The following is a 72,089-nucleotide window of genomic DNA, read 5'->3' on the forward strand; positions in this document are numbered from 1 at the left end:
AGGTTATACAATTATATTGTAACTTTATTTAAAAATAGAATTAATCATATTTTAAAAAATTCTATACAATTTTAATAATTTATAACTGCTACAAATTAACGTGGATATTATATTGTAATAATCTTTAAAAAATAAAATAGAATTGAATGTGATATTTTGTAGTTTTATATATTAATCTTGCTACTTTAGTTATTAATTACACAGCATTTATTAACAGAGATTATTACAAAATTAGGTATCCAATATGAAATTTTTCAAAAATAAGTACCGTGCTCAATACGTCTCTACTTAGTGTGTAAAGATTTTTAAAAATTAAATTTAGATATTACGTGATACAAATGCCCTTCTCACTGTGATATTTCTTATTTTTTAAATTAAAAATCAGATATGATTGATTTCAAGGAGCTTCGAGGCCAACCTCCGCTTTAAATTTTAGTTTTTAAATATAAATTTATTCCTAATATATTCCTGCTTTTTATTTTACTAAATTTTAAAAAAGATTTTAATTAGAAAATTATTTTTTATTAGTCTAGTTAAAATAAAATTTAATAATTAAAATTATGTTTTTATTAAATTTAATTTTAATTAAATTAATGCTGATTTCATATAATTATATTAAATTTAAATTTATTAAATATGTACTTAACTAAGTCAATATTTTAACGTCTTAAATATAAATTTTATGTTGACCCTGAATATAAATGTGTCTTTTTTCATTGGTCCCAATCAATCCACCAGTGCCTCCTGTCCTAATGGGTTGTTTGGACGAGTGGAAAATAAGGGAGAAAAATAAAGATTTCTTTTTCCCTTCACTTGTTTAGAAACGAAAAAAATAAAAGGAAGAGGAAAATAAGCAAGGAAAATATCAAGTGATACCCATGGGTAATGAATAATAATTTATTAAAATTACATTTCTATCCTTACAATAATTTATTTTATTAATAAAATAAAAAGGTAAAAAAAACTTTTTACTATTAAGAAAACTACTTTTCTATTTTATTTTCCTTCTAGCTATTCAAACAAATAAAGAAAAATAGTTTTTCATTCACTTTTATTTTCCCTCCTTATTTTCCGCCCTTTCTTCTATTTCCTCTCCAAAATGTTCTCTAGTGTAAGTCTCATAACACAAACTATGCTTACTCCTAAGGATTGTTGTCACTGGAGCTCTGGAGAATTGCATTCTTTTGCTGCTTGCTTCTGAATGAGGCTCAGACTTTCGTCTAGAATTGAAATTTTGTAGACAGAGGTTACGAAATCAACAAGTGGCTGTAGTTTAGTGGTAAGAATTCCACGTTGTGGCCGTGGAGACCTGGGCTCGAATCCCAGCAGCCACACTTTAAGTCCTTTTTTCATCTTTGTAAGCTCCAATTATTTAAACGACACGTCATAAGCTATTGATTTCTTTTTTTTTTTTATCATTTCCAAAGAACTAAACGACATGTCGTAAGATGTTTATGCGAGCGTAGCGCGAGTTTTATTGCCTTTGGCTCTTGACTTGGCGAGTGTTCTGGAACTGGGCTGCAGCTCTGAGAGAAATTTCTCCATCTCCTTCGATTTTTCTTCTAGGCGCCGCGGTAAGCTTCTCAATCTACAATCTTACGACATGTCCCATTTCGCTAGGGTTTATAGATTTCGATTCATTTGATGTTTTCTTAAAATTAGAGTTGTGCGATTGCGTTAGATCGCTGTTTGGAACTTTGAATTAATTACTTTTGCTTATATCTAATTTCAATTACGAGACGATTAAGCTTTTATTAGCAGCTCTTCGATTATTGGACTGCATTTCAGTGTTATTAGCATACTGGAGGATCGCAATTTGCTTTGATCATGTACCTCTTTTTAACCTAATTATGTGTTTCAACAAAATTGATTCCTTTATCGATTATGGGCAGGCAAGGAAATGTTAGCTTTTTAGAGATTTGATAGTCTAATTAAGGCCATTAGAAACTATGTTGCTAGATTGTTTGCAACTCAATTGATATAATGCAGAAGTCCATTTTTGAATGTTGTATGAATTTAAGAGCCGATTGATCGCACCAATCCGTTGAGGTTTTAATTTATTGACCCAGTTCTGAAAGGTTTCATGTATCCCTGCATATCTCTGGAGTTCATTAGTACTAAGAATTTGTATGTTAGTTGATAGTTGCAATCTGTATAATGGTACTATTGCAGAAGTGTAGTTTTTCTGAGTTGAACTCATTTGATCAACCATTATTTGGAATCAATGATTCTATTATGCTGATACTGTATTTTTTAACCTTGTTAAATTTATGACATTTTGAAGTATTATGCTGATTTTTGTTTCTTTTTTTCCTTTTTTTTTTTTTGATGTTGTTACAGATGTTTGATGATCAAGATCTGGGCTTCTTTGCCAATTTTCTTGGCATTTTTATTTTTGCACTAGTAATAGCATACCATTATGTGATGGCTGATCCTAAATATGAAGGAAACTAAGTTTATTGGCTTCTTTTTATGTCTTAATAGACATGCATTCTGTTAATTATGAGGACTGAGATGTTTCATCAATGAATACAACTTGATTATGTTAAAACAGTTATTTGCATTTTATGGGTGTAAATCAGTTGCTGCTATTTTCACAGATACCTTGTGTTTAATTCATTTTCATGCTCTGTTTCTTCAACCTCTGAATGTGAACTCTAGGAAATTGAGTTAAATGTGAAAAAAAAAAAAAAAAAGTGGTAAATGAGTTGCTGGTCCAAGTTCATGGTTTTGGTGCTAGTGGGAACGGCATTGTTATAGTATTGGTGCAGGCAATTTCGAACATTGTTATTGAAACCGACATACTTTTCACCAGAAAGATTTGAATTAAGGATTTCCTTACAGGAGAAATATATAATATCTGGAACAGTTCCTAGTGTTGCAGCCTTTATGGTTCAGCCCCATAATTTTGGTATCGAGAGTGGTATGCCTTTGATGAAGTGGTCAACGCTGCTAAGACTTGGCAAAGAAACTTGAATTGTTATCCTTTCTTTTCTTTTAATGTTTTGATTGTAAGGATAGTCTTTATTTTACAGGAAAATTTCAGGCAAATTAATGTGCTTAGTGGAATTTTAAAAATTGTATTATAATTTATTGTCAGTTTTTTAAAATTTAATTTAATGCTATGATTATAATTATAAAAAATTTAAAAATTTTAATATTTTAAATATAAATGTGAGTTAATGCAAATGTTTGAATTTTATTTTTAAATATACCTATATAATTTTTTAAGCTCAAATCTGCCTCAAGCTTCGCTAGTATTATTGCATTAGATGAAAATTTAATCTAAAATAATCTTTTGTATATTTTACGGAAAATAACATGTAGATAGAAAATGTTTTCTAATAAAATCAGTTTTCAATAAAAAGAACTTATACTCCGTTATTTGGTTACAATATTTAGAAAATAATGGATGTTATTAAAATTTATGTAAAAAAATTCAATAGTATTAATAAAATTCTTAAAATATGAAAATAACTTTTTTATGAGAAAATAGAAGTTATTTTAAAAAATAGTTAAATTTTCTATTTGATTGAAAAAGTATTTTCCATTAATCTGTTTTGGTGATTTTTTTTTAATTTTTTCTGCGAGATATATGAAATTTGAAATTTTTAAATAAAATTAATTTAATAAAAAATAAAATACCATAAGGATTTTAACCCTGCGTACCAATTTCTCTACCAAGCTCAAATAGTGTGATAGAGGGTAAACAAAAGAGTGGCATACAGAAAATAGTTAGAAGTTGGTTTACATTATTTAGTTTAAAGCCAAAAAAAATTGATGGAATCGAATTAATTTAAAATTTTAATTTAATTTTTTATTTATTTTAATTCAGTTTAATTTTTAATTTTAAAATTTTTAATTATTTCGATTCGATTTAGTTTTAATCAGAAAAAATAAAAAAATTGAATTGAATCAATTAATGATAATAATATATTATTTTTAATAATATGAAAAGATTAAACCATAAATAAAATAGAAAGATTTCAATTAAATTTTAAAATATTAAAAAATAATATATAAAAAATAAAAAAATTTATTAAAAGTCTAACCGATCAAATCGAATTGAATAGAAATGAATTAGATTTATTTCGATTCAATTTTTATAAATACTAAAATTTTAATTTTTAATTTATTTAATTAAATTTAATTTAATTTTAAATCAAATCCACCGAATTTTAGCTAAAACAACATAAGCAATTTTCACAATAAACAATACTCAACCGGTGAACCCATCACCTTTCAAGCAATAAATTTAGCATATTAACTAATTATAATATGAAAATTTAAATGCTATTTCAATCAATTTTATAAACATAAATGAAATGGTAGGAGAAATGATAGAGTTCGAAATGATTTCATCAAAGATAAAATAAAATCTTTCTGAGTGATACTACAAAAAGCGATTGAAAATGGAGAGAAAGCATAAACTTCATTAATAGATAAACGAAACAAAAATAAATCTAAATTGATAATGGTTTCATCATTTAACTTTTACTAGATATATTCATATTTACCCATTTTTTACCACACATTCATTTAGTACAAAACGCATTTGGAAGTTATTACAACGTATATATATTTTGATCTGGTTCAATATAAATCAAACACCTGAATAAATAAAACTCATTTATTTTATACTATTTATTTACTCTCCAATTAAAGTAAACGATCCTCGCTAATCTATTTACGAGTATTAAAGGATTCATTTATTTAAAAAAATAAAAAAATAATTATTTTAAATTATTTTAAAGTAATATAGTTAATTTTTATAGATTATCCTAGAATAATATAATTAGTTCTTTTCTTTTTTTAGATTATATATAAATATAAGACTTTTCAAAGTATTTATAATAGAGTAAATATTATTTTTTTTTTCTTTCCAGTAATGTTGACATGGTATCATAGCAATAATTGCTCCTACTGTTTGAAAAAAAAAAATTTCTTCCATCTTGAGTCTTTTCTCCTGTATCTCGAATCTTCTTTCTTCCGATAAAGAAAATTGTATTTTGACTCGAGTTTTTTTTTTTTTTTCGTTCTGAGAGTTTTTCTCTTACGAAATCTCTCATCCGTCCCGGACGTTTTTCTTTTTTTTCGAGAGTTTTTTCACTCGAAACTTCTCATTAGTCCCGAGTGTTTTTCTTTCGTTCCGAGAGTTTTCCCTCACGAAGTTTCTTTCATTTATCCCGAGGGTTTTTCTTTTCGTTTCGAATGTTTTTTTTTTCTAGCCCGAGAGTTTTTCTTCTACTCGACGTCTCTTTCCGAGAGTTCTTTCTTTCTATTCCGAGTGTTTTCCTTTTCTTGTTCTTACTTTCTTTCCTTATCTTCTGCTTTTATCCATGGCCATTGAATCATCTGTAATCAGAAATAGAAATTCGAATAGTAATTATGTTACCAATCCTTCAAATCCATATTTTCTTCATCCGAACAAAAATTCGGCACTAGTTTTAGTGTTTCCAGTCCTTTCTGGTCTGAACTATCACTCTTGGGTGAGAGTAATGAAAATGGCGCTATAATTTAAAAATAAGATCAGATTCATCAATGAAAGTCTAAAGAAACCAAAAAAAAAGGTGATTCTATGTTTGCTGCGTGGGATAGATGCAACAACATGGTTCTTTCATGGATAACAAAATCTCTTTCTCAGTCGATTGCCCAAAACATAATCTGGATCGATAGTGTTGTGGATGCATAGAAATATCTATAAGATCACTTCTCACAATGTGATATGTTCTAAATCTCTGACTTACAAGAAGAAATTTACAATTTCAAACAAGGTAATCTATCTGTTACCAATTAATTTACTCATCTTAAAACTCTATGGGATGAGTTAGACAATTTTAGACTTATGCCACAATGTCTCTGTTTAAATCCTTGCAATTGCAATGTTCTTAAGATTGTGAAAAATCATAGACAGAATGACTATATCATTCGTTTCTTGAAAGGTCTTAATGATTTCTTTAGTTATAATAGATCTCAGATTATGATGATAGATCACTTACCATCCATCAATAAGGCTTTCTCTCTTATGGTCTAGTAAGAGAGACAGTTGAATCTCAATCTAATTATTAAACCTAGAGCTCTTACTCTTCTCAAGATCTATCACAAAAATCCTCTTATGGGCAAGGCATAGTTGTTCCTTCTCAAGAACTGTCACAGAAATCCTCTTGTGGGCAAGGCATGGTTGTTCTTTCTCGTTTTAATCATGATTAAAAAAAACTTGCTTCTCAGTCCAAAATTAAGATTTGTACCTTTTGTGGTAGAATGAGACATATTGAGAACTTATTATCATAAACATAGTTTTCTCTTTGGTTTTAAGACTAGGAATAATTCTCTTGTTGGTATTACTAATCTTTGTGTAGATAACACTCACTCGCCTGATCATATTGAGCATTCGATACCGATCTTCACACTTGATTAATATTAACGAATGCTCGCCCGTTATGTTCCATCTCATATTGAGCATTCGGTATCGATGTTCACACCTGATCAATATCAATGATTGCTCGCCCTAATTCAACCTGAGAAGGTTCAATAGGAAATACACAGTGCAAAACAAGTTAACATATCTGTCCCAGTAGATTAGGATACTCTGCATTTTACAACTTCTTGTTTTAACTCAGTAGGTAATTCCTTAATTTTTTCTTGTGCTTTGCAAACTGAATCCTGGACCTTGGATACTGGAGCAACTGATCATGTGTGTTTTTCTCTTACGCACTTTATGACATATAAGAAAATTAAGTATGTTCATGTTAAGCTACCAAATGGTACTACTGTTTCTGCTAATTTTTCAGGGATCGTTTATTTTTTAGAATTGTTCGTTTTATCTGAAGTTTTATACACACCTGAATTTACTTTCAATCTTATTTCTATAACTAAATCGAATTCTTGTCTTTCATGTATTCTTCTTTTTCATTACAATAAACGTGTTATACGAGAATAGAATACATTGAAGAAAATTGGTTTAGGTGAGGTTAAGAATGGCCTTTACATCTTGACGGCACCTGTTTATCCTCTGTTAACAGTACTTTGTTACTTGTAGATGCTTGTGATATAAATTCTGTTGAAAAAGGTTCTAATGCAGTTTTTTATATATGGCATTTTAGATTAGAACATCCTTCTATGACTGTTATGCATTTTGTTTGAAATACACACTCTCATGTGACTTCTTTAAATAATGAGGTTTGTGATACTTGTCATTATGCTAAACCGAAATATTGCCCTTTCCGATAAGTACATCTAAATCCTCTGCTCTGTTTGATTTTATTCATGCCAATATTTAGAGACCTTTTAAAGTTCCTTATGTTCATGGACACATATATTTTTTAACCATAGTAGATGATTTTTCTAGGCATACGTGGATTTTCTTAATGAAGCATAAATCTGAAACTTATTTTTTAATATGGTCTTTTATTAATTTCATTGAGACACAATTTAAAACAAAACTTAGAATTTTCAGAAGTGATAATGGTCCTGAATTTGCCATGACTCAGTTTTTTGCTTCAAAAGGTATTATTCATCAAACTAGTTGTGTGGAAACTCCAGAATAAGATTCTATAATTAAAATGAAGTATCAATATATTTTGAATGTGGTTAGAGTTTTACTTTTTCAAGTTCAATTACTGAAGATATTTTTGGTCTTATGTTATTGTACATTCTGTTTTTCTCATTAATATATTGCCTACACCTTTGCTTGCAAATAAATCTCCTTATGACTTACTTCATGGTTCTGGTCCTGATTTGTCTTCTCAAAAAGTTTTGGCACTTTATATTTTGCTGCTACTCTTACTGCAACTAAGACAAAATTTGATTCTAGAAAAAGAAAGTGTATTTTTTTGGGAATATAAGGTTGGTGTTAGAAGTTTTGTGTTATTTGATTTGTCCATTAGAGAAATTTTTTTGACTTACTTCATGGTTCTGTTCCTGATTTGTCTTCTCAAAAAGTTTTGGCACTTTATATTTTGCTGCTACTCTTACTACAACTAAGACAAAATTTGATTCTAGAAAAAGAAAGTGTATTTTTTTAGGGATATAAGGTTGGTGTTAGAAGTTTTGTGTTATTTGATTTGTCCATTAGAGAAATTTTTTTCTCTAGAAATGTAGTATTTTATGAATCTGTTTTTTCTTATGACAAATACACTTCTGGTCCTTCCTCTCGGACTGATCTTGTTTTACCTCAAGATTGCACTATTCTTGATTCTGATTATTTCCCTCCTCAATCTCCTTCTTCTGAGCATGTTTATGTTCCTCACTAGTCAATTCCTATTATTTCCAAAAAGTCCACTCGAAATACAACCACTCCTACCTACTTGAAGGATTATCATCCTTATTTACTTAAATATGTTTCTCTAGTTCTTACTCCTAATGTTTTTCATCCTCTTTATCAAGTTCTTTTCTATGATCATCTTCCCTGCTCCTATAAATATTCTATTTTACCTGCTTCTATTATTATTGAGCCAAGAACTTATCATCAAGCAGTTCAATCTGCTTGTTGGAGAGAAGCTTTGCAAGCTGAAATTCTTGCTCTTGAGCAAAATAAAACTTGGATTCTCACTAATTTAATACCAGGCAAAGAACCCATTGGTTGTAGATGGGTTTACAAAATCAAACTCAAAGCTGATAGAACTATTGAAAGATACAAGGCTCAACTTGTAGCGAAAGGTTATACCTAAATCGAGGGTATTGATCTCTTTGACATTTTTTCACCTGTGGCTAAAATGACTATTGTTAGACTTTTACTTACTTTAGCTACCGTACATAATTGACATCTTCAACAATTAGATGTTAATAATGCTTTCCTCTATGGAGATTTTGATGAGAAAGTTTATATGATTCCGCCTTTTGGTTTTCATACTACTACATCTAATAAAGTCTGTAAACTTCTCAAGTCTTTGTACAGCCTTAAGTAAGAAGCAGACAATGGTTTTCTAAACTTTCTACTGTTTTACTTAATTTGATTATATTTAGAGTAAATTTAATTATTCTCTCTTTGTTAAACATAATTCTTCTTCTTTTACTACTCTATTAATCTACGTGGATGACATTATCCTTGCTGACAATGATATAAAAGAAATACAACTTGTTAAAGATTTTCTTGATACCTTCTTCAAAATCAAAAACTTGGAAAATCTTAATTTTTTTTTTGGATTAGAGATTACCAGATCTTCCAAGGGAATTATGCTTAATCAAAGAAAATATGCTTTAGATATTCTTCCGGATGTAGGTTATCTTGCCTTCAAACCCGTTTTAGACACCAATGAGCAGTATCCTTAAATTTCAAAATGATAAAGGTACTCTTTTACATGATCCTTCTATATACAGAAGACTTGTTGGTAGATTATTATATCTTACTACTACAAGATTTGGTTTGACTTATTCTGTTCAACAGTTAAGTAAGTACCTATCACATCCTACTGATTTTCATTTGCAGGCAGCCTATAGGATTCTAACATATATAAGAGATGTCTAGATTCTGGTATTTTCTTTTCTGCAACATTTGATCTTCAATTAAAAAGTTTTAGGGATTCTGATTGGACTGGATGTATTGACACTCAATGATCTATCACTGGCTTGTATCTTTCTTGGCTCTTCCTTGATATCACGGAAGTTCAAGAAATAACACACAGTTTCTCGTTCATCTTCTGAGGCTGAGTATCAAGCCCTTACTACTTTCACTTGTGAATTACAATGATTGACTTATTTGTTTCATGATTTACAGGTTACGTATCAATTCCCTATGATGGATTTTTGTGATAATCAAAGTGCTCTCCATATTGCTGCTAATCCTATTTTTCAAAAGCGCACAAAACACATTGAATTGGATTGTCATCTTATTTTAGAAAAAATGCAGACTAGTGTTCTTAAATTATTTTCTATCTCCACAGCTGTTCAACTTGCTGACATTTTCACTAAACTACTGGCTCTACTTATTTTCTCCAATTTAAAGGTCAAGCTGGGAATGCTTGATATTCATTCTCCAACTTGCAGGAGGTATTAAGGGATTCAGTTATTCAAGAAAATAAAGAAAAATAATTATTGTAGATTATTCTAAAGTAGTATAGTTAGTTCTTATAGATTATTCTAGAATAGTATAATTAGTTCTTTTCCTTCCTTAGATTGTAAGACTTCTCAAAGTATCTATGATAAAGTAAACATTATTTTTTTCCTCCAGTAATGTTGACAACTAGGTAAAGAGAGAAGTTTCCTTTCACCAATCCTAGGAGTGGGTTTGTCCTTTCCACTTTGGAGTAGGTTGTGCATAAATAAGATTTGATTTGTCTAGTAAATTCGATACTTATCAATAGGTTGTGCATAAATAAGATTTGATTTGTCTAGTAAATTCAATACTCATCAATAGACTTTTCTTTGATTTACTTCTTATTTTGGTTAGATTTTGTTGATTTTTCTCTTTGCATTTAGGGACGTTTCTTCAATTTTGGTGTTCAAAGGAGTTAACATCTATGTAAACTGATGATCAGATCTTTACGTAATTCTTTGGCCTTTGAGTTTTTTTTTTCTAGAATCTGCAAAGGGTTATTATGTAGTTTGATCAATGAGTATTATGGCTTACATGTGTTATGGTCAACCCATATGGCTTATATGGTCAACCCTAATCACGTGTTATGGTCAACCCATATAGCTTACATGGTCAACCCATATGACTTACATGAGAAAACCCTAATGTGCTATCTGTTATGGGTAGTGGTCGACGTTAGGGGTGTGCAGTTTCGATTCCGAAACGGTTCCTTGTAGAAATCGAAATTGGAACCGAATGTCGGTTCCTTGAATTTTTTAGAACCAAAACCAAAACTAAATTTCAATACGGCTCTATGTGTTTCCGATTCCAGTTCGGTTCTCATATCGGTTGTTTTTTTATTTTAGTTTCGAAATAATTTTCAGTTTGTATAATAAAATTTAAACTTAAATGAAATAATTAAATACTTTTAACATAGCACTAATATTATTCATATCAAACTAACAAATTTCACATTCCAACTTCAAAATAATATCAAATATTTATAATATCATATAATATTTTTATCTAAAATATATCAAAACACTAAATAACCAAACATAATATAATTTTCCTATTATAATTTTTATACTCTTCAAGAGAAAAAAAAAATTTCAATAGTGGTTCTAAAAACTTTGTTACAATATTTTTATAAGAAATAAATTTTAATTAAAAGACTTTTTATTATTTCTTTGAGTTACAAATATATTTTTAGTTTTTTTATTTTTTATAATAAAACTATGTAATTTTAAATAATTTAACTTAATAGTATTTTTTAAAATAATTACAATTAATTTAATTTAATTTATTTTTAATTTTTTCAAATTATATTTTATTAATATATATTTTAACCGGTAATAATAACAATTACAAATATACACGTGTATAATTGATTTTAATAATTTATATTCTATTAATATGAATTCTATTAATATGGAAATAATTTATAATATAATTATATTTGAATAAAAAATTAAATCAGTTAAATTATATTTTTATAAATTTTTAATAATTAACTAATGAATAAAATATATAATAATTATATATGTATATATACATATAATACTAATAACAATTATAAGTACATCTATGCATATCAATTTATATACAATTATTTTAGTACTTTATATTCTATTAGTATAATTCTATTAATATTGAGATATTGTATATACATAATCTATTTAAATAGAGTGAAATTCACTAAATAAATTATATTATTATAAATATTTAATAATTGATTAACTACTAAAAATTATAATAATTTTATATTATTATATATATAGATAATAATAATAATTATAAATATATATATAATATTATTTTACTAATTTATATTTTATTGGTATAATTCTATTAGTATATATATTATATATGTAATTTATTTAAATAAAATAAATTATAATCAACTAATTAAATTGATTAAATAAAATAATAAGAAGTATTTAATAATTAAATAATATTGTAATTATATGTTTAATTTTATTAATATTATATGATATATAAAATATATTATTAGAATTATAATATTAATATAAATTATTTAAATATATATATATATATTTTTAATATAATTTTAATTTGGTACAATTTTAATACATTTTTTATAAAAATATTAAAATTAAAATTAAATAATTAAATAAATTCGATTAGGTAATATTAATATAATTTTTTAATTTAATTCAGAGATCTCAAAATGCAAAGCCCTAATCCACGGTTCCTGTTTTGCTAGGTTGAATTAGGGGCAAGGAGTATTCGGTTCAAACCAAAAAAATCGATCGAACCGAATTGATTTGAAAATTTAGTTCGGTTTTTTATATATTTCGGTTCGGTTCGGTTTTTAATTTTAGAAATTTCGGTTATTTCGATTCGGTTCGGTTTTGATAAAAAAAAACCAAAAAAACCGAACCGAACCGATTAGTGATAATAATATATTTTTTTCAATAATATAAAGAAATTAAATCATATTAAGATTAAAATATTTTAATTAAATTTTAAAATATTAAAAATTAAGTGTAAAAAATAAAAAAATTAATAAAAATCGAAACTGATCAAACCGAACCGAATCGAACCGAATCAGACCGGTTCGGTTCGATTCGGTTTCTGACCAAAATCGGTTCCGTTCGGTTTTCATAAACACCTAAATTTCGGTTTTCGGTTTATTCGATTCGGTTCAGTTTTGAACTGAACCGACCGAATGCTCAGGTTGAATATGAGAACCCAATTCCAGGCCGAGTTTTGTTTTTCGAAACTGGGTGATGATGCTTGTACTAGGCTGCGCTATGCTGTACCGTATTCTTTTTTTCTTTTCTTTTTTTATCAGGATTTGTACTCTTCTTGAGCCATTTAATTAGTTTTTTTTTTTTAATGAATCTTTAACTTTAACAAAAAAAAAAAAAAAAACATATATCTTGATAATAAAGTTTATAATTTTTATTTGAGAAAAAATATTTAATTTTTTATCTGCTTGGTGGAAACGTTTTATACGAAATATGACGGAATATATATATATATATAAAGTAAGATATATATAAATCTTTTAAAATTGATAAATAAATATTTAAATAGAATGAGATTTTGAGTTTGAATTTCTGTATCTATTAACTTTAATTTCAATTCAATCTCAATTTTTAATTAGGTGTAATTTTAATTTTTTTAAATATAATCTATTTATAAAATATATTTAAATTTTTATGTTTGCAAAATAGAAAAGTTATTTTTAGTAGACTAACTGATTTTGATATGATTCAAATGTAATTGCTATTAAATTAGAATTTTAACTAATTTTAATTTTAAATTGAATTGGTTCAATTTTAATTTTTAAGCATACAATAATCATATGTAGAAATATAAATAAATCAAACTATTTGTGAGTTATTCGAGTTTCGATTCGATAAATACAAGATTCGATTTTTAAACGAGTCAAACTCGAATTTAATTTTTAGAATTATTTAGTAAATGAGACAAGGTTAAAATTTTATAATATTAAATTTATTAAATTTTATAAACTCGACTCGTCTCTGAATTTATAAATAGATTCATAAATAGATTTATAAATGAGATTAATATTATAAAAAAATTAAATTCAAATCATGCAGATAATTAAATTTAAAATTTTTAAAGTTTAATTTTATATAATTTAATTATATTTTTAAAATTTATAGATATTTATATTTTTAAGATTTAAAAACATATTTTTTTGAAATTTATAAACTAGTTTGTATATATATTTAGGTAAAAAAAAATAAAATAACCTCATTTTGCTAAAACAAAAGAATTGATTAAAATATTCCAGTAATATCTTTATCATATTAAAATTCATTGACCATAATAGTAGATAAATATAAAGTTGAAAAAATTAATATTTAATTTTTTTTAAAATAATAAATAAAGTGAAATAAAAAATTTCTAAAACAATAATTAAAGTAAAAAATAGAAAATTTATTAGTTAATCACTTTATTTTAAAGAATAATTAAAATATTTTTAAAATTGTAACAAATTTATCAGTTAATTTATTCATCGATTAATAACACTTAAGTATTATAAAAATATATATATAATATTTTTAATATAAATGAATTAAATAGTAATTATTTTTATAAAATATAAAATTTTTTTATATTATAGAAACTAAATATTAAAATATTTAATAATTAAAATTATTTAATATATTAATTAATAAAATTTTAAATTTTAAATTATTTTTAATTAAAAAATTAATTAACGAATTTTTTATATATAAATATTTATAAGGTATTTGATTCAGTTATTTAATACAACTCATAACTAATAAACAACTAAACATAAACTTAATCATTTAATAAGATTAGTTGATATACAACTAATAGAATGCCTATAGATTATATTACTCTTTTAAAATTTTATTAATTATATATAATAGTTAAATTAAACAAATTAAATTTCCCAAGACAAAAAGACAAGCTAGAAAGATAACCAAATCCAGCCGACATCAGGCTATGGTCATTGTTTATTATATCTTTCCAAAAACCAAGAGCTACAAACGCCCGTAGCTTACCCACTTCCAATCATTTCCCCTTCCAATTATTGCTTTTCAAGTTCCAAAAACAACCTCAACCACCACCACTTCCCACCACCATCAGCCACCAGCTACCCGGAATCTCCCTAGCAGAGCTTCTAATAAACAAATAGAAATAATAACAATACTAATAACAATTAATCAAGAAATCGGAAACACGGTCTAGCTTTTCTTCTTTTTCATGGAGCACCCTTCACCAACCATCTTCATTTCCCCTGAACCCCCACCCTTCCCTGCGCCGCCCAGAAGCGTAGATTTATCTCCTCTAGAGTTCATTCTTGGTCTCATCGCGATTATCACCATTCCTGCCTTGATCTACACCTTCTTTTTCTCTATCAAGTGCCCTCCTACTCCTTTCAGGCGGCGCCGGAGTGATTCTGGGGAATTTCCCGGCATCGACGACATCCCAATTGGGAATAAAGAAGTGGTTTCGGATGTTAAGTATCAGAAGGAGACCCATGTGAAAGATATTGGGAGCGAGTGTCCAGTGTGCCTTTCTGTTTTCGCTGATGGGGAAGAAGTGAAGCGATTGAGCGTTTGCAAGCACAGCTTTCATGCTTCTTGTATCAATATGTGGCTGAATTCTCATTCTAATTGTCCTGTTTGTCGAGCTTCTGTTCCTGCCAAGCGTCCGAACAATGGGACCGCGACGGCGGTTTCCTCCGTCGATCTCCACCAAGGTTTGCCGGATGCTACCTCTTTAGTTTGAGTACAAGATATAGCTTCTCTCCTTGATGATAATTTTGCTTGTTCTTGGTCAATACCTGTTTGTTATTTTGCCCACAAGGAAAGAAAATCAATCTTAGTGATAATTGCATTTTCAAGAAATTAACATTTTGCTTCCGTAAGTTCCTGCAATCCACTGGTTGTGAATTAGGACTAGTTAGATAAGAATTCAAAAGAATTTTCCCTAATGACTCCCATGTTGAAGCACATCTGGAGCATGAGGGTAGATATTTGAGAATTTGGTAGATTTATCATCAATGGAAATGATAAAATATTAGTATCTGTGTCAGTGATCAGTCTAATCCCTTTGTGTAAGACCCCTCTAGAAATCCTTTTTTTTTTTCATCATTGTTAATTCTACAGCCAAATTTAGGATATAGAGTAAGATTAAGTACTGCATTTTCAGCTACTGGGATGGATGAAATGCATAATCAATTACCGAAAAGCTAATGTTGATATGAGCCTATGGTTTTCCTAGCTTCAGGATAACTAAACAGGATCTAGCTCAAATTATTCCTTTTGTATATGCATTGTAAGAGTTACACGGGCAAATTCCATATGTGAGACTTTTGAAGTGCAATTTCTTGTAGAGATCTAATTACTTTCTAGATGTGAATAACATTAAAGATGAAATTCCAAGTAGAGGTGAAATTCTAAGGAGTTGCAGCTCCATAAAGAAGTAGGTCATGAAAAACTTCTCCAAGTAGCTCAGTTAAAGAAGTGGGAGAAATTAGGTGACATATATGAGAACAATTATATATTCCTTGTCCCTTTTTGGTATAGAATGACAAACTTGTAATAAAGTGACAAATAGAGTCATGGTAATTTTATTGTTTCCTGGAAAAAAAAAAAAGAAAAAAGATTGAAAAGAGCATAATACAAGCTTTTAATTTAGACTTATGATAGTTTTATTTGGTATTTTAATGATAATTTAAAAATAAATTTAGACTGAAAAATGAAATTTGTTCTTTTTAGCCTTCGATATTGATGGGCAAATTAATCTTCTAATAGTTTTTATGTTATTGAATTCACTTTTATCATTTTCTATAATTGGGTTGTATTCAATGTAATCTCTCTTACATGGAATACGAGAACTTCAACTTCATACGATGAAATGTGTAGCATCTCCCATCATTAATTTGAGAATAAAGGGAAAATATTCATGGATGCTATAGAAGAAGATGATGAGGTGAAGTTATAACAAGAAGCAGCACTCTTATCCCTTGCTTGTGATAAATGGTTAAAAGCGATTAAAGATGGAATAAAGTGTTTTAAGGACAAATTAAGTTTGGTATTAGTAGAACTTTCACATGAATATAAGATACAATAGGAAACAAATGGATTCTAAAGGTCAAAAATAAGTCACTTATTCTATATAAAAATACAAGCCGTGGCGTAGTGGATAGTTTTAGTTCTCTGTTATTTTGCACTTCATTTTTTAAAGAGAGAATTACTATTCAGTGAAGAGAAAATTACTATTTAGTCTCTATAATATGAAAAAATTCATTAGTTGGTCCATTAATTTTAAAAAATACATTAAAATGCCTCTTACATTTTAAAAATTATACTAATTAGTTTCTCCGTTAGTTTTAGTCGTTAAATATAATAAAAAAAGTATAAAATATACTTGATATGGAGAGACTAATTAATAAATTTTTTAAAAATTTGAGAAATCAACTAATATGTTTTTTAAACTAAAAAATTAAATAGTAAAATTCTTAACGGAAAGATTAACTAATAGATTTTTTAAAACCTTAGAAACGTTTTAACATATTTTTTAAAATTGATAAATTAATTAGTAAATTTTCAATTCCTAACATATTTTTCAAAATTGATAAATTAACTAGTAAGTTTTCTCTTATTATAAAATAAATAGTAATTTTTTAAAATATAATTTATTCATTAATTTGCTAGTACAGTAATATAAGCCGAGAATGTGTAATCAATGACAAAACAATATTTATCACTTTTATCTATATTAGCTAAAATTTTTTAATTAATGTAAAAATAGAAGTAAATATATTTTATTGGGATAGAGAAAGCAATTTTCATAAATATATAATAGCATGAATAATTAGTAAAATAATAAGTTAATCAAACATTTCTAGTATTCTTTTATTAATAAAATTAAAAAATATAGATTATCTACTAATTTTTATGCTTTGATAAGTTAACATAATAATTTTTCTTTTAATTTTAGCATAATAATTTAATTGTTAACCTTATCAAAGATATTTTTTTTAATATATGATAAAACAATAATAAATGGATTATATTAATATTCAATTCTATTATATGATTAATTATTCACCACTTTTATAAAGATGAATATAGTTGTGAAGGGTAAGATTAAATACGAAATTTATGAGTATAAATTAAAAAATATTATTGAGGTTGGCCTCGTACTACTTGTTGTACCTTAATATTACTTGTAGTTACTCTGATACTACAACTTTGATTTTCAATGAGCAACAAACGAAGAGATTGGAATCGTTCTACATCTTGAAAGAATAAATCATTTATTTACAATGAGTTACAGAAAAAAACACAATTACACACAAGCATAAACTCGATTACAAAGCAATAAATGGCAACAAAAAAACAATTACAACGCTTTTTCACTTCTTTGTGCTATTTTGCACTCTTTTCTCATTCTTCACACTCAAAACAGAGAAACGTCTGCTGCTTAAATAGTAGGCTCAACGACCTTAGCCTCCCATTTAAAAACTGAAAAGCCTCTTAGTTCTTTTAATGAAACTGAATAAACAAAATGTCGTCGTTCCTTTTATCTTTATCCTCTCAAACTTCTGAGCACTTTAAAAAACCGCGCGTTAGACCTTCTAAGCTCTTTAAAGAGGTATTATAGTCCTTCTTTCATTAGACCTGTCTTACTCAACCTTTACTTCTATCAGGCAGGTCGATCCTTCCTTCTGGCAGGTTGACTACCGGTCGTCTGATCTCTCTTTGTTTTTATCAAAAAGTTTTGAACTCTTTTGAAGAATTCGAGCATCAGTCCTTTAGTTCTCCACCTTACTTGAACTTCTTCAACACATATGAATCCTTGTTCCTTCTTTGACCTGATTCTCATCATTTTTCGGTCAGTCTCAACAAGCTCAACATACTTTTGAACTTGTTGACTGATAAAGTCTTGGTAGGTTTCTTCTGTATGGATTTTCAAAATCTCGACAATGCCTTGAGAATTACAAAACACCTCCACTGTCTTCTTGTTTGAATCTGAGTTCCTTTATCAGACCTTTTAAAATCAGAATTCCTCCTTAATGGTTTCTGTCAAATTCATATACTCGGTCTCTATAATCGAAAGTGTTATGACATGCTGCAGACCTAGCTTTCAGCTTACAATATTTCTACCAACAGTGAATATATACATCAACTTTCTTTCATTCAAATCAGCTGCGTAATCAAAATCACAAAAAATCTTTGACTTTTAAACTTAATTCCCTAATATAATTGAGTTTCAATTTCTGTATGCCTCTAATGTACTTGACTTCTGTACCTTTAATGTACTTGAGTATCTATTTAACAATATTCGAGTGATCTCTTTCTGATTTGTTCATGAGTACTTATAACTCTAAATGGATAAGTCAAATTAAATCTTATTATAATCACCTCAAAATATTTTTAATTATTGCCTTTAGAAAAATATTTTTTATATTTTTCGACTTTTGTGACATTTTAAAAAATTTAATAAATAAAAAATATTTTTATGATAAAAAATTTAAATTATTTTTAAAAAATAACAAAATAAAAAGTGATTTTCATATTTTAAAAATTTTATTAAAATTTCTATATATAAATTTATAAATATATTTTATTTTTTAAATCCTCCCTCAATTTTAAATTAATAAAAATTTTAATATTTCAATTTAATATATAAATAACTTTTATAAAAAATATGCTTAAAATTAATATAAGCTTTGATATATTATGTTATTAATATAAATAAAAATAAAAATAAAAATGATATCAATATATATAAAGAAAAAAAATCAACCATATTATGTAAAGTCTAAATATAATTAAAAAAAGTAAAATTAGAATTTTTTACACTAAAATCAAATCAATAAAATTAAAATAAATAAAAATAAAAATTTATAATATCATCACAAAATTAAATTGTAGAATCTTAAATTAACTATAAATTTAAATAAATAGAAATTAAATAAATAAAAAAATTTAAAAATTAAAATTAAAATTAATTATAAAATTATATTAGTTTACTTTAAAGTTAATTAATTATTTATTTTAATTCAAATTTAGAATTATTATTTTAAATTTATGTGTGCTTGAAATAGGAATAATGTGTTTTTATTGCGCCCTTATTTAATTTGATATCAAAATTTTGTATTGATATTGAATTTTCCATAAATATTTCATATTCTAAATATGATTTTTAGCGTCAGAAATATATTGAATCCTACATCAATTTAGAATGTGAGTAATATGTCTCTTATTAGAGTTCTTTTATTAGAGTTTTAAGAGTCGGATCTATCTAAATTTAATAATTTATAAACTATGATTTTTAAAATGATAAATTTAATTTATAATTAATTGAAAATTAGAATTTTAATTTTTCAAAGATTTTAAAGAAGTTATCTATACTAAATGCACAAGCATATATATTGGTGAAAAAATGTAATAACAATTTAGCGTTTTCAATGTGAAAAATTAAAGAAAATTGCTATTTTTTTTTTATTTACTTTGGTACAACCAGTGAGTTATAATTTTTCAAAGATTTTAATTAAAGAGGAATTAATTTAGTCTGTAATTATATTTCTGGTCTATTGGTCTTTTGCAGGCTGGAGAATGAATTAATTTTGAAACTTCTACTTAGATTTTTTATTTGACAAGTGGGTCGCTAAAAGCACACCTCCATTGCCTTCACAGGCATCTCCTGAGTTAGTTGATGCTCTCATCGACTCAGGGAAATCAGGTCAATTTTCTTTTATGTGGTGGAGTCATCCCTTCACTTGTAAGAAAATTCAATGGTTGCATTGGCCTTTTCTTGAAATTGACATTCTCTCTTCTGGTTGTTGTGGCATATAGGGAGGAGATTAATTCAACCTCTATGGCGGTTGCTCTTCTCAGGCAGTTGGAGTCTTTTAAAGGGGTAGTGGGGTTGGGATTTGTTTGTTTTGGATCTCTCACCATTAGCATTGTTCCACTAAAATTTTAATTTTTAAATGAGAATAGATTAAATATAAATTTATTTTAATATATTATTATATTTATCTCTTTTATTTTTAAAAAGTTTTAGAAGTTAATTTTTTATTAATATAATTAAATAAAAATTTAATAAGTTTAAATTGAATAAGTTAAAATTATATTTTTATTAAATTTAAAGGAGAATTATTATTTAATTCTTATAATATATAGAAACTTATTAGTTGATCCTTTCATTTTTAAAAATGTATTAAAACGTTTTTAATATTTTAAAAAGTTTACTATTTAGTCTCTATATTAATTTTAGTCATTAAATATTATAAAAAAATTTAAAATAAGTGATCAATCAGTAAACTTTTTAAAAATTTAAAAGGTAAATTAATAAGTTTTTTAAAATTATAAAGGCATAAAATATTTAACAAAAATTTTAATAAAAAAATTAATCAGTAGAAAATATATTTTTTAAAATTAAAAAAAATTAATCAATAATTTTTTTTATATTATAAAATTAAATAGTAATTTTTTAATTTTAATTATATTATAATTAATTTAGTGCAATTATATTAAATTTAAACTCGTTAAAGTTATACTTTACCCTTATTAAATATAAATACTGTATTAATACTTAGACTCAAATATCAAACTTTAGTCGCCAACTCAATTTGGGGGCGAGTATAAATTTTTTTTTTATAATTTTTATTTTATTTATATTAAGAAATATAATTTTTTTTATTAATTTTCTAATTATATTCATTTTAAAAATATTAATTTCTATTAAATATTAAAATCTATCTTAAAAATATTAATTTCTATTAAATACTAAAATCTAAAAAAATAAAACTATAATGAATTCTTTATATATTATTATAATATAAAAATAAATAATAATTTTAAAAAAATAAGTAAAAATTACAGAACGAATAAAATATATTAGGGGATCGAATTCTTTTTCTAGTTTCTATTCACTCAGATCTTGGGCTTGTCTAATTTTATTTAATGAAATCTATTTATTGGTTAAAGAAACATGGACTCTTCATTAGCACATAATTTTTATTTTTGAATTATTCAAATAATAAACCTCAATTTATTTTTTTATAAATGTAGAAAATTTATTATAATGCTTTTCTAAAAGGTAAAAATTAAGATAATTTGGAAATAAAATTTTCATTTTTCATTTAAAATTTCTTAGAATAATTTTATAAAAAAATAAATTTATTTTCCATAAACAAGTACACCTTTAATTGTACATAAAAATATGATATTCTTAAAAATCACGTCAATGCCAATAAAATAAAATCAATTAATGATTATGTGAAAAATTAATATTACATTAGAATTATTAATCAATAAAAGTTTCATATATAATATATATTAAAACTATATAAATTACTAATTTCTCCATACTATAAAAATATAATTATAATTATTTTTCATCAATTAAAAATATAATAAAATATAATATTTGATATAGTTTTCTTAATATATACTTAGAGGTGGGCATTCGGTCGGTTTGGTTCAAAATCAAATCGAATCAAATAAATCGAAAACTGAAATTTTAGTGTTTATGAAAATCGAACCGAATCGATTTTGGTCAGAAATCGAATTGAACCGAATCGGTCTGATTCGATTTGATTCGGTTCGGTTTGATCGATTTTGATTTTTAATAATTTTTTTATTTTTTACATTTTATTTTTAATATTTTAAAATTTAATTAAAATATTTTAATCTTAATATGATTTAATTTTTCTATATTATTGAAAAAATATATTATTATCACTAATCAGTTTGATTCGGTTTTTTTTTATTTTTTTCTGATAAAAACGAAACCGAATCGAAATAACTAAAATTTTTGAAATTAAAAACCGAACCAAATTGAAATATATAAAAAACTGAACTAAATTTTCAAATCGATTCGATTCGATCGATTTTTCTATTTGAATCAAATACTGCGTATCCTATATATACTCTCTTTTTATTATTACAAATTTATAAAATTATCGTTTATTGATTCAAAAACTTTTTTTATCGTTTTATTGCTTTTTTCTTTTAATTTAAAAAAATCTTTTTTTTTGGTTATGGTATATGATATGGGATTTATTATTAAAATAATATTAAAATAAAAACTATCAATCAATCTAATGTCAAATTGAAACTATTTACTCCAGCTCAAAAAAAAAAAAAAAATTGAAACTATTTACCAAACTAATGTTGTGGGCCGGAAAACGCCAATCTTGATAGCGTTTTTATAAGCAAGGTATCCCATCAATTAATTGGCGTTTATAGTAATTCTTTTGGCATTTAAATTAATAAATTAAAAAACATCTTAAATATATAAAATTAAAAGCAGTAGTATATTTTTTTTCCTGTAATTATTAATTTTTATATAATAAAAAAATAAAATTAATTATTATATTTTTTAAAAAATTTAATTAATATCAATTAATTAAAAAGAAATAAATGATTGGTGATCGGATTATAATAGTTGATAATTTATTTTAAATGATTATTAAATTAAAAAAAAGAAATTAAATTGAGAATTTTTTATAAGTCAGATTTATTATGAATCTATCAAATATGAAAGTAATTTCATTTATTTTTTTTAGAAAGAGATTTATTTGTTTGTTTATGAGTATATGTTAAATAGGATAGGATACGGTCGAGTATTTTGCAATCAGCCATTCCAAATACAGTAACAGGTTGCGTTACCTAGCATTGGCTGCATTGCAACATAACCCAGAAATTCAAATTAAAATTACAAGTAACAGTCATTGGAGTTTCCCTCTACAGCCTCACCGACTTTGTAAAGCTCAACTTCAGCTTCAACCGACAGTAGCCCACAGATTCACCAACCGAAAACCCATCACCACCACCTTCACAGCAACCCCCCCCCCCCCCCCCCCCCCCCGCCCGTCGATTTTCGCTGCCTTCATCTGCCAATGAAGTCCTACTCTGTGGATCCAAGAAGATGGCTAATGCCATTATTCATCCTCGCCATACTCTCCCTCTTGCTTATTCTTACGATTTCTTACTCTAGATCACCTATGCCTACTGGCGATTCTCCAAATCAGCCGAAATCTAGCTTTCCTGACCGGAATTTCGATGACCCATTTGGGCTTCCGAAGTTACCGAGGTTTGCTTATTTGATTTCTGGCACCAAAGGGGAGGGTGCACAAGTGAAACGACTTCTTCAGGCGGTGTATCACCCGAGAAATTACTATCTACTGCATCTCGATCTGGAAGCATCGGATGCTGAGAGGCTGGAGCTTGCCAAGTATGTGAAATCGGAGGGTCTGATTGGGGTGTTTAGGAATGTTATGGTTATTGGTAATGCAGATTTGGTGACATATAAAGGACCAACTACGATTGCTAGTACGCTTCATGCGATTGCGATTTTGCTGAAGCAGGCAGGCGATTGGGACTGGTTTGTTAATTTGAGCGCGTCGGATTATCCTCTAATGCCTCAAGATGGTAATGACTTCACTTCTTCTTCTTTTTTTTTTTTTTTTTTTTTTTCTACTTTTAGGCAGGCAGGTGCATTCATGGGTTATGGGGTTTATATTTAACTTATTTTACTATAATTTGCTGGCGATATCGTGGCTCTAAATGCTGTGCAATTCAAATTTCTAGGAGTTGGGTTAAAACTGTTGAGTGGAAATTGGGCACAGGACCCGTTTTGTGCTTTTTGTTTTTACCATTGCTGGTCATTGGGCAGCTTAATATTGTGTTGCTTAGGTGGGGGAAATAAGTGAAAACGAAAAAAGAGCGGAGGATAGATGGTAATTTTAAATCCACAATACCTAGGTTTCAAATGTTTTAAATGTTAGGTTGGCCAGATTAATGTGAACCATCTTATAAATTATATACATTTGAGAGCAATTTCTATGGAATAGATAGTGTAATCCTGGAAAAGTATGAAACTAATATTTAAATGGTAAAGAGAGAGTCTTCAAGGGAATAACAGTCAACAACAAATCAGTTATAACTTGAGTATCAAACTTGGAATTGGAGGTCGTAGGTTTGAATTGCTAGGATAGTGGAACCACCACTGAACGAAAAAGTGAGGGGGGAAAAAAACTTAGAGAGCTGTTCGCTTTTTTCACTGAGTGCAACCTGAGACTGACAATAATGTTAGGACAAATGTTGGAGATGAAAATTCCACATTGAGAATAAATGAAGATGAAAGGGTGAATATAAGTGATCAAATTGGTTAATTATTTTGATATGTAAAGCAATTCAATCATTTCTATAAGTCCATGTAAAATGAATTGAGGTCTAATATACTCAACACTCTCTCTAAATTTAATAAGGTAGCAGAGCCTGATTCAAGAATCAAGTTAGGGGTTCTAGCCGCCCATAATGCCCTATAATTAGGTTCATATTGGGTTAATACAAACTAACAAATTAATTGTAAAGTGCTAACCACGTGGTTGCACTTGGGGGGAAAGTGTTGGGAATGAAAATCCCATATTGGGAATAAAATTCCAGACTTCAACCAAGATGCTTGAATGATTACTTTTGGCCTTAAAATCTTTTGTAAATAAGCCTTTAATATATTCCTTGATAGAGGATAATGTTACTTGTATCTAGATTTTTTGTCTCAGATGTCTTGGATATAATATTCCTTTTAACTTCAGAAACCAACCATTATCTTTGCATGACAATCTATCCTGTTTTTTTGTTTCAGATATCTTGCATATCTTCTCATACTTGCCTAGGGATCTGAACTTCCTCGAGCACACAAGTAGTATTGGTTGGAAAGAGTGAGCATACAGAAAACTGTGTCTTCATAGAGTAACATAATGTAGTTTCTATGCATTGGTATGACTAATCTTGTGATTATAACTTGCAGGCATCAAAGAGCAAGGCCTATTATTATAGATCCAGGATTATATCATTCAAAGAAATCCGGTGTATATTGGGCCAAGGAGAAAAGGGCTTTGCCTGCTTCTTTCAAATTATTTATGGGTACTACTTCTTTCAGCTTTATATCACAAAATCACTTATCGTCACCTTTTCTAATTTGATTATTCCATTGTGGATCTATCATTCTAATAATTTGTTAGATCTTTATTAATAGTGTTTTATATTCTATTCATGTCTTTCTCTATGAATTAATGGAATCATCTGCCAAACGATTCAATATGTTAGTAGCTTATGTTAAGATGGTAAAACATTTTCAGTTAAATGCACTTCTTACAGGGGAAATTGATGCATGGAGATGGTTAAGGAAGATGCCATCCCTGTTTTTCTTATTCATTGTTAGACGTGTTAGCAGATCACATATTCTTGGTTAAAAGTTAAAACCAAAAACAAGTTATGTCAAGTAAAAGGAATTTCGCTGGTGGAACTGGCTATGCAGCTACATCTCTCTTTTTCTCTCTCCCCTTGAGAAATTATATTACTTTATTTACTATAACACATTAACACTCTACTTTGTTTCATATATTATATATTAAAAGCATGAGATTTTTTTTTTCTATGCTATACTTGTCTAACACATTTAACCTGAGCCATAAACTACGACAAATAGAAATGTTGTAGCTTCTCCATGTAGCTGTTAGCATTCATGGTATTTTTAAAATGACAAATGCTATGCTTGTATGAGCATATCTTGTTTGTTCATAAGAACTGCTTCACAATGATGATTAACCTTTTTCCATAGAAGTAAAAGTGTTGATGAATGTGGAAATGAAGGGTAAGTTGATGACTGACACCTGATGATAGTTGTTATAGGATGTAACATGTAATTTGGGTACTTTTTGATATATACAGCTACTGTGTTAGTATGGGATGGGCTCTCTGTTTAGGATTCACTGACAACATGGACAGAGTTAAAGGGCCAAAGGGGCTTACCTTCCTTAGGTACTCCGATGGCTAAGTTATAACAAGGATAGCGAAGAAGATAAATGCAGAATTTATGAGAATGAGGTTAAAGATGGTTTACCTTCGATCAACAAATAATATACAGTCTCCAGTCTCCAGCAGGATCCTGCTACAATATCGAATTTGTGCTAGGTTGCCCGTAATGCACAACTAGGGCTTGTTTGACAAATTAGGCTTTGTCTCCTTGCAAAGCATGTACCAGATGAATGTGGCATGCACGAACTAGTGGTTGTGTTAGGTCTGCCATCTGAATATTTGGCATATCTGGTGCATTGATTGTGATTATGGACTCTCCTGGGTCAATCAACTAGACAATGTGGTGATTAGAAGATTTGGCAAGCAAGTGGATTGAATAACCCAGCCTGGATGTCCTTTCCTCATTAATTAGGCTGAACTCTAATGAGCTAGGGGATCATACAAGCTCACAGGATCTTAGGCCAGTTTTGCAATAATACAAAGGCCTGCCCGGCACAAATGACTGCCTGGTTATTTAGGACTAGTTCTTATGCACATCCAGGCTATACTACACTCAGTCATTGTGGTAATGTATGTTTGTATTGGTTGCTTACATATGATGAAGGGAATAAGGAGACATGTCAACTATCCATTAAGTTTCATTTATTCTATTGTATCAATTGTCTGACAAGTTTTTCTTGCTTGGTATTGTACTGGTTGCTGATGTTAAATTTCAAACAAAAATGCCTAGAACTCCTTTGATTTGCAAACTAGAATCAGTAGAAATAGAAGTACTTCATAACTGTGAAACGACACTTCTTCACTTATATGTGAAATCCTTCTTCTGTATAAATGGAATATCTCCTCTATGTGGTAACTGTTCCATATCTAAAAGCCAAGTTGAGATTGTGAAGTATGGCTGTCATACTAGGGAATAACAAAAATAGAGGATAGTTATTCAATGTGGAATTAAAATATCCAACACCTCTATTTCCATGCCATTCCGTAAAACATGCAAAGCATAGACAATATAAACTGAATAATTTGTGTTGACTGGAAATGTGCTGAAGCTGTTTAATTTTTGCATGTTTTGTGTATTTTCCAATTATAGATAGTACATGCTTCAATTATATTTTACCTTTAATCTTACACTACAAGTACCCTTACAGGATCTGAATGGGTGGTGCTGACGAGGTCATTCCTTGAATTCTGTGTTTGGGGATGGGACAATCTTCCCCGCACTCTTCTCATGTATTATACAAATTTCTTGTCATCTCCTGAGGGTTACTTCCATACTGCAGTGTGCAACCACAAGGATTATCAAAACACTACAGTAAACCATGACTTGCATTACATAAAGTGGGATAATCCTCCAAAGCAGCATCCAATATCACTAGCTCTAGAGTATTTTGAAGACATGGTTGAAAGTGGTGCCCCTTTTGCCCGTGAATTTGCGAAGGATGACCCAGTTCTCAGCAAAATCGATGAAAAACTTTTGAAGAGATCATATGGACGGTTTACTCCAGGTGGTTGGTGTGTGGGAAATACTTTATTAGGCAAAGATCCTTGTGTTGCCTATGGGAGTCCAAATGCTATCAAACCAACTGTAAGTTCTAAGAGGCTAGAAAAACTAATATTGGCACTTCTTGATTCTGAAAGTTTCAGATCGAAACAGTGTAAATAGTTTGTGATAAAGCTTTATTCTTTTCACATGCATAAATGCTTTACTAATCCTGTTTTGCGGGTCATTGTCTTGATTAGTGGTTATTAAATGAAGTGCATGGTTTTTTCATAGATAAAATATGAGAGAGACCTTAATGTTATGTATGGAATTTCACCTGCAAGATGAGCCAAAGCTGCTTCATGCTTCTGAAATACTGTAGCACAATAAAAATTCTATTGTGCTCATTCATTAAGGTTGATGAACCAAGTTCTGCTTCACTTGAGCTCACTTAATAAATTAGGCACGTTTGAGTTCTGTAAACCTCAACCAGTTTAGGTTGTGAGACATGGCTGATTTCAAAGTCAACTTATATAATTTATTGATATTTTGATTTCAACTTTTAAGTTTTTATTTTAAATTTTATTTTTATTTTTATTATTCATAATAATCATAGTAGTATTTATTTAGAGCAATATATTAAAAATATAGAAAATGTATATATTTTTAATTTTACAATATATACTTTATATTATGTTTGCATTTTGTCCTAAAATTTCTACAAAGAGCAAATGTTATAGTTGTGCTAAAAAATTTCAAAATAATCAATTCCATTTTTGAATAAATTTGAGAATGATTTTATTTATAACTGAAGTATAGTGAGAAGATGGGTTAAATGAGTTATATGTGAATATCTGTTGAGCTCATTTAACAAGTTGGAGTGTAAATTTAAAATTTGATTAATAAATGAGCTAAGTTTGAGCTTGTTGAAGCAGAAATTGGCAGCAGGTTTGGCTCATTTGTTGCCTTAGTGATATGGTAAAAGAGATAGTGATCTTTGAACTGTTCATCTTGTCAGTATGCTGCATTCAGAGTGGCTTTCTCGTGAGTTCAGCTTGAAAATTCATCATTTGTTTTCTTTTTCGCTAGACAGAAAAGGAATTTTAGGAGTAACAATTTGGGATGAAGATTTATTAAGATATTTTAGTGATGCTTACAGACTATTTCTTGATCTCCAGATTATTATATTGTTAGGAAGATTTTAAGGATTGATGAATTCTTCATTTTGGTATTTAAAACCATAGCTTTTGATATCATATGATTACAAGTAGAGCCGAGAAGTTAAGATGATTTGTTCAAGTGCAGCAAACTTAAACTGAGGATTGAGTTGATTTTCCTCTAGTAAAACTCCAGTTGGATATAAATGGTTGGGGTGTAAACGAACCGAGCTGAACCGAGTTTTGAAGAGCTCAAGTTTAATTTGTTAAAATTTTTTCGAGTTCAAGCCGAATTCGAGTTTTATTCATTTCGAACTCGAACCGAGTACTAAAAAGTTCAAATTTGACTCATTTAGCAAATTAGTTTAGACGAGTCGAATTTTTATCAAGTTTAGTTTTGAATAGTTCACGTTGAATTTATTTACATGTTTTAGTTTAAAACTAATAAATTTAAAACTAAAATAATTTTAGTTAAATAAGTTTATTTATAAATTAGCTCGTAAATTTATAAAGATGAGCTTTTAAATCTTAATGATTCAAATATATGCAAGTTTAAGAGTATAACTAAATTATGTAGAGCTGAATTTTAAAAAATTTAGTTTTGACTCATGAAAGTATATGCAGGATTTGAGTTTATTTCTCTTATAATAATTATCTCAACTGATTACGCGAGCCTACTAATAAACTCAGAAACGAGTCGAGCTCACGAGACTTAACGAGCCGAATACTATGGAGCTCAAACTTGGCTCATTTACCAAACGAGTCTAAAAATTAAGTTCGAGCTTGACTTATTTAGAAATCGAGTCGAGCTCGATCGGATTTTTATCGAACTAAACCTTGAATAGCTCACGAACGATTTGGTTCGTTTACACTCCTAATAAATGGTTTGCAAAATCAAAATCCTCGTTAAATGAGTGCTATAAGTTAAATGAATGCTATAATCATATTTGATTGAGTATGTTATTGAATTCCACCTGGTTTGAAAAATGGATAATGTGTCCTTTATATAAGTCATAGCCAATCCTTTCCCTTCAATTAGATTTTGGGGTAAGTTATGCATATGATACAAATTTAATATATGTGATATGTTCGAAGTGGTTTAGCTATTGGTGCTATTAAATAGTGAATGTATTTCCCATAGCTTGCATGTAGTCTATATATGCAACCTCTTCCTCAATCCCTCAGATTTAATGAAACTCACTAAAAATTCATTAGAATGTTTATAGACATTAAAAAATTGATTAATTAGTTATTTATTAACTTTAAATATTAAATTATGTTATTTAATTTCTATAATATAAATAAAATTCATTAGTTGATTTTTTAAATTTATAAAAATTAAATTAATTAGTCCGCCATAGATAAAATTAATAGAAAAATTAATTAGTAGATTTTTTAATATTTTAAAAATATTTTAACGTGTTTTTTCAAATTCAGAGGCTAATTAGTAAGTTTCGGATTAAATAATAATTATTCCTACTTTATATGACTTGAACAAGCAAGTCGAGCTTAGGTTCTGACCTTTGGTATTGTTGTTTATTGCTTCGTATTGGTGAGATGACCATTAAAAGAGATAATGTTATGATGAGAAATGCTGGCAAAGGACGGTTTAATACTCTCATGTCTAATAATTAATGATTAATTAAAGAGAGAGAAATTAATAATTAATTATTAATTAAAGAGAGAAATTAATAATTAATATAACAAATTAATTATGACTTAACTAAAGTAAATAGCTGTAATTTCTAGCCGTGAATTTCTAGGTTAAATGCTTTGTTTTATATTTTTTTTTACTATTCATTTTTTGAATTATTTTTTTGGATTTTATTTTTCTATATCGGGTGATAGTTTGTTTGGGAAAGATGAGTTTTTGCAAGGGGAAATTGTAAAAAAAATATATAGAATTTTTGGAAGAAAAAAAATTATATGATTTGATTTTACATTGTTTTGGATTATAGAATTGTGAGTTTTCACAGCCAAATCTTGATTTTTCTTTCCCTTAAAAATTCAATCCATTTTGGTGGCCAAATCGATAATGAGGACAAAGAAGTAAAAGAAAAGAAAAGGAATTGGAAGCTAGCATGTGATCTTTTAATATAAAAATTGGCTATTAGAGATGTTAATTCAATTGAAATTAGGGTATTTTTCTACTACAAATTAAAATTAAAGTATTTTTATGACATACGCTGGAAACTCCCGTTCTATGGGTGTAATTTAAGTTAAAATCTTGCAAGTTTTGATATGTGCAAGGCAAGTTTTTCTTTCTTACCTCCTCTCTCATCCTTGCTGGTTTTTAACTCTGATAATTTTTAAATTTTTAATTTTTAAGTTTGAATTTGGATCAGAACTCAATACAATCCTGTTGTTTGTTTATAAAAAATAATTTATATATTTGTAAATTTACATACAATAGTGTTAATAAAATTATCAAATAATGAAAATAACTTCAAGAAAAAAAAAAAGAAAAATTATTTTTTTTCTATTTATTTTTTTTTTTTTTCTCCCTCTTTCGTTCCTCACTTTCCCTCTATTTCTAGCTGCCCAAACACCTTCGTTAAGCTACCATAATCTTGTGGCTTAACAGATGACGTAATTTAAGCAAAAACTATAATTTCAAAAGATCAACTATTCACCTCTGGACGAATATCAACAGTAAACATGCATACCTCTGTCTTCTTTGAAGGGCTAGTTAAGGTTAAATAATATAAAGCCAAAATTTGAGGCAAATGCCATGAAATCCGCATAATTCATGTTTGAGAAAGGATATGTAAATCTCTGCCAATCTCAGTACACAACTGCTCCTCTCTGGCACTACTTTTTCTGCCATTAGAAGCACATATGTCCATAGTTATCAAATCAAGAGTTGATTCAAGAATCGAATTTTATTTTATGAATAAGAAATCAAACAGATTAAATCGCAAAATTTGATAAAAAATTTAAAATTAATTAAAAATAATATAAATTTTAAAAACAAAGTAAAAATTTATTTTCTAAATAACATGTTTTGATAAATATATAGTTATTATTTATATAATTAGAAAACTCCTATTGAGGCTAAAAAGATGCAGAGTTAGGAGGAGAGTCAAAGGTTCATAAGGGAGGAGCAGAGAAAATGATGCAAGGGAACAGATGATTTAGTTTAATAAGTTCCTTTCAGAAATGGATGGATCCCTAGTTTTATAGATTGTCATGATGGTCTCACCGTCTACCTATAAACTTGAGAGCTCGAACATAATTCCCATCTAGGCCTTAACATGCAAAGAAGGAATTAAAGAAGGAATATAATTCCCATGTAGCCTGAATATATATATATATATTTGTTTTTTTCTTATACTGAATTCATAATTTTGAAATGCTATATATATATTTTTTAAAGATTCAGCAAAGACAATAACAAATCTATACACTAAAACTTAAAAATATTTATTAATTATATGAATAATTAACATATAAAATATCTTTTAATTAAAAAATATTATTATATAATTATGAAAACAAATGTTATATATGTCTTTAATAAATAAATTTGATATTTATAAAATTAAAAGTATTGATGTCGTAAAAAATAAATTGATGACATGGCCGAAAAGGAGTTATGCAGTGATTAGTCCACCTGCAAGACAGGGAAGGTGATAGGGTTGACACCTACTATAACCACTACATACTCAATTCAGTAAAAAAAAGAGAAGAACGAGTATAATGTTTAGAATTCAATATTGGTGTGAGAAAATAACATATATTTGTTTATGTGATTATTTTTCCTTTTTACTGTAAGAAAGTAGAGATTATGCGTAATAATAGTAAGTTCGTACCAAAATTCACCCTGTTGAAATAAGAGTGAGTCTTGATAATAAACCAGATATTAAAATGTTCGAATCTTTTTTTTTTGTCTGAATTGTGATTTTTATTTATTATATTGATCTTATTTTATGGTGATATTTTAATTTAAGTGGTTGTTATGTAGAACAAATATAAAGAAATAGTTAGAGAAAGTGTAATGAAGTGTATGGGACACCCAATAGACAAAGAATGACAAAAAGAAGAAAAGAAATATAGAGAAATTGATTGATTCAAAAAAAAAATATATAGAGAAATTGAGATTCATTCTCTTATAAAAATCATGAATTTTATAATTTAAGATGTCTGATAAATCACAAATTTAATTTAGGTGTATGATTGATAAAAATAATATAATATAAATATATAAATATATTTATTAAGGTAATATTAACATCATTTAATATTTGTCAATAAAATTTCAGTAATCTCATAACTTAAATTTGTTATTAATAAATTAACATAAGAGTTTAAAATTATTTACCTAAATAGTATTGTGTAATGATAAAAGCTAATTAAATTAGCGTTTTGCATAGCAAGTGAAATAGGACCGAGAGAATAAATTTCATCAAGAAAATACTAATTCTAGCGGCATGACGGTCACAATTTAAATCTATAACAAAAGAGAAAACGTATTTACACTTCATTTGTTTTTGAAAAATAATTTACATTTTAAAAATATTTTTCATGAAAAAATTGTTAATAAAATAGTTTTTCATTATTTAATTTTAATTTTAAAAAATAAATATATTAATAAATTTATATAAAGAGATTTTAATAAAATTTTTAAAAGATAAAAAATAATTTTATTTTTTAAAAACAGAAAATAATTTTTTTTTAAATGTATTAAATATTTTTATTAAAAAAATATTTTTTCATCAATTTACTTATTTGAGCAACGTTAATTATTTCACTTCTTTTCCTTTACAAATTAACTGGTCGCAATTCAGCTTTACTACCAATCACATCAATTTTATTTCACATCAATCTCATTTCAAAAAAATCAATTTTTCATCTAATTAAAATCATAAATCAAAAGCTCAATCTAAAAAAATCTTAATATACTAAGAAGACAAATCATAATGTTTTTATTTTTTACATTAAATATTTAATATAAATCCAATAACATCTCTTAGACTAAACCCTCTGTTATAATTCTAAAATCTTTTTAATTTTTTGATAAAAACTTCATTTTCATATGAAATAAACTGAATAGCATCAGATACAAGCAGAGATTCATTACTTAAGGAACCATGTACAGTTGTGTAACAATTTGATAGCTTAATAACAAACTGAAATTTCAACTTACAACTCCATACAAAAAGCAATTTTCAAAAGATAAATATTCCAGTTTTTGCTTTTGTTCTTTATATCTTTGTTTCTTTTTTTGGATGTACCAGATATTTGATTTCTGCTTTTTCTCTATTTTACAGCAACCAAGTCATCATCACCAACTTGGAGCAACTGGCGGTCTGAACTCTCATCAGCTTCCTCCACTACCTCCTTCGCAACCTCATGGAAGTGGTGGTGCAGGCTCCATCCGCCCTGGTTCCATGGCAGATCAAGCCCGGTTAGCTAACATACCCATGGGCTGCTTTAAAATGTCCAAGATGTGAATCCACAAACACCAAGTTTTGCTACTTCAATAACTACAGTCTCTCTCAGCCTCGCCACTTCTGTAAAACCTGTAGAAGGTACTGGACCAGAGGGGGAGCCTTAAGAAATCTCCCCATTGGAGGTGGCTGCAGGAGGGACAAGAGAACTAAAGGTAGCAGCTCAAACTCTCCTGCAACTGGTGATCGCCAAATGGGTTCTGTTTCATCAAGTACCCTCCCATCTAAAAGCGGAATCAGCGATATACTAGGCCTCGGACCACAGGTTCCATCGCTCATGTTCATGGCTCCTCTGCATCATCTTACTGAATTTTCTACTGGGGATATTGGGTTAAATTACGGTTCCCTTTCCGCTTCAGCTGAAGGACCAAGTGATCTTAATTTTCAAGCTTTCGTCAGCGCTGGTATAACTGGTGGGGATGGTTCTCTTTTGTCAGCGGGTGGTTGTCACATATACGATCCATGCAAAATTCAGAAAAATCAAACACAGCAAATCATGTCAAAACAATAAACAGAACACTTCTGGTGAAGAGTGAAGAAGACGATGGTGCTGTAATAGGCAACACTGCTTTTTTCTCAACACAGTTTTATTTGATAAATTTAAAAATAAATATAAAATAAAATATAAATTTATGACTAACTAACGACTCACCAATACATAATACATCAAACAAAATACTATATAAAAAAATAACTGGTTATGCAATGAAAAAATAAATAATAATAGACAAATTAATAATCAACAATAAAATTAAACACTACATTCATCCTCCTTAATTTTGTTGTGGTTGCTCAACATTATTAATTCCGATGGCCTGTCATATTGACACCGTACAATTTACCCCATGGTTATGCATGAAATGTGAGTATATGTTTCTCACTATACTTGTCCCAGGGCCTAGAAATCCAAAAGATAAGTTGGATGTGTATTTGCAACCCCTAGTAACTGAGTTGAAAGATTTATGGAAGAATGAAGTTGAAACATATGATGCATTCAATAAAGAAAATTTCAACTTGCGAGCTGCTTTAATGTGGACTATAAGTGATTTTCCTGCTTATGCAATGTTATCTGGATGGAGCACTGCAGGACGGACTGTTTGTCCTTATTGCATGGAAGATAGTGATGCATTCACATTGACAAGAGGAGGTAAGCAATCATGGTTTGATAATCATCGCAAATTTTTACCTCCTAGCCATTCTTTTAGAAGAAACAAAACAGCTTTTAGGAAGAATGTATCTGTTACTAAGAAAGCTAAACCACCTATTTCCGGTGAAGAAATACTGAAACAGATTAATGAATTGGGGTTTAAGAGGGTTATAGATGAGGATGCATTTGAAATAAATTCTTGTCTATCAAAGCAATGTGGTTGGCGAAAAAGAAGTATCTTGTGGGATTTACCGTATTGGAAAAGTAATTTGATTCGACACAATCTTGATGTAATGCACATTGAGAAAATTTTTTTTGAAAATATAATCAACACTGTAATGAGTGTGGAGGGAAAGACAAAGGATAATGCTAAGTCAAGGGCAGACCTCAATGTGATCTGCGATCGACCAGAGTTGGAAATGTATCAAGTCACTAGGAGATATCCTAAAGCTTGTTATACTCTAGATAAGCAAAGTAAGCAGGTGTTATGTGATTGGCTGAAAAATCTCAAGTTTCCTGATGGATATGTTTCCAATATGGGCCGATGTATTGATATGAAGAGGCTGAAGATGTTTGGGATGAAGAGTCATGACTGTCATGTTTTCATGCAGCGGATTATTCCAATTGCATTTCGTGAGTTGCTTCCTTCGAATGTTTGGCAGCCCTTAACAGAGTTGAGCAATTTTTTTAGGGAATTAACATCTACCGCTATAAGTGAGAGTGATATGTTGCGGTTGCATGGTGAAATTCCTTTGATCATATGTAAGCTTGAGCGTGTTTTCCCTCCAAGTTTCTTTGATTGTATGGAACACCTCCCCGTCCATCTAGCATATGAAGCATGGCTGGCAGGTCCAGTGCAATATCGGTGGATGTATCCCTTTGAACGCTAAGTTCTTTTAACTTCACTTTAATTAAGTTATTTAATAATGTTTACTAATGTTGGTCATATATTTTATAGATATTTGCGACGGCTTAAAAATAATGTCAGAAATAAAGCTACAGTCCAGGGATCAATATGTAATGCGTATCTAGTAGAAGAAGCCACTTCATTTTGTGCGCATTACTTTGAGCCGTATGTTCAAACTAGACATCGAAAAGTGCCAAGAAATGTTGACATTTCAGAAAGTACTGAAAATTATAAAGGCAACCTATCAATTTTCATGGAGTCCGGTCGACCAATAGGAAAAGGGATAACCAGATACTTTATAGAGGATGAGTATAAAGCAGCACAAATGTACATATTATTAAATTGTCCAGAAGTGAAACCCTACATTGAGTAAGTTATCGTTAATAAGTAATTTATATATTATTTTTTTAAATTACTTTTTCTAATGAAGTTGAGATTTTTCCAGCATTTACATTGATCAACTGCGCTCAAATGATCCATTAGTCAATGATTCTCATATTGACATCAAATTGGAGAGTGAATTTGCTATATGGTTCAACAATTTTGCTCATGATTCGTGCAGTAATATATCCAACAAGTTTATCATATCGCTTGCAAAGGGTCTATTACGAAGTGTGACATCATACAATGGATATATGGTGAATGGATATAAGTTTCAATTAAAGTCATACTGTACAAGTAGAGCAACTATGAACAGTGGGGTGTATATTAAGGGGTCAAATTACAGCAACGAAGAGAGCGATTTATACGTTTGGAGTATCCAGGTCTTCCAATCAAGCGAGTTGTACTTTTCAAATGCAATTGGTTTGACCCCACTCCAAATGTAGGCACAAAGATCCATAGTAAATATAAACTTATCGATGTAAATCATAAACGATCTTTTAATAGATATGAGCCTTTTGTGCTGGGAGTACAAGCAATACAAGTGATATATACTTCGTATCCTAGCCTAAAGCGAGATAAAATTGAATGGTGGGCTGTTGTAAAAGTCAAAGCACGTTCTATGATTCAACTTCCAACACAAGAAAATACACAACCTCATGAAGAACCATTTCAACAAGATGAAATGGAACACACTGCCATTGTTATTGAAATTGATGATTCAACACAACAATTAAATGATCCAACTGGGGATGTTATTGAAATTGATGATGGTGAAGAAAATGATGAAGATGAAACTATAATAGCAACAGAAACGGACGATGATGATGATGATAATAATGACTTAGATGTAGATAGTGAATAAAAGGTATAAAACAATTGATATATATTTTTACTTTCAGTTATTAAATATATTAACTATATGTGATTTGTTTAATGTTAATTTATACAGGATGAGAGGACGAGGACGTGGATCTTCATCACGGGGTCGAGGAGACCATGGCAGGGGTAGTGTCCACACAAATGAATCAGAAAATATCAATCAAGATTTGGTACAGCACACTGCTTTGATTCCTAGACCAGACCAGGGTGAGAGATTCACACAGGGTGCTGCATCATCCACTCCCGCTTCAGTGCACACATCTGCTACTGCCTCAGCTCCCATAGGTTTGTCACCTATTCCATCGATGGCTACATCTGCATCTGCATCTGCATCTGCTTCTGGTAGTTGCGGACCCACAGGATACAGACCATATATTTCCTTAGTAAACTCAATATGAGTAAAATTTATAAGTATTTTTAAATATGTTTTTAATTTCTATGCTTATTTCAATATAATTATTTTGTCAATTATTCTTCTACAGCATGCAGCCTTCTGATCCGATTGCTAGGCGGATTACCTTGATCTTCAAGGAAAAGTTAGTAGCAGATGGCTTTTGTTGGAAAAATGTACCAGAAGAGGTTAAAGAATTCTATTGGCAAGAATTTAAGGTAATACAAATTTTACAGTACATGTGATTATTTTTACTGTGCATTATTTGTCACTAAATATGAGTAATTACAGAAACACTTCTTATGGGAGGAGGCAATAGAGCAGCTTATGAAGATAGCTTGGAGGAAGAAAGCTGCCGAGCGGTATCGTAGCCTTATGTGTAGCGTAAGGAATGGGAAGGAGAAGAGGCTATCACTGACAGAAGGAGTAATGGATGCATGGCAATCTGCTTGGGGAGCAACTGAGTATAAAGAGAAATGGAAAAAATTCTCAAATAACAGAAATAGTGAAACAGGTGGGCAAGGTGCTGGCCCATCAAGACATTGTGGAGGATCCATATCTCAGTATAGGCATCAACAACAGATGGTATGTATTATTCATTTTCACTTAAATTTTTTCAAATGCTTTAAATTTTATTCAATTTGTTGTGAATTTATATTGAAGCATGTTACTACTATTTATATTTTACTTGTAGCGCGAAAGACTAGGCAGAGATCCTCTACCTCATGAGTTATTTGAGGCTACTCATAAAAAGAAAGGTACCTCAGAGTTTGTTGATGCACGCTCAAAGGCCATTCATGTGAGAAATTAAATAAATTTATAGTAAAGTATTTGATTTGTATTTTATATTGTTATATCACATGGTATCTTTTTTTGAAGGACCGCTTTCTGACTTTGAAAGAGCAAGCATCACAGACAGATAATGACAGTAGTCAGGGATCCCACATTGATGAGGCTCAGTTATACTTTGAGGCAGTAGGTGGAGAGAAAAAAAGAGGGGTGTATGGTCTTGGATCACAGGCTTCAGTTTTCTTCCCAAACAAGACTTCTGCTAGTACATCCTTCACATCAACTCAGCAAAATCAGGATCTTCAAAATGAAGTGGCTGATCTCAGATGCAAGATACAGGAGCATGAGGATAATGAACAAGTATTGTGTGAGCAAAATGTGCGGATTACCTCTGAGCTCTCATAGGTGAAAGATTTACTTATGCAGCTTGTGAGTCAAAGGCAAGGCAGCCAGCCTTCAGCTCCCGGTGAGGAAACTTCTGCACAGCCTCCTGATCAAGCAGATGAAGCTAATGATGAGGATGAGGACGAGGACGAGAATACTACATATTTATAGTTTCTTTTTTCCTTACACATATGTACTAGGATAATAAATAATTTGTTAATTTTTTTAGTTTAAAATTGCACAACTTGATACTTGGATATATGTTTGATTTGATTTACATAATATATGATATTGGATTTGAGTGCATTCATAATAGGTATGACATTTGGTTTTTACATTTTGTTATTGAGATGAGTTGTAATAGGTGAGTGTATTTACAGGTTAAATTGTCTGATTAGATTATATAATTTGTAATATTTTATGGAAAAATTACTTCTTAGTCCCTGAGGTTTAACGTAATTAACACTTCTGTCCCTCTATTTTGGCGACCCAACACTTAAGTCCCTCACTTTCTCTTCCGTCCAAATTCGTAGTCCTTCCGTCCATTTAAACCGTTTGGTCAAAGAGTCAAAGGTGAGATGTGATAATTTTTACCAAAAATACCCTTCTTTCAATGTGAAATTCCAGAAGAAGAAGGAGAAGAAAGAAGAAGAAGAAGAAGAAGAAGAAGAAAGAAGAAGAAGAAGAAGAAGAAGTTGCAGAAAGGGTAGGAAGAAGAAGAAGAAGAAGAAGAAGAAGAAGAAGCTGCAGAAAGAGTAGGAAGAAGAAGAAGAAGAAGAAGAAGAAGAAGAAGAAGAAGAAGAAGAAGAAGAAAAAGAAGAAAGAAGAAGAAGAAGTTGCAGAAAGGGTAGGAAGAAGTTGCAGAAAGGGTAGGAAGAAGAAGAAGAAGAAGAAGAAGAAGAAGAAGAAGAAGAATAAGATGGTTAATTTTGTCAATTCACGTGTCCCAAACGGCTATTTTGGACGGAAGGACTACAAATTTGGACAGAAAAGAAAGTGAGGGACTTAAGTGTTGGGTCGCCAAAATAGAGGGACAGAAGTGTTAATTACGTTAAACCTCGGGGACTAAAAAGTAATTTTTCCATATTTTATTGTAATTTTATAAATAGTAACGGATTAGTAACATATTAAGTTGTTACTGATCTGTTAAAAATAGTAACGGATTAGTAACGGAAAAATCTGTTATTACCTTTTCACAATTAGTAACGGATTTCTGTAATAGAAAATTTCGTTACTAAAAAAATCCGTTACTAAAACCAACGAAAAGGAAACCACATTTAGTAACGGATTTTCCGTTACAAATCCGTTACTAATTTAGTAACGAATTAGAAAATCCGTTACTAATTTAGTAACGAATTAGAAAATCCATTACTAATTTAGTAACGAATTAGAAAATCCATTACTAATGCATTAGCAACAAGGTTTGTTGTAACGGAAAATTTCCGTTACAAATCCGTTACAAAATAGTTTTAATAACGAATTTTTAATAATTAGTAACGGAAATTTCCATTATTAATCCGATAAATTTTTGTAGTGTATCCTGTCAGCTTCAAATCGAAATTCTTTTTATGTGTATAGTAACATCCATAATTGATTATATACTTCACATATCTCAGAATATGTTTAACTACAGCAATGTGTGCTGTAGTTGGTGCTATGTAGCGGCTAACAACACCAAATGAATATGCCAAGCTGCCTATTACACTCGTGCAAATAGTTGCATTTACCGGTGAATCATCATCAATTTTCATAAGTTTCAATTGAGTTTCCATTGGAATTTGATAAAATAGAATTATATTCATTTTAAATATATTAAATTTTATTAAATATTAAAAAATATTTAATATATTTTTTAGAAATAATATAAAATTAAATAGAATTATAATAATCGGTTTATATATTATTATAATCTAAAAAAATAATAGTAATTTTGAGATAATAAAAAATAAAAATTATGAAACGAAAAATTTACCATTCATAAAAAAATAAAAACAATTTATATATAAAGAAAAAGAAAAACGATCTACTTATGTAGTTATGTTACATTGATTAGTTTCTTTTTGATGATGCACAAAACCAAGTTATGGATCAATGGATTATTATTGTTTTTATTATATTATCCTTCTGAATTTTTTTTTCAAATAATACTTTTATCTTTAAAAATATAAAAAAATAAAATAAATTTTTTAATTTGATGAAATTCAATTGATTCGTAATAAATGCAGATGAACTTGATCTCTTAACCTTAATATTATTATTTTATATTTATCCAAGCATTTCAAACTTTCATTTTATCAATGAGGTGGTGCTTTCAGAAAATTCAAGAAAAGCTTAAAGTTTAGTCAAGACGCAGAGTGTGACTTCATCTTCGTTCAAGTTAAATCTCATTATTCAATATCTGGGAATGTTAGTCACCGAGTCTTGTAACTTCGGAGTTTAGAGTTTCCTTTGGTTGGATTTGCATACTATCATGGAGTTTTAACTGTCAAATTATCCTATTCTCCCATTTGTCGTTTAAAATTTTTACATGGTGATTGATATAAATCACTCTTTATCTCAATTAATTACTTTAATTTCAATCATTTTCTCTTTATTGATATGCTAATATAGAAGTAAAATAATTACAAGAAAGAAAAAATCAATGATAAAATAAGTTTTAAAAAATTGTAAAAATTGTAAAAGTAGAATAATGTACGTAACTACTAATAATTAATTGTGGCGATAAAAAAATTCTGAATTATTTATATTTTAATGAATATATTTTAAATTATAAAAATTAATTAATATATTCTAAATTAACTATTTATATCACATTATCGTCATAAAAGTCACAAAAATTAATATTTAAATATATAATTTTTAAAAAATTTAAATTTTATCAATTTTAATAATTATATTTTCAATTTTTTTATTCAATAAATATATTCTAAATCAGTTTTTATTTATTTGATTTTTAATTTTGATTCAATTTAATTATAATTTTAGATAATAATTTTTAAGAGTTAATAATTTATTTTTTGATATTTTTTTATATCAATAAGTGTAATTTTTTATGTGGTTATTAATTATAAATATTGCGTTAATAATACTAATAATAAATCAAGAATCACAATTCTCACTATCTAAAAATTAATTATATTTATTAGAATTAAAAGTCAATAATAAATTTAATTAATAAAAAAAATAAAATAAAATTAATTTATGAGTATATTTTATATCTTGTATAATAAATTTATCTATGTTAAATTCACTCTAATCAAGATGAATATAATAAATATAATTAATGTTTTTGAATTTTAAAAAAAATATAATTAATTTTTTAAACCGAGAGAATCGTAATTTTTAATTTATTAAAATTAATGTTATCATATTACTTATAATTTAAAAAGTTATATGTAAATTAAAATTAAAAAATGAGTTATTAAATTTTAAAAATATATCCTTCAAAATTATAAATAAATTCAATTAAAATTAAAAATTAAATAAAATTAAAATATCATTTTTAAATATATTTATTAAAAGGAAAATTTATGATATAATTATTGAGATTTATAAAATTTAAAATGTTTTCAATAATTATTAGTTATATTAAAATATTAATTTTTGGTATTGACAATAACAATGACATGACATTTCGTTAAATTTAAACACAGTAAGATATAAATAATTTATATAATTAATTGACAATATATTAATTAATTTTTATAATTTAATATATTTATTAAAATATGAATACCTCAGAATTTTTTTGCTATTATCCAGTGTTTATATTATGTCTACCATAAGTGTGCTCATTATGTATTTTCCTAGCTGAGCTACACAGGGAGCGAGGCCCGGCCCAATATATTAAACGACGTCGTGTGCTTTTTCAAAGCCTACGATGTCGTTTGTCTGCTCGTCCACGTTCAATTTGAAAATTTGAATTCAAGAAGCCCGCTCTCTGTCTGCTCATCACTCCCATTTCCAGTTTGCTCTATTCCTGCTTCAGCTCCCAATTTCCCTTCCAAAAGCTCTCTGATTCATCTATACTCTACCTATGACCTCATCAATCTCTTCCTCAATCGACGACAAAGACCTCGACGACGCCGCATTGTGGGCCGTGATTGACTCCGCCGAGGCTTCGCACTCTTCCTCCAAGTCCCGCAAGCCACTTGCCCTCAAATACCCTAATTTCCAGTCCCCGCCTCAAAACCCTAGATGCCAATTTAGAAATGATTCACCCATTTCTGATCCTTATCGAAGACCTCACAAGATCGCCAGAACCTGCGCTTCCGAAGTCAGCGAATGTGCTAGGCCGCTGGCTATGGTCAGGACGCCCATCGCCAATGCGGTGATGTATACATCTCCCGAGGCTTACTTGTCACCGCAGATAAGGAGGTTTAGTCCGAATGAGCTCAATGATGTTTCGGAAGTTTCTCCAGGTAGCTATGCGCGTAGTGAGGAGAAGGATGTTACAAGGCATTGCTTGAATGGGAGGTTTCCTTCGGTTTCACTCTTCAAGGATTATCAGAATGCAGCTATGGCGGTAATTGCTTCAATTTGTTTGTGTCTTCCTTAGCTTTATTGGAAATCGTTCTTTTTTTTTTTCATTTTATTTTCTGCATTTAATTGTTTTCTGCTTTCTGAATTTGTGTTTCTTGTTTTCTCTTCCAATTTGTTGCTATTTGCATTCATTTGGGAAGTTAGTGCAGCGATTTGTAGGTTAAAAAAGAAGTCTTTTAGAATGGTGATCTGTTCCTTAATTGTAGTACTCGTAAATGGACAAGTTAAAGTAGAAAGTGTGAGGCAGTAACAGATTTGACAAAACACAGAATGGGGAGGAGAGACATAAAGGGATTTTCAAAAAGAAAAAGGAAAATTCAACTCAATTAAGTCTTATCTCATATTACTTGATCTAGCCGTTGAAATCCTGAGCTTCTAACATTGCGTTCAGGTTTGTAACTTTTAGGGGGTGGGGGGGGGGGGGGGGGGGGAGGCATATCAAAGACCAACCAGCAATAATATTGTAGCAAGGTTAAGAGATTATTATTGCGAGGTAGTAGTTATTAGTAACTTGTGGACTAACATAGTTAACAAAACAAGTACACCCAAAGATAGTGGCTCAACAAGAAACAAAGATTTAATGGGAAATAAAATATTATAAGGGATATCACCATTAAAAATAGAGGAAGGCATGCTATTAATAAAAAAAACAAGCAGTTGGATGCAATATCAGCCCAAAAACATTTAGGTACATTTAGGTACTTTCATTTGAAATAAGAGGGCTCTGACTACTTTAAGAAAATGTTGATTTTTTCTTTCGGCAACTCTATTTTGTGAAAGAATGTCAACACAAAAGGACTGATGAAAAATCTCTTTTTGTAACAAATAAAATTAAAATTTTCTAGAGAGATATTCTTTAACATTATCACTTTGCAGTATGCGAATGAGAACATTAAATTGGGTTTGGATTTCAGCATAAAACGCACAAAAGATAGAAAATAATTCTGAACGACTCTCAATTAAAAATAACTAAGTAGTACGAGAGAAGTCATCAATAAAAGTAACAAAGTACTTAAAGTCACACTTAGACACAGTAGGACAAGAAGCCCAAACATCTGAATGTACTAATTCAAAGGGGGACGAAGCCCATTTATTGACTCGAGATATTGAAGGCAAACGATGATGTTTGACAAATTGACAAGACTTACAATCTAAAATAGATAAAGAATGAAACTGTGGATATAACTTTTTCAAAGCCAAGAGAGAAGGATGTCCCAAACGACAATGAACATTAAAAGGTGTTAAACGCGTGGAACATGCAAGTGATCTAGGTAGTTGCTGATTCAAGACATAGAGACCCTCTGACTCATGCCCTCTACCAATAATCTGCTTCGTCGAAAGATCTTGAAAAATACAGTGATCAGGAAAGAATGAGATACAATAATTCAATACAAGAGTGAGTTTACTAACAGAAAGCAAATTAAATGCGAACTTAGGGAGACATAACACATAACACAGAGGATACAGAAAGAGAAGGGGTTAAGTTGACATGACCAGAACCCATGACAAAAGATTTAGTACCATCAACAAAAGTAACATAAGAAGTCGATGCATGAGACTCAAGATTGGACAAAAGGATAGAATCACCTGACATATGATCGGTAGCACCAGAATCAATAACCCATTTGGAGGATGAAGACACCGGACATGCAGTAGAGTTACCTGACTCGGCAATTACAGTGATAGAGGAGGAATTAGAGGATTTCAGAGATGTCTGGTATTGGGTGAATTGTGCATACTCATCTGTAGATATCAAAATCCCCTGATCTGAAGGGGCCTCAACTGCCATATGCACCATTTGTGTGTGCTGATTCTTATTCTGTAATTTTTGACATGTCTTCTTAGTATGTCTAGGTTCGCGGTAGTAATAACAAATGATTCATCATGTGTCAGAAGTAGAACCTGTTTCCCAGAATGCTGAGATCTTTTACCACCATTAAAACCTCCCCTTTACCCACCTCTATTATTCTGTCTGCTACTGTCATTGCGGCTAACAAGGGCATTAGTGGGGTGTGAAGGAATTGGAGATTCTGTACGCAATACCCTAGTGAACACATCATATAACGATGATATTTCAGAGTCAGAAAAAATATGAGATTTAGTTGTCTCAAACTCTAGAGGGAACCTGCAAGAAAGCTCGTAGCAGCCATTTGCTCTTGTTGAGCTTGTTGAGTTTTCACATCTGTACTAAAAGGCATCAATACATTAAGTTCTTCATAAACTCTTTTAAAATCCATAAAATAGGATGTCAAAGTTCTATCATTTTTCTCGGCTCGGTAAAATGCCTTACACACATCATAAATATGAGAAATATTCCCTTTGCTAGAATACAAAAATTTCAATTACTCCAATAATTCTTTAACAAATTCACAGTGATTAACAAGACTAATCACTTCACTATAAATAGAATTTTGAATCTGCAGAAACAAACGAGCATCATCCCTCATCCAATCTCTACTAGTTTCATCAGTTGGAGGATCCTTAGTAAGATGATCATCCATTGCAATACTTCCTAAATAAATACGAATAGTCTTACTCCAATCTAAAAAATTAGATCCATTTAATTTGTGTTACGTGATTTTAGTCATCACATGAATCACATCAGTTACGGTGGTTTTAACTTTAACCATCAGGACAACCAACCCAGGACAATCAAAATAACAAAGGATCAGAAGTACCCGTGAACAGTGTCGATGAATAGTACCCGTGAACAGTGTCGATGAACAGTACCTGAATATGAACGATGCCGATGAACAGTACCCAAATATGAACAGTACCAAAATACACCTCCACCCAACACCTGAACAGCAAACAAACCTCAGATCTGACAAGGGGTTGGTGTGGCAACTCCAGCGATGTGAGATCCAAATGTTACCCTTTATGGATGACTCAAATGAATAGAGCCCTAAGTCTTCAAAAAAAATTTTTAAAACTTGACGAGAGAGAAAAAAAAAATCTCTATGAGAATGGCTCTGATATCATGTACAAGGATAATATTTGTTGTATATTATAATAGAGATTACAACCTATTTATACATGAGAGACGTATCTAAACAGGAAGGAAAATCAAGCCTATGATTATATAATCTCTAAGATTAAGCAACTAATCCATCTATGAATATTTACTTCCTATATTAACATATTTATTTCCAATAACCTATAACAATAGTCATTAATGTTGTACATAATTTCATACTTTAATTTTCTCTATACAAGGTTTTTTCTTCTATTATTATTCTGATATTATCAGTCCCTTTGCATGTTCTATTTGATGAACAGATTTTGGAGAAATCTGATTACACGATGATTTCTGGGAACCCTTTCATTAAAAAATCTGGTAACAACTTATGGTTTTCCCTTTAATCTTTTTATTTTTTGTATACTTTGTGCTGCCATGGAATAATTGATTGGTATGGTTTTATATTAGGTTGGAGGAAGATATCATGTTACTTCAATATCTCTTATGAAATCAAAGACAAGACCATAGAATTCGATGATAACCGAAATGTTCAGCGTGCTGAGTTTGTTGTTCGCGCGCATATGCAGTATGTGTAAACTTTTTTTTTGTCTGCTTTCTGGAACAAAAGCTTAATAGTACAAAAAAGTGGTTAACTTAATATATTATACTTCATACATTATTTTGTGATTTTTATTATTGTTTCTTTTGTTATTAGGGGTGGCAGGTTTTCTGATGGATGGGGCTCATGCGAGAGGCGTGAGAAGAGATTCTTAAAACCAAATCATGATATTCCTAGCACAGCTGAAACCAGAGCAAAAAACAAATCCTGTCAGGTATTTCTCTGTCTTTCTGCTTGCTCTTTCCAAAATTTATTTTGGTATCTAGTTGTGACAATTGACGCACAAATATGCTTAATGACCTTTTTATGAAGTCAAACTCAGATCAATTTAATAGTTGTGTCCGACTTTACGCTTAGGTACAATCTTCAAAGTTTAACCAATCCATATCTTCAGAATTCTGGTGTTTGATTCATAATCCTCACATATATTTGCTGCATTTCAAATTCATATGCTTGTTCATGTTAATCCCCTCTAATGTATTCTGAAGCATTTACATAAAAGCTGATCTTTCTGCACTACTACATGCTCCACGCTCAAAAAGCCATCTGTAAAGCAACATACCATCAAATGCACTGCCCATTCATTTTCTGCTGAAACTGCAAATCTGGATTTACACATTGGCAGGACCTACTAGGGATTGGAGAATATCGACCTGGTGTAAGCCAATTTCGTCAATAAAATAGACACCCATTGTAAAACGAGGTAATACTAGTCCAACAAATTTATCCAGGACTATATACTCCTCCATATTTGATCTCATTTACACAAGGGGGAAAGAAGAAAAATGGTTATATAAAATGCTTATGGGGAGCAGGCGCTCACCACATCATTGCTCCAAGCAATAATTGGAGTCGTACACATAATTTTTTCCTTATGGGCGTGAATAATGTGGGATCCCAGTGAAGGTGAGTGGTAAACTGCTACGGCTACAGGACCTACTTCACAGTGAATGCCAGAAATGAAAACTGTTGTTGGGGGCTTTTCAACACAGGTATCGTTTCTTTTTCCTCAGTTGTTTGAAAATTATTTCTAAATGTTGGACAGAGCTTGTGGACCAGATAAAAGGAAAGACGCACCTGGACATGGACAGAACCGTTGATATAATACCAAAGCAGAAGATTTTCCTTTTTATTATTTTCAAGTCTTGTACTATCTCTTCCTCTCTTTTTTCGCATTGAAAATACAAAAATTATGTCGGAGGACAAGACAAGGAGCAAGCCAGGACCTTTTTCACAAATGGTTTCTCCAGCCTAGTATTGAAAAATTAGTGCAAGTCTAACAGCTTTGTGAAATCTGAAGACCATCCTTTGAGGGATACTACAAATTAATAAAAATTCCATTCTTATAACCCAACTTTTCCAAATAAAGCTATAATAAAACCAGTTAGTTGTCGACATTATTTAAGAGGTATTAGGTAGTTGGAACTGCTTATAGGATTGTTCATTTCAATTAAATTTGCAATCAGATTGCCTAGCAAAGCTCTCTTTTATGTTTTACCCCTCTTTATATTTGGAGAAAACTTTGCATATAAATATTAACATTAAAACACAGTTGTGAACTGAACACCAAAATATTGATTTGGGGTGACTTACATTACCCATTTGTCCTGCTAATCAAGTGCTTATCCACCTTGTACACGACACATTATAAACTTATTTGGTTGGGATAAATACACTAAAAAAGTAGCACTTTCTAAAAAGTATAAAAATCTCCTTTGTTTGGTTTGCATTTGTAAGTGCATTTTCTTAAAGATAGAATATTCTACCTCCTTTATGTAACAGAAGTCACTTAATGGGATTTGGTAGGTTGCATTGTACAGTTACATTTCTTTGATTTTATCAATTTATTATTTTATTTACTTCTTTCATTCTATAATTTTTATTTTTTTTATTTTTTCACATGTATTAAAAAATATAATTTCTTTTATTAATTTTTTAATTATATTCATTTTAAATATATTAAATTTTATTAAATATTAAAAAAAATTTTGAGTGGTTTTTATGAAATAAAATAAAATTAAATAGTATTATGATCAATTATATATTACTACATTTTAAAAAATGAAAGTGGATAATAATTTTTGAGACAATTAAAAAAGAAAAGATAAATAAAAATTATGAAATGTATAGAGTATTATTTTTTAAATTATATTATGAATATTATTATTTTTAAAAATTAAAAAAATAATATTGCTTACTATATTTTTTAGTAAGTAAATTTATTAAAAATGTAGTATTTAGGAAGTAAAATATTTTGAAGCAAGTAAGCATCATTTAGATTTTTGATGCAAGACGGCAGTTGATGTTAGTATAAAAAATTAATTGACAGTTTTGATTTTAAATTTGGTAGTGATATTTAAAAGATAAATCATTATGCTTTGATAATTTAATTTAATTCAACCATTTAAATCTTAGCATAATAATTCAGATTTTTAAAATTAATTGCAATTTTATTTAATTTCACAGTTTAGAGAAAGTATATGTAATTTCACTTGTCAATACAATTAGTTTTTTCTTCTTCTTCTTATTATTATTTTTATACGTGAATGACACATGTCATATATATTTTTTTTAATTCATGGTAAAATTATAGATTTTTTTTTTGTGAATTTACAATATAATGTTTGCTTAATTAGTTAAACGCAGCTTTTTTTTTTTCTTTTTTTTAAAAGTCTATAGGTAACGTGAAACCGATATATAAAGAAAAAAAAAATCAATTGTATTGCTACATGTGATCATAGATAAAATTTCATAAAGCTGTATAACCGTTAATCAATAAGACATCGGTTATTAGGGGTGAGCAGTATTCGGTTCAAATCGAAAAAACCGACTGAATCGAATTGATTTGAAAATTTGATTCGGTTTTTTATATATTTCAGTTCGGTTCAATTTTTAATTTCAGAAATTTCGGTTATTTCAGTTCGGTTCGATTTTGATTAGAAAAAAATTGAAAAAACCGAACCGAACCGATTAGTGATAATAATATATTTTTTTAATAATATAGTGAAATTAAATCATATTAAAATTAAAATATTTTAATTAAATTTTAAAATATTAAAAATAAAGTGTAAAAAATAAAAAAATTATTAAAAATTGAAATCGATCAAACCGAACCGAACTGAATCAGACCGGTTCGGTTCGATTCGATTTCTGACCAAAATCGATTCAGTTCGGTTTTCATAAATACTAAAATTTCAATTTTTAATTTTTTCGATTTGATTCAGTTTTGAATCGAACCGACCGAATGCTCACCCCTATCAGTTACATGAGGGGCATGGAGTTTTTTTTTCTTTTAATTTTTATAGATGGTGCTTAGATATTTCAAATATATTTTGTTAATTCATTTAATATATGTTAGAAATTTGAGACATGAATACTACAATCAACCGCTAATAGATTTCTAAATTTGTTAGTAAAATAATATTATTTGAAAATTTAGTAAACATATTTTGAAATTCATTACTAATTTTTGTTATTAAATTAGTAAATTTACTGCAACTTCAATAACGGATTGAACTAAAGTCAGTAACGGCTTTTTGGATGCCTCTCACTTTTTAAAATCTTGCATTTTTTTTAAGGAATAATTTATTATTAATTAAAAAATTAGTGATAAATATTAAAATTCATTGTTGAATTTTGAAGAAAAATATAATATTTTTACTTTTAAAATCAAAATTTATCTTTTTTATATTACTAAATCTTTGGACTGATTTGTATATGTACACACAATCTATCCTCTTTCATCATTTTATTTTTTCAATTTATTTCTCTTTTCTCCTTATTTTTTAAAAATTTTCTTTCATTTTATTTTCTTCTCTCTAAATTATTTATTTTTCTCTATTTTTTTCTTTTTTATTCTCTCATTTTCTTTTATTATTTTCCATTTTCTTTCCTTATCTTTCCTTTTTTCCTTTTTTATTTCATGTCTTTCATTTTTTTCATTTTCTCTCATATTCTCTTCATTTTTCTTTTATTCTATCTTTTTTTCTTCCATTTTCTCTCATTTCTCTTTCATTTTTTTATAATATTCCTTTCTTTTTTCTCTCATTTTTAGTTCATTGGCGTCATTTTCTCTCATTCTTTCAGTTTTTCTTTTATTTTCTCTCTCTGAAAAACTAAAAATTCGGTGAAGCCATTTATGCCTTTCTGTAAAAGTAGGTAGCAAACTGCTAAACGGTGAATGTGCTACCTAAACGGTGAATGTGGGAAACTAATGAAAATAATGTGGGGGTGCTTTTCAACACAAGTGTCTTCCTTTCTTCTTCCTCCCCATTTAGTAAAAATGTTAAATTTATTTTGAATTATATAGCAGAACTAAAAAATAGTAAATTTTATATTTTTAGTCCTAAATTATTATTAAAAAATTAACTAAAATTAAATAAAATTAAATAAATTAAAAAGATTATCTTATTTTGTATTTAATGATAGTTGAAGAGTAAATTTGAATCAAAACTTACAATTTACTATTTTTGGCTTTAATTTGAAATCACCTAAAATCAATTTTTATAATTATTATAAATAAATTGATTGAAATTGAAACTTTTTTTGTTTGATTCATCAATTTTGCCATTCTCCATCTGATTACAGATAATTTGCCATCATTTAGCAGCAAGATCTCAATAAAAAGCAATCGATTTTGCATCCAATAGCAACCGCAAAATCAAGATCTTCATAATTGCAATGTGCAAATCCTCAAATCAATCAACGTTGTCAAATAAAAAATAGAATAAAATAACCCATAACTAAGAATTTTCACAAAAATAATCACAAAACAGCAATTGCCCATGACTAAAATTGTGTGGTTAACCACAAATTTCACACAAATAGCAGCATCCATATCTAAAAGCAGAGAATAGCCCATAAACACAACTAATTAGAACCATCAAACAGAAGAATTTCTAACTATGGCCAGGTGCGACTTTCCGGTAATCTGATATTATAAACATGTCGTATGAGACAAAAGCAACTATGAGGGTGTTGCTTGTTCATTTTCAGCTTCCAAATCCTAGTTTGTGTTAGAGATTGTAGTCGGTGAAAAGTTATTAAATTTCACATCTAAAGTTTATGAGAAATATTATATGTTTATTAGCCTTAAATTATAATGGATAGGTAAAGGAGCTTTTATTTAGGGAAAATTACTTTTTAGTTCCTGAAATATAGCGTAATTAACATATTCGTCCCTCTATTTTTAGAACCCAACGGTTTCGTCCCTGAGGTTTAATTCCGTCAAAATTAGAGGTCCCTCTGTCAAAAATGCCATTAGTGATAGGAAAAATGACCGAATTACCCTTTCTAGAACCCAATACTTTAGTTCCTGAAATTTAATTCCTACAAATTTATAGGTCACTCTCTCAAAGAATTGAAGGAAAAAATATATTTTTATCCCTAAGATATTACATAATTAATATATTTGTCCTTCTATTTTTTTAAATTCAACCTTTTAGTCCCTAAAGTTTAATTTCGTCAAAATTCAAAAAAGAAAATCTCAAACTCAATCTCCATAAACAAATAAAAATTTTAATAAATTTAAGATTCAAATTCATCAAAAATAATAAAAATCAAAATATATAAAATTTAAATTATTAAAAATAAAAAGTTAAAACTCAATATAAATATTTTTTGTGATGCTGTTCGTCGTCGATCACTGGTCGCCATTTTAAAATTTTATTAAAATATCTCTGATATTTTAAAAAATTTACTAGTTAGTCTTTCCGTTAATTTTAGTTGTTAAGTATTATAAAAAAAAATCTAAAATTCCCATGATATGGAGTGACTAATTAGTAAATTTTTTAATAATTTGAGGGACTAATTATTTTTTTTAAACTATAGGGACTAAATAGTAAAATATTTAGTGATAAAATTAATAGAGAAACTAACTAGTAGACTTTTTAAAATTTTAGGGACATTTTAATATATTTTTCAAAATTGAGGGACTAAGTAGCGAGTTTTTTCATACTATAGGGACTAAATAGTTTTTTTTTCATTTTATTTTTGATAAGGGTATTTTTGGGATTATATTTATTCTCTTTCCTTTGATCAGGTGAAAATCATTGACTTAACAGAAATTTTTGACGGAGGGACCTTGAATTTTGACGGAATTAAACCTCAGGGACGAAAGTGTTGGGTTCTAAAAATAAAGGGACGAATCCATTAATTACACTATACCTCAGGGACTAAAACGTAATTTTCCCTTTTATTTACTGTTATTATATGGTATTTATATAGTGTTGCCTGTAGAGTATATGGAAAGTTAAATTATAAAGCTAAATTATAGAGATTGGTTGAAATCATTATAAATAGAGAAATAACAAATTTCGAATGTGTTTCCTATTCTAGGGAGTGAGTTACGGTCCCAGTATGCCCCTACAAGATGGCCGGGCGAAGCGTAACACCAATCTTAGAGGTGAGATGAGCAAAGCTGGATCGTGGTAGAGGCTTAGTGAAAGCATCCGCCAGTTGGTCTGCGGAGGAGATATGAGATATGCAAAGTAAGTTCTAGTGAAACTTGCTTCATACGGGAGTGATGAATAGGATTAACACAATTATATGTTGCACCTGCATTGTCACAGTAAATGGTTGGAAGCGAGGGAAGAAAGATGCATAGCTCCTGAAAAAGATTAAGTAACCAACATATCTTGGAGGTAGTATTGGCAATAGCACCATACTCAGCTTCAGTGGATGAGGGAGAAACAAAGCATTATTTCTTGGAGGACTAGGAGACAGGATTGCGACCAAAGAAGCATACATATGTACTAGTAAAGGTTCGATCTTCAGGTGGCCACCCCAGTCAGCATCAGAAAATCCATGAAGGGATAGCAAAGAGTGTCGATGAAGCATGAGGCCATGATTGGCGGTCCCAATAAGGAAGCGGAGAAGGCGCTTTAGGTTCTGCTAATGATGCATGGTGGGCCTACTAGTGTGCCGGGATAGACAATTGACTGTGAAAGCAATAGCGAGTCGAGTTAATCGAAGGTATTGGAGCTTTCCAACTAGTGTTCTATATGTTTTAATGTCTTCAAGAGGAGTTTGGTTGCCAAAAGTGAAGGAGGATTGAGAGGCCAAGGGGTGCTAGCAGCCTTGTCATTAGACATGCCAACATGCTCAAGAATATCCTGCATGTACTTATGTTGAGAGAGGAGGAGACCAAAAGAAGAATAGTGAATCTCCACACCAAGGATGTAATAGATATCTTCGAGATCTTTGATAGAGAAGCGAGTGCCAAGTTGGTGAATGGAGGTAAGGGCAGGTGTATTGTTACAAGCGATGTTAATGTCATCCATACAGAGGACAACATAAATTATTGTTGTTGAGAAATGCATGGTGAAGAGGCATGAGTTAGAGTGAGAGCAACGAAATCGCAATTGGAAAAGGTAATCTTTGAGAGCATGATACCAGGCCCGAGGTGATTGTTTGAGGCCATCGAGAGCTTTGTGATGCTTACATACATGGGACGAGAAGTGTGGGTCAATGAAGCTTGGAGGTTGAGCTATATAGACACCTTCATAGAGGGTACCATGCAAATATGCATTGTGGACATGAAGGGTACCATGCAAAAATGCATTGTTGATGTCCACTTGATGAATGGATCAATCTTAAAAAACTGCAAAGGAAAGAATAGAATGAACAATAGAGTGTTTAGCAATAGAAGAGAAGGTATCAAGATAATCAACACATGGCCATTGATGGGAGCCCTTAGCTATAAGGCGGGTCTTGTACTTGTTAATGGTATCGTCTAGGTTATATTTGAGTCGGAATACCCACTTATACCCAGTAACATTGTAATTAGATTTAGAAGATACCAAATTCCATGTGCACTAAGAACAGAGTGCATTGAGTTCCTCTAGCATAGAGGTGGACCATTGGGGATATTTGAGAGCTTGTTTGTCTGTTTTAGGGAGTGGGGGAGGATCACTTTTTGGGCAGAATTTTTGGGCTACAAGGGAGATACATTGAATGGGTTTGAAGATATTATTTTTGGAGCGAGTGATTATATGGTGAGGGGAAGGCATGGGAAGAGGGGTGGGTAAAGGGAGTGGGAAGGAGGTCATGGATGGACTTAGCACCAGAAATGAAGCCGAATCATGGTGAGACAAGGTGGTGGAGTTGGTTGGGGATATTGCTATGAAAAGAGGGCCATTTGAGTGTAGTTGGGAAGATGGGAGTGGTATTTGAAAGTGACTAGGTGTACAGACTAAACAATTATTTTATTGGGACAAGGGTCACGAGTTGTGAGTTGAGAAAAAAGAAAGTTAGTCTCAACAAAGTCCATATGACGAGAGAGATAGATTTTAGACGTTTGAGAGCCGGAGCACTTGTAGACGCTTTGATTATGGGATTAACCGAGAACACACAAGGGTTAGAGTGAGGCTGTAATTTGTGGGTAGAATAAAGGCGAAGCCAGGGGTAACAAAGGTACTCGAAGACTTTGAGTTTATAGTAGTTGGGTTGAGATTTATAAAGTCGAAGGTAGGGCGAGTCATTTTCAAGAATTGATGTAGGCTTTCGATTAATCAGGCATGCAGTGCGAGGAAGGCGTGTGACTAGAATTTGAGAGAAAGTTTGGCAGTGTGAAGGAAGGTGAGGGCTATTTCAATAAGGTAGCAGTGTCATCGCTCAACAATAGCATTATGTTCAGGAGTGTAGAGAGAGGTGAGGAAGTGAGAGATTCCATAGGTTTTAAAAATTTTTTTGAGAGCAATGAATTCTCCCCCATTATCAGAGGTTAGAGGTATGACATTAAAGGAGGTTGGGGCGATGGTTGGAGGAAAGGTTGTTGAGTTGGTTTGGTCAACCATAAAAAAGAAAAATTATCGTTAGGCACTTAGTACTCTGATAACATATAATGGACAAGTAAAGGAACTGAAGGAGAGAGATAATTTTATTTACTGGTATTATATGATATTTATACAATTTTGCCTATAGAGTATATGAGAAGCTAAATTACAAAGCTAAATTATAGAGATCGATTAAAATTATTATAAATATAGAAAGTGAATAAATTTAGAATATGTTTCCTATTCTAGAGAGTGAGTTACGGTCTCAATATAAATTACCAAAATCAGTTAAATTTGATTAGTAAAAAAAATTTAGAGAAAACTCTAAATTATAAATAGAAAATTACCCGAAATAAAGTAAAAATTTTAAATGGTCAAAAGATAAGCACTTTTAACACCTTTGAAATTCAAAATAATGTCTCATTGTTTTCATTTTAAATTTTATATTTTTCCATTTGTTCTTAGGGCATTCTATATTTGTTGTATATAATTCTATCCTTTGGTTTTATTTAATCCTAAAAAGAATATGCCATTACATCCAACAACAATATAGTGAGTCATATCCTTAAAAAGACAGTGTTTTACGTTAAAGTCTATGTTATTTTACATTATTAGTTCTAAGAGTTTGTATGTGTCTCTTTGCTCTATACCACGTTTCTTTGCTCTATACCACGACCATGTCTAAGGCCTCTTTTCTCTTGAGTGATGTTATTGGCTCCCTCATTGCTTCATTTGGTTGTTATGATTTGTCTATTTTTTAGAGAGTCAATCTTCTTTATTCAGTTTATTGAAGAGGTGGCCGGAGAAAAAAGCCTTGTGAATGACATTACTTTCTTATTTTGGTGGATTTAGTATGCGGGTCATAATGATTCAGATCGAGTCTAGGGTTCCATTATGGAGTTGCCATGATTTTTCCTTTTTTTTTAAAAAACAAAATAAAAAATTATCAATAGCCTTACTTTATAGTTCTTATTTGAATGTAGAGGTTTTTCCTTGTATTGTAAACTTGAGCTTTATTAGTAATGTAAATTATCTTTGATAACAGAACAAAAGGTGTTAAAAGATTATTATGACTCATGCAAATATTATTCAATTTGTTGATACAATAGGAAATATAAATAACATACAAGCCTAGAAGATATCAAGATTAAAATTATAAATGAATTGAGCTAAACCAAATTTTAAAGAGTTTAAATTTAGTTTGTAAAATTTTTTTGAGCTCGAGTCTTACTTTGAATTCAAACAAAATATTAATAAACTCAAATACAGTCCATTAAAAAAAAGAGTGAAATCAAGTGTTGAATTAAATGGCAAACACCTCATAAGTATTTCAATAAATTTGCTTATTATAAAATAAGAATCGATAAGTTAAACTCTTATTTAAGTTTAGTCTAATAATAAATAGTTATACTGTTTAATTCATTACCGATAATTAGTTTATAAGTTAAACTTTTTAACAAAGTTATTTGAATTTGTATTAACTCGCTAGCCGAAACAAATCATTTAGATAAAAAAAATTTATGATAATTTATTATATAATTTTTAAGATTTAATAAAATTTACAATTTAATTTTTATCATTAAAATTTAATTTTATTAACAAAATAATTCTTCTATTAAATTTTACTATTTAATTATAACAATTTAATCCTTCTAATTTTATATTTTATAACTATATAGTTCTATTAGTTTTAATAATTATAATAATTTAATTTTATAGTTTTAATATTTATAATAATTTTTTTTTAATTTGAGTCAATTTTATCAATTTATAATTAATTAACAATAAATTTAAAAAAATGACCAATTTGTTAATGATTAAAATATTTATTTCTGAAAAGCCTGTGTACCGGATAAAGGGTAGGCACTGCTTGACATGGACAGAAGCGTTGATATAATAACGAAGCAGAATTTTCCTCTTCTTCTGTTTTTTTTTTTTTTTTTTTTAGTGTTGTATTATCATGATTCCTCTTTTTACACAAGGTGGTTTCCATCCATATCCAATTTTCAACAAAAAAAAGAAAAATCCAATTAAACTATTATATTTTTATTTAAAATTTAAATAAATTCAATTCAAATTTTTTAATTTATTAAATTTATATACTTTATTAAAAGCTAAATAAATTTTAATTTAATATAATATTATTTTTTATAAATAAAATATTTTTATAATAAAGTTTCATTCTTTTAATTTTAAAAATGTTTACTATTTCTATATATATATTTTTATTTTTTTATATTAATTAAAATGCTAAATATTTGATTTTTTAAATTATAAAAAATAATATTTTATTATTAAAAAATAATATTATATTACAGTAGAATTTATTTAGCTTTTAATAAAAATACATGAACTTAATATCTAAAAATTTAAATTAAATTTATTTAATTTTTAAATAAAAATATAAGAATTTAATTAAATTTATTTAGTTATAAAAAATTAAAATGGTTTATTTAATTATAAAAAATTAAATTAATTTTAATTTAATCTGTAAATCAAATCAAACGGTTGATTCTGAACCGAATTTGACCCTTAGTCAGGCCAAAATGTAGCGAACAATGGTAAGCCGTTACTTTCAGTTCTTCTCTTCTGCTTATGTTTCGTTGCTTTTGCACTCTTCTGAAGAGGCAATGCTGCTGAGCGTGTGAAAAGAGCTCATTCTGTTTTCAACGTTTCCCATGTTTTCTTCTGCTCTTTTTGACTCGTTTCTTTTTGTTTAAACTTATTTTATTTTCATTTCAGGATAACGTTTCATTTTTTATTCATGTAAATAATTCATGTGTTATTATGCTATTATTTAATCATTGTATTTTTATTTTTCTTTAAATTAATTAAAAAGTTAATAGTAAAAAGATTTTAAAAGTGAAAAACAGATTGCATTAACAACCGATTTTTAATTTTAATATTATTTATTTATATATTTTTTCTAAAATGAAAAATAAAAATAAAAAAGTAAAATTTAATAACTCTTAAATTTTTTGAAATGCACTTATAACTAATTTGATTATAATTAGCCAATGTATTTATTTATAAAAACCTTTCAATCAAGATATTAAGAAAAGCCTTATCAGAAAGAATCTGAATTGAATTCACTATTAGTTTTTTTTTAAATAATTAAAAATTAAAATAGATTATTATATTTAATAATAATTTCCTTTTTTTCATTTATTATTTTAATTTCAGATTTTTTCGCCTCGCAATTCGCAATTTCTCAACCTCGCTTCGGCCTCTTTCGTTAAGATTTCTTGCCCGACTGTGTGCTCTCAAACCTCTCTTTCTCTCTCTGGTCACCTCACTGGATTTCTCTTCCTACGCCAATCAATCCCTTTTGGCATACACAACACAGGCCCATGGCTTTGCAGGTAATGTGTATGACACAATTCCTATTCCGTGAATATTTTCACTCAACATGTTTGATTTTCTTTTTACATTACATTTGCAGGAAGATGGATGGCCTCTTGGCCTAAGACCAGTTAATGCAAGAGTTGAGTTGCTAAGGAATCGGGATTTCAATGGATCAATTTCATTCAGCACTCTGCTCACTGGTTCTCCTAGCTCCATCACCGATTCTTCCTCCGATCTTGATACAGAGGTCGGCGGTCATCTTTAAACTTTCTCTGATTGCTAAATTAGGTTCAGAACGAGCTAGTAAGAGTATACGAGTCATTTCTACAAACATTCACATCTATTTTGCGTCTTTGCGTTCGAATTTTCTCTTGTTTTCTGGGTTCATACAGCTAGAAGCAAAGTTGAAACTGCTTCAGTGATTCACCCTTTTTTTTTTTTTTTTTTTTTTTCTCAAAGGCTCTTCTTCACATGGTAGATTATGATGGTCTCTGTCTCTGCATTGCACTCATTCACTGTGCCTCCCCAGGGTGAGCATTCGGTCGGTTCGGTTCAAAACCGAACCGAACCGAACCGAATAAACCAAAAACCGAAATTTTAGTGTTTATGAAAACCGAACCATTTTGGTCAGAAACCGAATCGAACCGAACCGGTCTGATTCGGTTCGGTTTGATAGGTTTCGATTTTTAATAATTTTTTTTTTATTTTTTACACTTTATTTTTAATATTTTAAAATTTAATTAAAATATTTTAATTTTAATATGATTTAATTTCTCTATATTATTGAAAAAATATATTATTATCACTAATCAGTTTGGTTCGGTTTTTTCGGTTTTTTTCTAATCAAAACCGAACCGAACCAAAATAATTGAAATTTTTAAAATTAAAAACTGGACCGAATCGAACCAAAATATATAAAAAATCGAACTAAATTTTTAAATCAATTTAATTCGATCGATTTTTTCAGTTTGAACCGAATACTTCTTACCTAGTGCCTCCCTTACTTTTTATTAGAATATAGGTATTGGGAGCTTTAGATAATGCTCATTGCATTAAAAGTCACATAAAACTACTGGAGACTGAAAAGTGAGCTCAAGGATAAGTTTTCTTAATTTTTTTAACATGGGTTCGCAAATCAATAGCTTAACAGAGAATTTTTGGCATTGCTTCTTGTTTTTCAACATTAGATTTTTGAAGGATCACTTCTAAATCCAGTCTAGCTACTAGCTACTTGCTGGCTTTTCTCTCGGTTGTGCCTAAGATTTCAAGTTTCGATATCTATTCAATAGAGCATTGTTGGTTTCTTGTTTTGAATTGTTTCCTGCGATCAATTTCAGTCTACTGCATCTTTCTTCCATGACGAGAGCATTACACTTGGGAGCCTCATTGGAGTTTCTAGCATTCTGGAGCTCTCAAGAAGGTCAACTAGGAGAAGAACAGCAGAGACATTAAGAGACCAGAAGAATTGCAAGTCAAAACATTGTTTCTTCTCACTATGCTCAAAGTTGAGCACTGATGCTGATAACAAAAACCACACTCCTTCTCTTGGTCACTTTCTTGAAGAAGAGAGGAGAGCAGCCAGCATTCACAGAAGAGACATCCCAGTAGCATATGGACCTAATGATTTCTCCCCAGTTCTACCCAATTCAAACACGAAGTCCCTCTTTGTCGGTGATCAAATTGCTCCTCAATCAAGTTCTTCAATGGGGGTGAATGAGAGGAGAAGATCCAACACAGAATTATTAGAACATCGCAATGGGTATGGACTTCCATTATTGTTTACATGTTTGTGTGGACAACTTATTGAATGATGAGTTCCTGTTGAACAATTCTTTATGTTTATTTTTTATTGGGTTCTGTTAATCACATTGCAGGTCTTGCATAGGAAAGTTCTAACTTCTTTTTAGAATTAATTTTCACTTGTTCATTGTATTGCAAGTCTGGTTTTTGTGTTTTGGGATATCACTGTTCAAACGAACAGCGATTTGGGAACAGTAACCCATTTTTTCTTTTCTCCCATAATGAAAAAAAAAAAATTGAGAAAATTAAGGAAATAAAAAAAATCTATAATCTATAGTGTAATATCTATCTATAAAAGTGGAAATATAAAAGTTAAAAGCCTAAATACCATTAATTAGATTAGATAATTACAAGTTTTTTTATTTTAATTGGTTCATAAAATAACATAATAATTTATTATCTTTTAAAACTTTTAGATTGATTGGTTGAATGTGTTTTCTCCCTGAATTTAAATTTCATTCTATTAATGGATAAGATTTTACTGTTTTCATTTTAAATTTAAAATTATGATTTTTTAAAAAAATATTTTGATTGGTTTAAAAAATAACATAATAATTTATTATTACTTTAAAATTTTTGATTTGATTGGTTAAAAAAGTTTTCTATTTGAATTTAAATTTCTATCTATTAATGATACGATTTTTTTTAATTTTTATTTCAAATTAGGAGATAAAAATCTTTATTTTAATTAAATAGATTTTCTATTTAAATTCAAACTTTCAATTCTGTAATGGATAACTTTTATAATATTTTTAATTCAATTATGATTATAAGGGTTTCAGTTAAAAAAAATATTGATTTTAGGTGGTTGGAACTAAAAAGCTACCTAATAATTCAATTTATAAAAATATAATCTTAATTGAAAACAATACATTTGTGCGATAAAAAAAATAATATAGTTTATTTTTTTATGTTACCGTATATTTTAATAAATTATGTCTATTTATATAATTTTGTAAACATGAGTATTAAGTCGGTTAATTAAAAAAATTAAAATAAAACTATTAAAAGTGATATTCCAAAGATTAGATTGATGATATGATCAAGGAAGAGAATCTAAAATGGTGGTGGGTGCCTATGACAGTCATTCCGATACTAAAGTTAGAATATAATGAATTGCTTAGAGTTTTTGTCCAAGAGAATAATGTATTTTTATCTCTTAATTCTTCTCTTTTTATACTGTAAGAAGGTGGATATAAATATAGTATTTTTTAATCATCCGGCAGTGATGTGGCCAACTGCTTGATAAGTGATATTGCTAGCTAATAAGTTGGTAATCCCGCGATTATAAGTGTAATGGGATATGTTGGGTTGTGCCTGCAAACGATAACTTCGTGGTGAGACTCGCCCTATCGCAGGAAGGGTGAATCTTGATGATGTACCGGGTGTTGAGGTGTCCGGATCTTCCTTCCTTTAGGCTGGATTGTATTTCTATGTGGACCTATCTCGTAGTGATAGCTCACGGTTTATTTTGGGCGATTGTTATGTACTATTAGAGGTCTCCCCGTTGATCTTCGATTCTTTATATTCAAAGGAGACAGCTGTTCTCAAGGCCTGGAGCACGTGGCCTCCTGAGATTGGTTTTTTCTACTTACACCATTTCGCCTATCTAGCCCCTCAATAATAATTACACTGCTTATCATGCCGTATTTAAAACTTGCCGTCAAAATTGTTTTATAAAAGCCTTTCTTCTTCCCCAAATACTATTTTTGTTATCTCCTTTAATCCTCTGCTTTCAGAAAAACTCGTTCGCAACTTCTTTTCTGCGTATATTCTTTTTGGTAATGTCTGTTTTCTTTTTTCCTTTCAATATGGACAGGAATATTTCTTCTTCCTTTTCCCCTAGCGGTGATTTTACCTCTAGCTCCTCCTTCGACGGTCCCATTTGTGTCCTGACCCCTATCGTTCCATTGAGGGAGGCTCTGAAAAGTAAAGGCGGCTTGATTAGTGATGCCTCGTCTGTCCTCTTGATGCATGATGTAGACCGTCTCTATGATACTTATCAAATTCCTCGAGAGGCTTTCCGTGTCTTTGCTCCTTCCTTGGGTTTTCGCGTGACTGACCAGATCCCTGTTGAGGATACTATTATGGTCTTTGAGGAGTAATTGAAGGTGTGTCTCCGCTTTCCTATGGACCCATTTTTCGTAAATGTCTTTCGGTTTCACAAGCTTTCGGTTGCCTATCTGTATCCCAACAATTAGAGGATCCTAGTGGCTTTTTGGTTCGCCTGCCTCAATAACCACATCGAACCAAATGTAGCGCTTTTCTCCCAGCTATATCAGCTGGATACCCGTAAAAATGAAGAGTTATAGTACTTTAGCGGGTGAAAGCATTTGACCATCTTTGACCGGATACCTTCCTCCTTGATCCTCATCCGCTAGGCCTTCCTAACCTTAAGGAAGGCACTTCCTTGGCTAGAGATTAGGGTACTTCTTTTTCTACCTTTTTTTAAATTTTGAACTGCCTTACATACTTACTTTTCCCTTTTTGCAGATATGGTTGGGTCTCGAAGCAAATTTGCTGATGTGGCGCGTGCTGCCCAAGGCTGTTGCCGAGACTACTAGTCCTCCTGCTAAGCGCGCTCACAACACGGAAGAGGTGATCATGCTTCCTCCTCTCCCACCCCCACCCCCACCTATGGTAGAAGAGTCGGCTATCCTTCAATCCGAGTCTTCTGCGCTGGATGCTTCTACTTCTGCCTTAGCTTTTGAGCTTCCTGCTGCTGCCCTCACCTCATCTGAAACTGGTCCTGCGAGCATGGAGTCAAACCTTCCTGGCTCCGAGCATCTAGCACCTAGCATTGGCACTAAACCAGGCACCTTCCCTCCTTGATGATCCTACCTTGAGTCTCCTGCTAATCGAAAGTGTCTTGAGGCTCGTAGATCACCACCGTTTGAATGAGCTCGAGACGGATGAGCTTTTTGATAACGCCATGCACTCTGCTCCAAAGGGTGCTATTTGCATCAATGTGGCTAAGGAGCACCATAAATCCTTGAGGCGGGAGTTTGGTACAAAAGAGATAGACAGGAGGCTCCCGGCTGAGAAATGCTCGAGGTTGAAGGCTCAGATCGATGAAGTCAAGGGCATCATGAAGGAGACCCTGGAGTCAGTAGATAAGCTCCAGGCTGAGCTAAATGAGGTCAAAGCTTCCAATCTAGTTCTTGAGACTCAAGCGAAAATTACCGAAGATCAGGTGGCTCTGTTGCACCAATAAGTTCTAGAGTTATAGGCTCATGCTGAGGACGCTCGAGCTGCTTTAATCAGGGTTGTAGAGCTTGAGGCGAAGCTGCAGAAGACAGTGGCTCAAGGCGGGGAGATGTTCATTCAAGGCCAAGATTTGATAAAGGAGCTAGCGAGTATGAGGTGGTGATCATAGCACTCATAATCATAAAAAAAACAGATATACACAAATCAATTGTTCATAGTGACACACAACTGGTTGTTAATTAGTGTTAGGGACAATTCAAGATTTGATACTCGATTCTTGTTAGATTCGAAGGAAAAATCCAATCTCTAATTGTAGAAATCAAGAAAAGGCAGAGTGATTTTGAGCTGCGCCAAGTAACCAGAGGAGAATATGAAGAAGCCAATTTTTTAGCAAAGATGGCAACAACAAGGGAGCAAAATTTGACCCAACTTGTACCATTTGAGATATTGTATGCCACAATGACTGAGGAAGAAGAGACCTTGCCAATTGAAGTAATAGATACATGGATCTCCAATATAGATTCTTGACAGAGGACAAGTTACCAATAGATGACTTAGCAGATGTTTGGGTATTAGTCCTATCTAATAGTTCAAAGGCATTTTTTCCTAAAGCCGAGTAATTGTCATGTCAATATCAGAGTGTTAGTCTTAATTATTAAATATTTTTTTGTTATTCTTATGCTGTAGGAGTGATGCATTGAGTATTGGCTCTTATACTTAGCGAAAATACAAAGCCAAACAAAAGACGAAGACAAAAGTACATTTCATTTAAACAACAAAATAGTACAAGAAGTTACAAAGCAGGAGTGATTTCTTCGGTATTCTCCTCCTGAACTCCTATTACATTATCATCTACAACTATAATACCTTCAGTAGAAGCTAGGTGAGAAAGATTGCTTTTATTTTGTCTCTCTCCTCCTGCTCGTCTTCATCCTCACCCTCCTTAGAGAGTATGTCATCAATCTAGGAAAAGTCCTCTATTGGAAAATACTTGATCAACTCTTTGATCAGACTAAATTTAGACCATTTTATTATGTTGTTATTAATGTTAATTTACACTTTTTCTGCTTAATTTTGTGGTTTTGATCTTATTTTGCAGAAAATGGTGTAAAGAGGTAATTTGGTAAAAATGCTCTTAAAACTGCCTAAAATAGGATAAAAGAGAACAAATATGTTTGTACAAGCCAAGTTGCCGTTGAAGAGGAGATAAATAAGGAAAGTACATTCAGCAAAGTAATTTGAAATTCAAATTTCAAATCTTCAAGAAGTCTTTTCCTTATTAAGGAAGCCAAATCTCAAGAAGATGCTCTTGCCTCCCAAGGATTCAAAATTTAAACTTCAAAATTCAGCATTCAAAATTCAAAATTCAAAAGAAAGCTCCACCTCATCAAGAAAACCTAGGGTAATACCTTTCATCTATAAAAGAGGCACATAAGGAGCCACACGCCCCCTTGGACCCTCTCTCCCATTCAGTGCACACCTCTCTTCACTCCAAGCCACCGGCCACTCCTTCTTCTTCTCTTTCTTTTATTTTTTTTATTTTGTTTCAGCCATGAGTGGCTGAAACCTCTTTTTCTAGTTGAAGATCAGATGAAACTTTTGTTGTTTTATGGATTGGGAGATCTGAACATACATTGTTTATCTTTTAATTTTCAATATTTATGCAATTTTATGCTTAATTCCATTGTTGTTTTGTTGTTTAGATTAATAGGGTCCATTGATTCTTGATTGCAAAGTAATAATTTGTTAGTTTAGATAGTTTTAAGTTCGTAATTGCTTGAATTATTCAAACACAAATAACTCTTGGTGTAAAAACTAAGAAAATTGCATGATCTAGCAATATCACCATACGTTTGGGTAGCTAGAATTAGGTCTCTCTATTTCTTAATGCAATTGACAGTTGTTAGATGCCAAAGGCCCAAGGACGTTCTTTGGCAACTTGTTGATTGGTAATTAATTAGAGGACATTCCCCGATTGATTTATGCTTAAGGAGGGATATGGTGGTGAGAAGCGTCTTCCACCTCCATAACTAATTTATTAAATCAAATAAAGGAATCTTTGTGTCAATGATCAATCCCAACAACTGAAGTGGATCCAATTCTTCAACTAATGCCTTTCTCATTATTGAATTTCTTTACTTAATGATTTGCTTTACTTTGTTGCTTTTAATTCTAGTTTAATTCATCAATCTCAAAACCTCCCTTTTATTTTACTTTCAGTTTATTTACTTGGTCTTGATAAGGAAAATAGGTGAGTATCAATTCCCTGTGGATTCGATCCTTTTATCACTATCTACAGTTGTAAAATTGTTGATAATCAAAAAGGTTATTTTTGACCGGTTTCGACAACCGCACAGTCAAAAATTGACGCGGTTGCCGGGGAGTTAATTTAACTAATTTATTTTTCTTTCATAACCAGGGCTGGCTGCAAGAAAACTCTGAACTTGACCAAACAGCTACAGAGATGGCTGAAATCAATAGACAACCTGCTGAATATGCTGAACCTGCTGTCCATGATGAATTCATACCAGAAATTCCAGCAATGAGGCCACCAATACCAAGAGAAAGAACACAGAGAGTTGGCAGCCCCTATAGGCGATCAAGCACCTCTCTGCATCACCTATCCGCCATTGACAACCCCTTTTGAGCTCAAAACAGGTTTGATACACCTTCTACCTAAATTCAGAGGTTTGGAGAATGAAAATCCACATAAGCACTTGAAAGAATTTCACATAGTATGTTCATCCATGAGGCTGCAAGGCATATCTGAAGAGCATGCCGAATTGAGAGCATGTAAAACTAAGAGAATTCCCATTCTCACTTGATGATTATGCCAAAGATTGATTGTTTTACTTACCACCTCGATCAATCACTTCTTGGGATGGTATGGTAAGAGTTTTTCTGAACAAATATTTCCCAATTTCTAAAGCCATAGGCATAAGAAGAGAGATAAGTGGTATTAAGCAAAAAGAAACTGAATATTTGTATGATTATTGGGAAAGAGAGATTGTGCACAAGCTGTCCTCAACATGACATTTCACATAAATCACTCATAGAATTCTTCTATGGAGGTTTGCTACTATCCGAAAGGAAATTCATTGATGTAGCATGTGAAGATTCAATTGAAGATAGAACACCTTAGGCAATTAGAGAGTTAATTTCGACACTTGCAGCAGCATCTAGACAATATGGAGATGAAAAGCAACTGCAAAGAGGAGTCCATGAGGTAAGTATATATGTTCTCACTTCTCAAATTTCTGAACTAACATCTGCTGTGAAAAGTCTTGTCATAGGTCAAGCTCAACAAGCTCAACAACTTCAGCAAATTAGACCATGTGGGATATGTGCACATGTAGAACACCTAACCGATTAATGTCCTACACTTCATGAGGATGACCAACAAGTAAATGCAATTGGAGGATTCAATAGCCAGCCAAGACATAATCCCTACTCTAACACCTACAATCCAGGTTAGAGGGACCATCCGAACTTCAGCTATGCTAGGGCTAACAACTACCAAAACTATCAAAGAAATCCAGCCCAAGCAGCACCTTAAAGGTTCGACATGCACCTTAAGGAGATGATGAAGTCATTGGAAAATTCTGTACAAAGTCTCCAACAGCAAATGGGTCAAATAGCTACCTCAGTGAGCAAGCTTGAATCCCAAGGTAAGTTACCTTTCCAAACCGAAGCTAATCCCAGGCAAAATGTAAGTGCTCTCATGTTAAGAAGTGGGAAAGAGGTTTAAGATATCAAGGCTAATGATGGAAGTTCACAAGTGCAAAGATAAATTGTTGAAGAAAAACAGCCAGAAAACTGTTTGTCCAAACAAATTGGTCAAACAAAACCAGTACACCAGCAAAATACAAATCAGCAAGTAAGTTTCAAGATTTCACCTCCCTTTCCAAAAAGGTTTGAAAAATCACAAAAAGAAAAAGAAGAAAGAGAGATCCTTGAAACCTTCAGGAAAGTGGAGATTAACATACCATTGCTTGACGCTGTGAAACAAATCCCCAGGTATGCAAAATTCTTGAAAGAACTGTGCATTAACCGAAGAAAGCTTGCTGAGAAAGAAAAGATAAGTGTGGGAGAAGTTGTAACAGCTGTCATAAAGAGAGAACTCCCAGCCAAGTGCAAAGATAGAGGGATGTTTGTTGTCTCTTGCAAAATTACAATGTGGGCATCAAAAAGGCCATGTGTGACTTAAGTGCATCAATTAATGTTATGCCTTTTTCTATTGATAATTCTTTAAATGCAAGTGCACTTAAAGACACTAAAGTGGTCATTCAATTGGCTGATAGATCTGTAGTATACCCAAAAGGAGTTCTAGAAGATGTTCTAGTGCAAGTAGATCAACTTGTTTTTCCAGCAGATTTCTATGTGATTGATATGGAGGAAGACAATAGCAACACTACTTCAGACATCCTACTTGGACGACCTTTCTTGAGCACAGTCAGAACTAAGATAGATGTGCATGATGGCACATTGACTATGGAATTTGAAGGGGAAGTAATAAAATTTAATGTTTATGATGTCATGAAATATCCCCATGACATGTCCCCTGTTTATGGTTTAGATATCATTGATTGTTTGAGCCAATAAGTTTTTGATATGAATTAAGATGATATGCTAAACAATGACTTTTGCAGGGAGGCTAGCCAAAAAAATAAAGGAAGCCAAAGGGAGCCGAAATTGAAAGCAACAGTCTGCTGCATTCAGCAGATAGATCAAACACAGATGGACTATGGACCGCCCGCACCACTTCAACAAGCAGAGCTCCGATTGCCCAAACAAAAGGAGAAAGCGGAATCCAGTTCAGCTAGACATCCAACGCAGACAGACACTTGTTTGCCTAGACAGTAGACTGCAGGTTAGAAAATTTCAGAACCAGATCTGAAGCCTTTTCCAGGCCACTTGAAATATATGTACTTGGGAGCTGAAAAGACACTTCTAGTGATAGTGAAATCAATTAAGCCAACATGAAGAAGAAAGCCTCTTAAAAGTACTGAAGAAACACAAGGGAGCCATAGGATGGACCATAGATGACATAAAAGGCATCTCCCCCACCACATGCATGTATAGAATACACATGGAGGATGAATGCAAGCCTGTCCGAGATGCTCAAAGAAGACTAAATCCCCCTATGATGGAAGTGGTGAAAAAGGAGATAGTCAAGCTTCTGGATGCAGGAATTATCTACCCTATCTCTGATAGCAAATGGGTAAGTCCTGTGCATGTAGTTCCAAAGAAAATTGAGATTACCATTGTACCAAACGCTGAAGGAGAACTTGTTCCAACTCGAGTTCAGAATGGGTGAAGAGTATGCATGGACTATAGGAAGCTAAATGCAGCAACAAGGAAAGATCACTTCCCCTTACCTTTCATTGATCAGATGCTGGAAAGGCTTGCAGGTAAGTCCCACTATTGCTGTCTATATGGTTTTTCAGGATTTTATCAAATTCCAGTGGCCCCAGAAGACCAAGAGAAGACCACCTTCACTTGTTCTTTTGATACTTTTGCATTTAGAAGAATGCCATTTGGACTATGTAATGCTCCTACTACCTTCCAACGCTGTATGATGAGCATATTTTCAGATTATGTGGAGAAAATCATTGAAGTCTTCATGGATGACTTCACAGTGTATGGTAACTCCTTTGAATAATGCGTTGCCAATCTAGAAAAGATCCTACAAAGATGCCTTGAATCAAATCTTTTACTTAACTATGAGAAATGCCACTTCATGGTTAACTAAGGTTTGATCTTAGGCCATGTTGTTTCAGCCAAAGGAATTGAAGTGGACAAAGCCAAGGTGGATACCATAAAAAATCTGCCTTATCCCATAAATGTTAGAGAGATCCGCTCTTTCCTCGGCCATACAGGATTCTACAGAAGATTTATAAAGGATTTCTCCAAAATCACACAGTTATTATGCAGGTTGCTCCGGCAAGATATAGCATTTGATTTTGATGCAGGTTGCAAGACAACATTTGATTTGATAAAGGAATTACTTGTGACTGCCCCAATCATTCAGGCACCTGATTGGAACTTGTCCTTTGAAATCATGTACGATGCAAGCAACTATACTGTGGGGGCAGTCTTGGGACAACGTGTAGGGAACTCACCTCACTTGATTCACTATGCATCTCGCACATTGGACGCTGCCCAAAACAACTATTCAACAACAGAAAAGGAGCTCTTGGCTGTTGTATTTGCTTTAGAGAAATTCATACCATACCTCCTGGGGACTAAAGTCATAATTTACTCAGACCATGCAGCCTTGTGATACTTGATCAAGAAAAATGAGGCAAAACCGAGACTCATTCGGTGGATTTTGCTATTACAAGAGTTCAACCTGGAAACACGAGACAAGAAAGGGAGGGAGAATCTAGTGGTTGATCACCTAAGCCGACTCCCTACTAGTTCATAGCCATGTCCAATCAAGGAAGACTTTCTCTCAGCTTGCTTAGTGTTTCGCACCACACAAACCACATCAAGGGAGTACTCAGTTTCCTTTGAACTTTAATATTTCCAATACATTGAGGACAATGCATGAATTAGATGTAGGGGTGCATATCTCTGAATTTTTAGCTTTAATTTTTAGTTAGCATACATTAGGTGAATTTTTTTTCATTTTTGTTATTTTTGCCTTTATTGCACACACATGTAGCCACAGTTTTTTCTATTTTGGTATGCTTTACTCAAACACATAGGCTATGTTGAATGAGCTTTCTTTCCATGACCCCATTGATGTGATGATTCTTTAAACCTAAGTTGAATCAATTGCAGTAAGTTCTATTCATTTTTGGAAATTTCCTTTTGAATTGAATCTTTGAGCTTGCCATGGTGAAAAATATATGACATTACTCATTAGAGAGAATGATAAAGATGTGTGAATAATGAAATATAACTTATTTTAGCAATTGGTGGTGATTTGCCCAATTCATTAAGAAAAAGAAATTCAGCAAAGGCAAAGACTTCAAAAGCACAACTTAAAAATTGTTCCAATGGTCAAAAGACTATGAACATAGCTAGTAGCCACTTGGACAAGTGACCAACTGAGTAACTGGGGGTGGGTATCACAAATATATACCTTCACGTCAAAAGGTTGGTGACTTTTTCAAGCAAGAATAAAGTGCAAAAGGCTGAATAAAATGCTTCAAGTAAAGGCAAGTCACTCTGAGAGCTAGAAAAAGTCTTAACTGAACAAAAATATATGCATGTATAATCTCTCTCTTGAGAAAAACAAATACTAGCCATGATAGGTAAAGGGAGACAAAGAAAGAAGGAGAGTAACCTTGGTGCATACACTCTTCACTGCAATGCTTCAAAATAGGGGTCTAGAGTAAGAATTTAAGTGGAAATAAAGGATCAAGTAGCAAAGAAAGCTTGCTTGACTAAGTTTATTTGCTTGAGGACAAGCAAAAGGCTAGGTGTAGGGGCATTTGATCAGACCAAATTTAGACCATTTTATTATGTTGTTATTAATGTTAATTTATACTTTTTCTGCTTAATTTTATGGTTTTGATCTTATTTTGCATAAAATG

At 30.4% G+C, this 72,089-nt stretch overlaps 5 protein-coding genes, 1 non-coding gene and 1 pseudogene across 7 annotated transcripts; all 7 read left to right on the forward strand.

Annotated features, from left to right (window-relative positions):
* The first annotated feature begins 1,262 nt into the window (after positions 1-1,262).
* Positions 1,263-1,334, forward strand: TRNAH-GUG. The gene has a single exon. It is a non-coding gene; the product is annotated as a tRNA-His (tRNA).
* A 198-nt stretch (positions 1,335-1,532) lies between these two features.
* LOC110622481 (dolichyl-diphosphooligosaccharide--protein glycosyltransferase subunit 4A) lies at positions 1,533-2,599 on the forward strand. The gene is made up of 2 exons (XM_021766986.2): positions 1,533-1,574; positions 2,341-2,599. The coding sequence occupies exon 2, from the start codon at positions 2,341-2,343 to the stop codon at positions 2,452-2,454; it is 114 nt and encodes a 37-aa protein (XP_021622678.1). The 5' UTR covers positions 1,533-1,574; the 3' UTR covers positions 2,455-2,599.
* An 11,891-nt stretch (positions 2,600-14,490) lies between these two features.
* LOC110622245 (RING-H2 finger protein ATL33) lies at positions 14,491-16,174 on the forward strand. Its single transcript, XM_021766699.2, has one exon. The coding sequence runs from the start codon at positions 14,747-14,749 to the stop codon at positions 15,272-15,274; it is 528 nt and encodes a 175-aa protein (XP_021622391.1). The 5' UTR covers positions 14,491-14,746; the 3' UTR covers positions 15,275-16,174.
* A 7,029-nt stretch (positions 16,175-23,203) lies between these two features.
* On the forward strand, positions 23,204-28,057 carry LOC110623273 (beta-glucuronosyltransferase GlcAT14C). The gene is made up of 4 exons (XM_043959514.1): positions 23,204-23,940; positions 25,157-25,232; positions 25,322-25,437; positions 27,480-28,057. The coding sequence occupies exons 1-4, from the start codon at positions 23,409-23,411 to the stop codon at positions 27,992-27,994; spliced, it is 1,239 nt and encodes a 412-aa protein (XP_043815449.1). The 5' UTR covers positions 23,204-23,408; the 3' UTR covers positions 27,995-28,057.
* Positions 28,058-34,058: 6,001 nt separating this feature from the next.
* On the forward strand, positions 34,059-34,976 carry LOC110623272 (annotated as a pseudogene).
* Positions 34,977-43,217: 8,241 nt separating this feature from the next.
* On the forward strand, positions 43,218-48,699 carry LOC110622570. 2 transcript variants are annotated; one of them, XM_043959668.1, is made up of 6 exons: positions 43,218-43,824; positions 47,121-47,178; positions 47,269-47,386; positions 47,516-47,633; positions 48,045-48,122; positions 48,235-48,699. In XM_043959668.1, exons 1-5 carry the CDS (start codon positions 43,336-43,338, stop codon positions 48,096-48,098), a joined length of 837 nt encoding a protein of 278 aa, XP_043815603.1. In that variant the 5' UTR covers positions 43,218-43,335; the 3' UTR covers positions 48,099-48,122; positions 48,235-48,699. The 2 variants fall into 2 exon arrangements, with proteins under 2 accessions (XP_043815603.1, XP_021622819.1); XM_021767127.2 differs by having other exon boundaries at positions 48,045-48,699.
* Positions 48,700-59,386: 10,687 nt separating this feature from the next.
* LOC110623594 (uncharacterized protein At3g17950) lies at positions 59,387-61,447 on the forward strand. Its single transcript, XM_021768590.2, has 3 exons — positions 59,387-59,555; positions 59,636-59,785; positions 60,876-61,447. Exons 1-3 carry the CDS (start codon positions 59,544-59,546, stop codon positions 61,347-61,349), a joined length of 636 nt encoding a protein of 211 aa, XP_021624282.1. The 5' UTR covers positions 59,387-59,543; the 3' UTR covers positions 61,350-61,447.
* The last annotated feature ends 10,642 nt before the right edge of the window (positions 61,448-72,089 follow it).

Source organism: Manihot esculenta, chromosome 9 (genome assembly GCF_001659605.2).
Source record: "Manihot esculenta cultivar AM560-2 chromosome 9, M.esculenta_v8, whole genome shotgun sequence".
Taxonomy (NCBI): domain Eukaryota; kingdom Viridiplantae; phylum Streptophyta; class Magnoliopsida; order Malpighiales; family Euphorbiaceae; genus Manihot; species Manihot esculenta.

Coding starts and splice junctions, on each gene's coding strand:
- LOC110623594 (XM_021768590.2), top strand. Junction 59,786..60,875: donor CCTCCGATCTTGATACAGAG/GTCGGCGGTCAT, acceptor GATCAATTTCAG/TCTACTGCATCTTTCTTCCA.
- LOC110623273 (XM_043959514.1), top strand. CDS start 23,409: ATGAAGTCCTACTCTGTGGATCCAAGAAGATGGCTAATGCCATTATTC. Junction 23,941..25,156: donor TCCTCTAATGCCTCAAGATG/GTAATGACTTCA, acceptor TTTTTGTTTCAG/ATATCTTGCATATCTTCTCA. Junction 25,438..27,479: donor TTCTTTCAAATTATTTATGG/GTACTACTTCTT, acceptor GTACCCTTACAG/GATCTGAATGGGTGGTGCTG.
- LOC110622570 (XM_021767127.2), top strand. CDS start 43,336: ATGACCTCATCAATCTCTTCCTCAATCGACGACAAAGACCTCGACGAC. Junction 47,179..47,268: donor CCCTTTCATTAAAAAATCTG/GTAACAACTTAT, acceptor GTTTTATATTAG/GTTGGAGGAAGATATCATGT. Junction 47,387..47,515: donor GTTGTTCGCGCGCATATGCA/GTATGTGTAAAC, acceptor TTTTGTTATTAG/GGGTGGCAGGTTTTCTGATG.
- LOC110622245 (XM_021766699.2), top strand. CDS start 14,747: ATGGAGCACCCTTCACCAACCATCTTCATTTCCCCTGAACCCCCACCC.
- LOC110622481 (XM_021766986.2), top strand. CDS start 2,341: ATGTTTGATGATCAAGATCTGGGCTTCTTTGCCAATTTTCTTGGCATT.